This window comes from Bos mutus, chromosome 15, assembly GCF_027580195.1.
Source record: "Bos mutus isolate GX-2022 chromosome 15, NWIPB_WYAK_1.1, whole genome shotgun sequence".
NCBI classification, from domain to species: domain Eukaryota; kingdom Metazoa; phylum Chordata; class Mammalia; order Artiodactyla; family Bovidae; genus Bos; species Bos mutus.
Genome location: NC_091631.1, coordinates 33,055,049 through 33,127,137, shown reverse-complemented (window position 1 = coordinate 33,127,137; position 72,089 = coordinate 33,055,049). Strand labels below are relative to the sequence as shown.

Here is a 72,089-nt window from a genome sequence, read left to right as displayed (position 1 = left end):
TTCCTTTTCTTAAACAGCACCTGAAGCTGACAAATTGTTTCTGACAAAACCCATCTCATTTAATCTTCATCAAACAGCTGTTGCTATTCACACATGCATAGAGGATACAGCACTTAAATGATTAGTCTAGATAAGAATCATATATTGAAAACACTAATAAGTGATAAAGCTTCAGCAAAATTTTAACCTTTTGCATTTAATTTCAGCACCCTTTTCATCAAATCATATCCAAAAGTTCAATACCCTTTAGGAATACCATTTGTTCCTATTTTGATTATGAAAATAATGTTAAAGATATACTTAAAGCAATATTTTTATTTTAAAATTTTATTAATTTAAAATTTTATTTTAAATACAATTTTCAAAGGTTACTTTCCACTTACAGTTATTACAAACTGTTGGCAGTGTCCCCCATGTTGTACAATACATCCTTGAGCCTATCTCACACCAGTGGTTTGTACCTCTCAAATCCCTACATTGGCCCCCACTCCACCACTGGGAACCACTGGTCTGTTTTCTATATCTGTGAGTCTGTTAAAGGAATATTTTTAAAACATCAAATTTATTAATAAAATACATAAAGAGAGAAAATGACCAAAAAACTTCCACCTACTTCCAGATTTTTGTGTGGTATTGGTAGGAAATACGGAAGGCATGTACTGCACACATTTAGACCTTTTTGTTTAAGTGATTTCATGTCTTATTATTGGTCCTTCAATATTTGATCTTCCTTGTTCTGACATTCTTGATTTTGTTCATTCTTGAATTGTTGTATAATATACTTAAGTGTTTGCACCAAAAATTGTACATGGACATTAAGCTTTTGGAATCCATTAAAATCTTAGATTCTTTTTGCTACCTTTATCTGTGAATACTCGGAAAAGGCAATGGCACCCCACTCCAGTACTCTTGCCTGGAAAATCCCATGGACGGAGGAGCCTGGTAGGCTGCAGTCCATGGGGTCGCTAAGAGTCGGACATGACTGAGCGACTTCACTTTTACTTTTCACTTTCATGCATTGGAGAAGGAAAGGGCAACCCACTCCAGTGTTCTTGCCTGGAGAATCCCAGGGACGGGGGAGCCTGGTGGGCTGCCGTCTATGGGGTCGCACAGAGTCGGACACGACTGAAGTGACTTAGCAGCTGCAACAGCATCTGTGAATACTACCTTGCTAAGTCACTTGAGTCGTGTCCCACTCTGTATGACCCCATAGACGGCAGCCCACCAGGCTCTCTTGTCCCTGGGATTCTCCACGCAAAAACACTGGAGTGGGTTGGCATTTCCTTCTCCAATGCATGAAAGTGAAAAGTGAAAGTGAAATCGCTCAGTCGTGTCCGACTCTTCGGGACCCCATGGACTGCAGCCTACCAGGCTCCTCCGTCCATGGGATTTCCAGGCAAGAGTACTGGAGTTGCGTGCCATTGCCTTCTCCAGAATACTACCTTACCTTGTCAAATATTTAGGTGTCAGTATTGCCTTTCCACATCTCTGTCTTTGCTTCATTTGATGGCATTAAGAGTAAGATCAAGGCTGTATCCTTCACCATCTGTATGAAGAATGAATGACCACGCCATTTATAGATTATATTAAATGTATATTTCCCATGAAATTGATGAAGAAAAATAATATAGTTTCACTTTTAGAAAACAAAAAAGCTAAAAAATAACTTTAAGTGCAAGTAAGTATAAATCAAAATCTCAACAAAGGTAATGATGTTTAATAGTTAACAACATTTAATTTTCAGCATTTTTCTTTGCAATCTTTTTATACAGATGAAGTTTCACATAACTAGAGTTCTGTGCTTTTTCTTAATATAGTACATATAAATTTCCTAATTGGAGAACTCTTTAAAAGCATTTTAAGTCTTAAAAAATTTATAAATTTTATAAATTATCAATGTGGCCACTAAAAGTGTTCATTTTTTTTTATAACATTTTGACTAGCTTTTGTTTGGCTTTACATGTATATGTATGTATTTTATTTTGATACTTATATTATTTTCTTTTTTTTTTTTTCTGTGTGTGTTTCAGCATAATTAGAACTCTTTCACCAAAAATTTATGAAAGGTATCTATCGGAAACTGTAAATTTCCCAAATTCATATGAAAAAATTTTGTCTATATTTGCATTATTGTGGGGGAAGGGGCCGTGTAGCTTTCATAAAATTCTCAAAGCATTCCGTTTTACAAACAGGAAACAATTACAAGAAATTATTCTGTACTCAAAATTATGACCAATTTACCTCTTATGACTTTTCATCTTTTAATGGTTGACCTTCTGGTTCTGTGTCTTAACTTATGTACATGGAGTTAATTTTACTGTTAATGAGAAATATTTAAATAAGTAAATTTCTAATAATTATTAGAAATGTCTTCTACATTTCTCTTCAAGTGATTATTATGCCTTCTGTGTCACATAATAAACTTTTATATGCATAAATTTTACCTGGGCAATCAACTATTTCTATTTTTTATGGTTAATTTTGTGCCAATATAAAACTGAATTAAAAGTTTTAGTTTTATAATATATTTAATATACAATAGAGCTATATTCTCTTATTACTTATTCTCTTTAATTTCAAAATCTTTTTCATGTGTTTATTTTCCAGATTAACCTTAGAATTCCCATGTTGAATTCTAAAATAGTAGTTTTAGTTGGAATTATGTTAAATATGTAGATTAATTTTGACAAAAGTTCACATCCTTATGCTATCAAGTTTTCTTATTCATAAGTATTATTTTTGTCTGCATTTGTTAAATCTTAATGTATATGTGCCCAAACTCTAAATCTTCCCAAGATGAGGATAATATCATTGCAGTGTTGTATGGGACAGTAACACCCATGCTGAACCCATTGATGTACACTTTGAGAAACAATGATGTGAAAGATATGCTAATTAAGGTGGTCAAAGGAAGGATAATGGCCTGATGGCCTTAGATATCTTGTCTGGTGTCCTTGTCAATGAATCACCACAGGTCCTTTACTCTTTCACAATTATCCACAAAAAAGAACTGAATAAAAGATGAACCTATCTCAGACCCAATCAAAAAAATATTTTTCTTTTTTTTTTTGTTCTTCTGTACCATTCTTACAAATAGTAATTTGGGATGTTTTAAATGAATATGACTTTTTTTGTATTATGTATTCCAATGTTTATTTTGACTGATGGAAATTCATTGACTTTATTTTTTTTTTCAGTGTAATTATATTGTTCTCTTTAATTTCCTTTTTCATTCATCCATTGTGGTAAACTTGTGCCATATTTAGAACATTTTATGAGTGTCTGTATTACACCACCAATTAATGATTGCAGATAAAGTATATTTTGGGTTTATTATATGTTGAAGTTATATTTGTTTTATTTTTGTCTTGTGTATTAGCCATTTTTCTAAACTGTTGTCAGTTCTTAACACTGATATTCTTTTTCTGATGTTCTAGATAAAGCAACAAGTTGATTGCATACCTTGTTATTTTCTCTTTTTATGGATATTAATTCATCTTAACTTTTGCTTCATATCTCAAAGAAATGGTTGAAAATTCATTATTAATGTGAAATAAGTATGATGGAAACTTCTTCCAAAAATCTTTTTTGGTCAGATTTTAATAGGAATTCAGCTTGAATGTGAAGCTGACTTTAAAGTTATATGTGACTTTAAAGTTATATGTCTTTCTTTTTTTTGGATGTAATAAAGTAGTCTTTTCTTTGAAGTTCCTTTTTGTTCTGAGAATCTTGAATATAGGATTTTTATTTTAGACCCCTCTGTTTATCATTTTATTCACTGACAATTTTAGAACTCAGTGTCATTTCTCTCCTCTTTCCTAAATTATGGACCTAAAATGTGGAGAGCCTGAGAGAAGGAAGGAACTAAAGGTGAAAAATCAAACAAGAAGAGCTAACTATGGAGGCCATAGATAAGTTATATAATCAAAATCAGGGATCAGGACAGAATTATGAGAACACAGGATGCATCCATCCCCTTACCCAGAATGCAGGTCATACATTCATTGGTTTGCTCACTATTTCAGAAGGAGCTCTGAAGAGCTTCTCAGGCTGCAATGCCTTCTGTAGATGCTCCTGCTCTCCTTGCTTAGTTGCTTGTGTTTGGCCTTTTGTTATTCAGGACAGATTCCTGTCCTCACTGGCCACGCCAAGAGTTTGGAGTTTTTGTATAAATTTGATCCCTGAGATGTCTAATCCTGGTGTGCTGCTTTGTAGGCTCTCCCTACTGTATTTCAAGCATCCTTCAGGATCTTTTTTTTTACACTGTGGTAGGAATAGAACTCAAGGGCTCTCAGGGGTTAGCCACTTAATGTCTGGGAGTAGTTTCAACTCTAGTCCCAGGGCAGTCCACCAGATGGACAACTTTTCAGCTCAGGATCCTGAGGGATTAGAACATCCTTGTGTGATGAATAGTGCTCTTCATTAAAGAAAGTTTTGAAGTCTCCCCATATCAAAATGTATCTTTACTCCATGCCCTTTCCACAGATTTCCCCCCCATTTCCTGCTTCACAAACATGAGTAACCCCTTTGTGTCACTGCCCTATCCTCACATCCTAAATGCATCTCATCTCACTGCAATTTAATTTTTTAACATCACATAGAAATTGCTCTTATTAATGACCTCAATTGCCAAAAATATGGCATAATTTTTAGAACTTAATTTTACCTGAAACTTCTTTATTTTTCAGAATTGATAAGTTCCTCCCATTGGGTCCACTTGCGTTTATTGTCCTTCAAGACATTGTACATTTCGGTTCAGTTCAGTTCAGTCTCTGAGCCATGTCGGACTCTTTGCGACCCCATGGACTGCACCATGCCATGCCAGGCTTCCCTGTCTGTCACCAACTCTTGGAATATACTCAAACTCCTCTCCATCCAGTGAGTTATGCCATCCAACCATCTCATCCTCTGTTGTCCCCTTTTCCTCCCTTCTTCAGTTTTTCTAGCATCAAATTTCATGACTGCAGTCACCATCTGCAGTGATATTGGAGCCCCCCAAAATAAAGTCTCTCCCTGTTTCCATTGTTTCCCATCTGTTTGCCATGAAGTGATGGGACCAGATGCCATGATCCTGGTTTTCTGAATGTTGAGTTTTAAGCCAAATTTTTCACTCTTCTCTTTCACTTTCATCAAGAGGCTCTTTAGCTCTTCTTCACTTTCTGCCATAGGCATCGTGTCATCTGTGTATCTGAGGTTACTGATATTTCTTCTGGCAATCTTTATTCCAGCTTGTGCTTTATCCAGCCTGGCATTTTGCATGATGTATTCTGCGTATAACTTAAATAAGCAGGGTGACAATATACAGGCCTGACACACTCCTTTCCTGATTTGGAACCAGTCTGTTATTCCATGTCCAGTTCTAACTGTTGTCTCTTGTCCTGCATACAGATTATTCAGGAGGCAGGTAAGGTGGTCTGATATTCCCATCTCTTGAAGAATTTTCCACAGTTTGTTGTGATCCACACAGTCAAAGGCTTTGACATAGTCAATAAAGCAGAAGTAGATGTTTTTCTGGAATTCTCTTGCTTTTTGGGTAATTCAACAGATTTGGCAATTTGATCTCTGTTTCCTCTGCCTCTTCTAAATCCGGCTTGAACATCTGAAAGTTCACGGTTCATGTACTGTTGAAGCCTGGCTTGGAGAATTATGAGCATCACTTTGCCACTGTGTGAGAAGGGTGCAATTGTGCGGTAGTTTGAACATGCTTTGGCATTGCCTTTCTTTGAGATTGGAATGAAAACTGACCTTTTCTAGTCTTGTGGCCACTACTGAGTTTTCCAAATTTGCTGGCATATTGAGTACATCACAGCATCATCTTTTAGGATTTAAAATAGCTCAGCTGAAATTCCATCCCCTCCACTAGCTTTGTTCATAGTGATGCTTCACAAGGCCCTTTTGATTTCGCATTTCAAGATGTCTGGCTCTAGGTGAGTGATCACACCATTGTGGTTATCTGGGTCATGAAGATCTTTTTTGTATGGTTTTTCTGTGTATTCTCGCCACCTCTCTTAATATCTTCTGCTTCTGTTAGGTCCATACGATTTCTGTCCTTTAATATGCCCATCTTTATATGAAGTATTCCCTTGGTACCTCTAATTTTCTTGAAGAGATCTCTTGTCTTTCCCATTCTATTGTTTTCCTCTATTTCTTTGCATTGATCACCGAGGAAGGCTTTCTTATCTCTCCTTGTTATTCTTTGGAATTCTGCATTCAAATGGGTCTATCTTTCCTTTTCTCCTTTGCCTTTAGCTTCTCTTCTTTTCTCAGCTATTTGTAAGCCCTCCTCAGGCAACCATTTAGCCTTTTTGCATTTCTTTTTCTTGGGGATGGTCTTGATCACTGCCTCCTGTACAATGTCACGAACATCTCTCCATAGTTCTTCAGACACTCTATCAGATCTAATCTTTTGAATCAATTTATCACTTCCACTGTATAATCATAAGGGATTTCATTTATATCATACCTGAATGGTCTAGTAGTTTTCCCTACTTTCTTCAATTTAAGTCTGAATTTGGCAATAAGAAGTTCACAATCAGCTCCTGGTATTGTTTTTGCTGACTGTATGAAGCTTCTCCATCTTCGGCTGCAAAGAATGTAATCAATCTGATTTTGGTATTGACCGTCTGGTGATGTCCATGTGTAGAGTCTTCTCTTGTGCTTTGGAAGAGGGTGTTTGCTATGACCAGTGCGTTTTCTTGGCAAAACTCTATTAGCCTTTGCCCTACTTCATTTTGTACTCCAAGACCAAATTTGCCTGTTACTCCAGGTATCTCTTGACTTCCTACTTTTTCATTCCAGTCTCCTATAATGAAAAGGACATCTTTGTTGGGTGTTAGTTCTAGAAGGTCTCATAGGTTTTCATAGGACCATTTAAGTTCAGCTTCTTCAGTGTTACTGGTTGGGGCATAGACTTGGATTACTGTGATATTGAATGGTTTGCCTTGGAAATGAACAGAGATCATTCTGTCATTTTTGAGATTGCATCCAAGTACTGCATTTCAGACTCTTGTTGACTATGAGGGCTACTCCATTTCTTCTAAGGGGTTTTCGTCCACAGTAGTAGCTATAATGGTTATCTGAGTTAAATTCACCCATTCCTGTCCATTTTAGTTCACTGACTCCTAAAATGTCCACTTCCAATTTGCCTAATTCATGGACCTAACGTTCCAAGTTCCTATGCAATATTGTTCCTTACAGCATCAGACTTAACTTCCAACACCAGTCACATCTGCAGCTGGGTGTTGTTTTTGCTTTGGCTCTGTCTCTTCATTCTTTATGGAGTTATTTCTCCACTGTTCTCCAGTAGCATACTGGGCACCTACTGACCTGGGGAGTTCATCTTTTGGTGTCCTATCTTTTTGCCTTTTCATGCTGTTCTTGGGGTTCCCAAGACAAGAATACTGAAGTGGTTTGCCATTCCCTTTTCCAGTGGATCATGTTTTGTTAGAACTCTCCACCATGACCTGTCTGTCTTGGGTGGCCCTATATGACATGGCTCATAGTTTCATTGAGTTAGACAAGGCTGTGGTCCATGTGATCAGTTTGATTAGTTTTCTGTGGTTGTGATTTTCGTTCTGTCTGCCCTCTGATGGATAAGAATAGGAGGCTTATGAAAGCTTTCATATGGCAGAGACTGACTGAAGGGGAAATTGGATCTTGTTCTGATGGGTGGGGTCATGTGGCCCATCAGACTGGGATTAAATCTTTAATACAATTTTCTGTTGATGGGCAGGGCTGGGTTCCCTCCCTGTTTTTTCACCTGAGACCAAATTATAGTGGAGGTATTGAAGATAATGGTGACCTCTTTCAAAAGGTCCTGTGCATGCACTGCTGCACTCAGTGCCCCCGACCCTTCAGCAGGCCACCACCGACCCACACCTTCACCAGAGACTCTTGGACACACATGGACAAGTCTGGATCAGTTTCTTGTGGGGTCACTGCTCCTTTCTTCTGGGTCATGGTACACACAAGGTTTTGTTTGTGCCCTCCAAGAGTCTGTTTCCTTCTGGTGGCTCTATGGTGGGGTTAATGCCAACCTCCTCCAAGAGAGCTTATGCCATACCCAGGTCTGCTGCATCCAGAGCCCCTGCCCCTGTGGTAGGCCACTGGTGACCCATACCTCCGCAGGACACACTCAAACATTCAAAGGCAGGACTGACTCAGTCTCGATGGGTTCTTTTGGTGCACACAAGGTTTTGTTTGAGCCCTCTGAGCATCTCTGGCAGGTATGGGGTTTGATTCTAAATGCAATTTTGCCCCTCTTCCCATCTTGCTGGGGCTTCTCCTTTGCCTTGGATGTGGGGTATCTTTTTTGGGTGGTGATGGTGATGGTTGTTCAGCAGCAAGTAGTAATTTTGGAGTTCTTGCAGGAGAAGATGAGTGAACATCCTTCTACAGCACCATCTTGTACTTTTACCATTAATTAAATTGGAATAAAAGAGTGATATTGAGTTTGTATTCAGATAATATGCTCTTTAATGAGAGATATATTCTCTGATCATTCTATCTAAATTAGCAACTCCAACTCTATATAATTCTCTGCTTTAAATTTATCTCCATGCCACATAGCATCTCATGACATGCATATTGTAAGTCATTTGTTTGTTTTTCTTTTCTTTTTCTCATAGTAAAATGTAAGCTCCCCGAGAGAATGCTTTTTGCCATTTTTGTTCACTGCTCTAAACCCAGCATTTAGATTAGTTCCCGGCACTTAGTAGATGTTTGTCAAATGTTTGTCAAATGTGTGAATAAATATTGAGAAGAGGCATATGGAAGAAGTCTTAAGGAATTTAAAAGTATGATGATGGTAATTCTGGTCTCATAGAATGAGTTTAAAAGTATTCTGTGTGTGCTGTGCTATGCTAAGTCACTTCAGTCGTGTCTGACTCTTTGAGACCCCATGGACTGTAGCCCACCAGGTTCTTCTGTCCATGGGATACTCCAGGCTAGAATACTGGAGTGGGCTGCCATGACTTCCTCTGGGGGATCTTCTCAACCCAGGGATTGAAACTTAGTCTCTTACATCTCCTGCATTGGCAGGTGAGTTCTTGATCACTAGCGCTGCCTGGGGAGCCCACAAAGTATTCTATTATCCTCTATTTTTTGGAATAATTTAGGAATTCTTCTTTAAACATTTGAGAGAGTTCATCAGTGAATCCGTCTGGGGTTGGGCTTTTCTTGTTGGAAGCTTTTTGATTACTGAGTCAACCTTTTTACTTGTTATAAGTCTGTTTATATTTTAGATATCTTGTTGAGCCAGTTTTGGTAGTTTGTATGTTTCTAGAAATTTTTCCCTTTAATGTAGGTTATCAAATTTGCTGGCATGCAATTTTTTTATTCTCTTATAATCCTTTTCCTTTTTGTGAGCTTGGTAGTAATGTTCCCATTTTCATACTTAATTTTTATAATTTGAGTCTTCTCTCTTTTTATCTTGGTCTTTCTGATTATGCCCCTAGCCCTGGTCATGCTTATGGCCTTCCTTCTAGGAAAGCTCCCCAGGACTATGTGGGAGCTTTTCAAAGCTCTTATTTGCCAAGGCATCTCACTCCTCAGCCTTTCCTCCCAAGAATTTGGTGTGTCCATTGTTTGCTTTGACTGTAATTCCTTTCCAAATCCCAGAGGCTAACACATTTGTGTTTACATATTTTTTGCCAAATGCCCTCAAGTAACCTCTACTATATCTTTATAACCTCTACTTTATTTGGGGAGAGTTCTGAGTTACGTGAAACAAAGACACATTGTTTCTGTCTTTCACAGAGCCACCAGATGGATTAAAAAATGACAACAATTCTTTGAGAACAAGGTCTGCTCTACTCCTTCCAGGACCAGGAGCCCACACAGGGAGCATAGGCTGCTCTTTTCAGGAATGTCACCGAGTCACAGAGGGAGAGATGGAGCCTAGCTTAGTTAAAATTCCACAGAGCTCTCCTACTGCGATTCAGTCATCTTTGTATGATTGAGTGCCCACAGGCTTCCCTGGGGTGTCCAGCAGCCCCTCCTAGAAGCTCCCTGTTATGGTTTTGTAGCAGAATGCCTCTGGTAATATACCTTCTTGTGAACAGTTTTCTCTGGCACCCTGCAAGTTGGATTTCCAGCAAGTTCTGCTGGCACAGTGTCACAGCAACTTTCCCATTCAGTGTGCCATCCTGTACCCTCTCCAACAAGGACTGGATCTCAGCCCAGTGGGGCTTTTCCTTTGAAGAATCCATCTCACCTCTAGTGGCAGTGGCTGCTCCTATATCTGCTATTTATATAATCTTTAGAGTTCTATCTACTTACTAGGCAATCCCTTGATTTTCCAATTCCTTGTTATAGTTGATAATTCTTTTTATTTAATATTTCCTGTTCAGGTTATATGGCTTCCCTCTCTTTATTGGACAGAGAATGATACATTTGAGAAATGTATACAAAAAATTATAAACAGTGAATTTGGTAAAGCTTCACAGCGAAACAAAAATAAATTTTCTTAATGTAATTGTAAGCTATACTAAAAGCTCTAAAATACTTTTGATATAGAAGACATATGTTTTACATTAATCATCAACAATGACTTGAGACTAAAATTTCAAATGATTTCAGCAAAATTCAGTGTGCTAGTTATCTATGCTTTGTACAGGCACAGAGTATAAAGCAATACCTATTTTATCACTCTCACAGATTCTGTGGGTCAGGAATTCAAGAACAGTGCAGTGGAAAGGTTTTCTTTCTACTCCATGTATCTGAAACCTCAGCTCAGGAGCCTCAAATAGCTGGGGTGATCAAATTCCCAGGGTTGGAATCACTCAACAGGCTTGGCTCCTGGACTGACAAAATTTCAAAGCTGGGCTCAGCTGAGGTTGCTGACTGCATTACCTACCCATGGCCTTGGCATGTGGTTTAGACTTCTTTTTGCATGATGGCAGGATTTTTAGTGGGAGCATCATCCAGGGACCAAACATTACAAGAGGCACAGGTGGATGCTGGGTGTGTTTTCTTGGCCAGGACTTCTGTCACAGTCTATTAGCTGTAAGTGAATCACTAAGGCCAGCTCAGATTCAAGGTGGTGGGCAGTAATTAGATTCAACTTCTAAATGGGGAATTTCCTGGTTACATTGCAAAAGAGTCTGAGGGATGGAGATGTTGCAGTCATCTTTGTAATATGTCATACCCAGTGAGAAGCTTGATAGGGAATAAAAGGGACAGAAAAATGCTTTACATTCTTATCTTGAGCTTAGTATTAGAAGGACAAAATACTGAATCACTACTATATAATTTGGAATAATACAAAAATATAAAGTTGAAAGTGTCCCTAAAGTTATGAATATAGTAACTGGTCAAGCAGATATATTTGATAAAACTTCTAAGTCAAAGAAATGGATATAGAGGGAGATCCTCCCTGATAGCTCAGTTGGTATAGAATCTGCCTGCCATGCAGGAGACCATGGTTTTATTTCTGGGTCAGGAAGATCCACTGGAGAAGGGATAGGCTACCCACTCCAGTATTCTTGGGCTTCCCTTGTGGCTCAGATGGTAAAGAATCCCCCTGCAATGCAGGAGACCTGTGTTCGATCCCTGAGTTGGGAAGATCCCCCGGAGAAGGGAAAAGCTACCTTCTCCAGTATTCTGACATGGAGAATTCCATGGATTGTAGAGTCCATGGGGTAGCCAGAGTTGGACACGACTGAACGATTTTCACTCATGAAATGGATCAATTCAGCAAAAGTCAGAAGTAAAAAAAAAAAAAAAAATGAGAAAACATAATGAAAATAAACGATGACCAAGGCAACCACAAATATGGAATTATGATAAATGTGGCTAGGTTGAATCTCCCTACTTAAATGGTAAGTCTCTCAGAATAGGTTAAATAACAAAGATGCAGCTAATGCTGTGTTGAAAAGACAGGCCCAAATTAAAATATCAACTGGATATGAAAATAAATGCATGAGAAAGGATAAATAGGCAATTAAAAATAAAATAGTGTGACAGTATTAAATTTATATAAAGCAAAACAAATGAAATACACATGACAAAGGAATAGTTCATAAAGATTAAATAGAAGACACACCTCTTTGTATTTATGGTGCAGAGTGCAGAGAGCATAATTAACTGCTCTGATCTTTCTGTTGTGTCAGAAATTTTGCTGAGACTCTAGGTTGCATATTGGATTTTCATGTATTTTTAAAAGAGTTGAGAGACACATTATCACAGTAGTTGTTGGCAAAGGTCTGCAATCTGGGCTGCTACACATAGACTCACATTGTGTAGAATTGCTTTCAATCTGAATCAGTGGCCACTGTCCAACAGAGTGAAGTAGGAATTCCTTTTGGAGGAAGTTTGTAGCCTTTGTTCTTGGGTAAGTTTCTAGGGGTAACTCTTAGGATGGCCTGTCTCAGACGGTGGACTGACTGCCTGCAGGTCTGCTGTGCTGCCCAGCAGCTACTTCCCTGGTAGGGTGAGCTCACGGTTTCTGATGTTGTTTCAGGCCCAGTGCTGTCTTCCAAGAGGCTGTTTTCCAAGGTGGACTCACATGCATACTTCCTGAGGTCTTTTTCCAGACTGTGGTCTAGGGTATTTTCTTTGATACAAATGAGTCAGCAGACCATGTTATACTTCTCTGAATCAGTGCATCATGGATAAAGTCTTTATTAAGAATCTAGCAGAGGAAATGGCAACCCAGTCTAGTATTCTTTCTGGGAAAATCTCATGGACAGAGGAGCCTGGTGGGCTATGGTCCATGGGGTTGCAAAGAGTTGGACACAACTGAGTGAGTACACACACACATCTTGTACAGAGTTCTGTACTAAACTCAGAGAACATACAAAATGATCAAGGATCAGAGTTCTTGAATGCAAAAGTATGCATTTTTGTTAGATGTTCCAAAAATAAAATTAGATTTAAATAATTGGTTATTTGGAGCTACTTTTCTAAGGCATTTCTGGGGCCATTGTCTTCCTTTCCTAGAAAGAAAATTTTGCCACACAATTCGACCATTTTTTCCCCATGTGTGTATCATATCTCAAAGCATGTTTTTTTTTTTTTTTTATCTCTTGATTGTCTGATTGTCACAGCATGCTGTGATTTCTAGCATTTTTTTCCTGGTAAGAGACAAAGGCAGATTATAACCCAGGTTTATTGAGAGCTAAAACTTCTGATTATTATGACTTTTAAGTTAAAGAACTGAAGGATTGTGAGGTTTCATAAGTTGTTCAAAATCATGCAGAAATTCTGGAACCCAGCAAGACTAAGAGAGAGAACTGTGAAGGTTATGCAATCAAACTTCCAATCTCTTGAATCCCAGCTATCATGCTTGAAAACTACTGGCAGAGGCAAAAAAATGAAAGTAAAACAAAATTTAATATTTGTTATCTGTTCAGTTCAATTCAGTCGCTCAGTTGTGTCTGACTCTTTGCAACCCCATGAATTGCAGCATGCCAGGCCTCCCTGTCCATCACCAACTCCCGGAGTTCACTCAGACTCATGTCTATCGAGTCAGTGGTGCCATCCAGCCATCTCATCCTCTGTCGTCCCCTTCTCCTCCTGCCCCCAATCCCTCCCAGCATCAGAGACTTTTCCAATGAGTCAACTCTTTGCACGAGGTGGCCAAAGTATTCAGCTTTAGCATCATTCCTTCCAAAGAAATCCCAGTGCTGATCTTCTTCAGAATGGACTGGTTGGATCTCCTTGCAGTCCAAGGGACTCTCAAGAGTCTTCTTCAACACCACAGTTCAAAAGCATCAATTCTTCGGCGCTCAGCTTTCTTAACAGTCCAACTCTCACATCCATACATGACCACTAGATAACAGATAATTGGTTATCGCTGATAATTGCTAAACTGTCTTTCAAAGAGGTTTTTCTACCCCTTTGTTACAGTATGGGCTTTTATATTTTTGACATACACTGAAATGTTGCTTCACAGGTACACAGTAGTATTTTACATATCCAGAATTTGTTTATGAGTGTCTATTTCATCACATCCATGCCATAATTAAAATTTTCAATTTAAAAATCTTGATTATTAGAATAAGTAAAAATTGATATTATAATTTTGGTTTACCTTTCTCATCATAGTTTTGTGAACTTTGACTATTTTTTAACTTTGACATTTTAAAAGATTTTTTCCCCCATTTACATACTTAGGTAATTTTCTATTTTGGCTTTATGTACAACCCATCCTTTATGTATATGGCTTTATGTACAACCCATCTGCATCATGATGCAGAGTATATCATGAGAAACGCTGGGCTGGATGAAGCACAAGCTGGAATCAAGATTGCCGGGAGAAATATCAAGAACCTCAGATATGCTGATGACACCCCCCTTATGGCAGAAAGCAAAGAAGAACTAAAGAGCCTCTTGATGAAAGTGAAAGAAGAGAGTGAAAAAGTTGGCTTAAAGCTCAACATTCAGAAAACTAAGATCATGGCATCTGGTCCCATCACTTCATGGCAAATAGATGGGGAAACAGTAGAGAGAGTGACAGACTTTATGTTTTTAGGTTACAAAATCACTGCAGATGGTGACTGCAGCCATGAAATTAAAAGACACTTACTCCTTGGAAGAAAAGTTATGACCAACCTAGACAGCATATTAAAAAGCAGAGACATTACTTTGCTGACAGAGGTCCATCTAGTCAAAGCTAAGGTTTTTCCAGTAGTCATGTATGAATGTAAGATTTGGACCATAAAGAAAGCTGAGTGCTGAAGAATTAATGCTTTTGAACTGTGGTGTTGGAGAAGACTCTTGAGAGTCCCTTGGACTGCAAGGAGATCCAACCAGTCCATCCTAAAGGAAATCAGTCCTGAGTATTCATTGGAAGGACTGATGGTGAGCCTGAAACTCCAATACTTTGGCCACCTGATGCAAAGAACTGACTCACTGGAAAAGACCCCGACACTGGGAAAGATTGAAGGCAGGAGGAGAAGGGGATGACAGAGGATGAAATGGTTGGATGGCATCACCGACTTGATGGACATGTGTTTGAGTAATGATGAGTTGATGATGGACAGGGAAGCCTGGTGTGCTGCAGTCCACGGGGTTGCAAAGAGTCAGACAGGACTGAGCAACTGAACTGAACTGAACTGACAATAAAGAATGAACTGAACCCATCCTATAGCATTAAGAGAAATAATGTTTTTCAAGTGCTTAGCATGGAATCCGAAAGCATAACCTTATTCTTAAGTTTTACTCTATGAATATTATCTCTATATGAATTTTCTGGAAATATTTTTTCATTCATTTTCTATTACATTCTAATTAATTTTACATATGCATACACTTAAACTTTTATATATTTATAGTAATTGCACTTTTAAAATTAATTATTTCATGACTTTTAAGCTTTCAATAATGTAAAATCCAGTAGTTTAATAAGTATTCACATGCTTTTTCTTTACCAAAATTTATTTTAAAATTAATTTTGTAATCAGTTTGGAATTTGACATGAAGTGAGAAAGTCCTAAATTAATTTCACCCACAGATAGCTAAAAGATGCTTGCTCTTTGGAAGAAAAGCTATGACAAACCTAGGCAGCATATTAAAAAGCAGAGAGATTACTTTAGCAACAAACGTCCATATAGTCAAAGCTATGGTTTTTCCAATAGTCATCTATGAATTTCTGGAAAAGGAAATGGCAACCCAGTCCAGTATTCTTGCCTGGAGAATTCCATGGACAGAAGAGCCTGGTGGGCTACAGTCCATGGAGTCACAAAGAATCAGACATGACTAAGTGACTAACACAGGTATAGATATAAGAGTTGGACAAAAAATAAATCTGAGCACCCAAGAATCGATACTTTTGAACTGTGGTGTTGGAGAAGACTCTTGAGAGTCCCTTGGACTGCAAGGAGATCAAACCAGTCCATTCTGAAGGAGATCAGCCCTGGGATTTCTTTGGAAGGAATGATGCTGAAGCTAAAGCTCTAATACTTTGGCCACCTGATGTGAAGAGCTGACTCATTAGAAAAGACCCTGACACTGGGAAAGATTGAAGGCAGGAGGATAAGGGGATAACAGAGGATGAGACAGTCAGATGGCATCACTGACTCAATGGACATGAGCTTGAGCAAGCTCTGGGAGATGGTGAAAGACAGGGAAGCCTGGCATGTTGCAGTCCATGGGGTTGCAAAGAGTCAGACATGATTTAGTGACTGAACAACAATAGATAGCTAAATCATTGTTGCACCACTGTTCAGTAAATAAACCTTCCCATTACTTTGCAATACGCTTTTTTTGTCAAAAAGTAAATTCAAACATATATTCAAAGATCGTTGCCTGACCAGTCAGTTTTCTCTATTTTTAATGCCAGTACTAATTGAATTAGTATATTTACCACATGATAGAAGAGGGTTTTGCTAATAATTTTGGATAATTTTTTCAATTAAAAAAAGACTGGTTGTATTAAATTCAAACATACAAAGGAATATGGAAGAACTGATTATCTTTATCCCATTGATTCGTTCCATTCAGAAATTTAATGGAAATTTCTGTTATAAGTGTCATAAGTAGTTTTAGAATTTTTTACCTTATATTTCTCTTTTACTTCTTTATCTTTTGAAATTAGCTAGTATTATTTTAAAAACCTTTGGATCATTATTGCTTTCTAAAACATTTCACAAAACATAACTATTTTACACTGCTGCTGCTGCTGCTAAGTCACATCAGTCGTGTCTGACTCTGTGCGACCCCATAGATGGCAGCCCACCAGGCTCTTCTGTCCATGAGATTTTCCAGGCAAGAGTAAAGGAGTAGGGTGCCATTGCCTTCTCTGATTTTGCACTACTGCTTTCCAAAGCTCATTACTTAGGAGATTCTCATTGGTTTTTTTTTTTTTTGCAGGAAGATGCATTGCTAAAATTTAACTGGGATAACTTTAATTAATATAAGCTCTTATTTATATTTTACATCTTTTAAAAATCTTTATAATTTTCTATACAATATAAAGAAACACTTATGGTGAACATCCTTGTCTAGATCTGGACTTTAAATAGTATGCTGTTGGAGCTCTCCTCAGTGTGGTGCTGGTGAATCCGTTCAGTTCAGTTCAGTCTCTCAGTCATGTCCAACTCTTTGCGACCCCATGGACTGCAGCACGCCAGGCTTCCCTGTCCATCACCAACAAGCAAGTTTGAGCTTGCTCAAACTCATGTCCATTGAGTCAGTGATGCCATCCAATCATATCCTATGTCGTCCCCTCCTCCTCCTGCCTTCAGTCTTTCCCAGCATCAGGGTCTTCTCCAATGAGTCAGTTCTTTGCATCAGGTGGCCAAAGTATTGGAGTTTCAGCTTTAGCATAAGTCCTTCCAATGAATATTCAGGACTGATTTCCTTGAGGATTGACTGGTTGGATCTCCTTGCAGTCCAAGGGACTCTCAAGAGTCTTCTCCAACACCACAGTTCAAAAGCATCAATTCTTCGGCACTCAGCTTTCTTTATGGTCCAAATCTTACATTCATACATGACTACTGGAAAAACCTTAGCTTTGACTAGATAGACCTTTGTTGGCAAAGTAATGTCTCTGCTGTTTAATATGCTGTCTAGGTTGGTCATAACTTTTCTCCCAAGGAGCAAGTGTCTTTTAATTTCATGGCTGCAGTCACCATCACAGTGATTTTGGAGCCCAAGAAAATAAAATTAGTCTCTATTTCCATTGTTTCCCCATCTATTTGACTTGAATTGATGAGAGCGGCTGCCATGATCTTAGTTTTCTGAATGTTGAGTTTTAAGCCAACTTTTTCACTCTCTTCTTTCACTTTCAGCAAGAGGCTTTTTAGTTCTTCACTTTCTGACATAAGAGTGGTATTATCTACATATCTGAGGTTATTGATATTTGAATGCTTTTCAGATAAACAGTCTTAACTGGTGATTTTATGTCTATTTCTAATTCTTGATTTGGTTTTTTAAAATCAGAAATGAATGAATTAAATCACTATCTCTGTTCAGGCTCTTGCATCTGTAATTTAAACAGAATGCTCTCCTGCTTTCAGCATCCTTTCAGCATTTACTGCATGCCTCCCCTGTGTCAGGCTCCAAGAGGCAGCGGTTCTGGGACTCTTTCCTCCAGTAGGGGTTTCTGTTCTTTCTAATATGTACACTTTTCTCACTTGTTTTCCAGACCTCAGGCCTTTGTCTTTATACAGATCTTGAGAGAAAAGAGGGCCAGAATTGCAATGATCACACTAAGGAAACAAAGTGAGAACACCGACAGAGAAGGAAGAAAGAGGCTGGGCAACCAGGACAGAGAGCTGGCACACAGGGCAGGAAATCAGCCTCCTCCTCGCACCTCGGTCTCCCGGTCACTCCCTGCTAGGAGGTCTTGGAGAGATTCTCTGCATATGGAACTGCCTTCTGTTGCTGTTGTTCAGTTGCTCATCATGTTTGACCCTTTGTGACCCCATGGACTGCAGCACCCCAGGCTTCCCTGTCCTTCACTATCTCTCGGAGATTGCTCAAACCCATGTCCATTGAGTCAGTGATGCCATCCAACCATCCCAGTGAGTCAGCTCTTCGAATCAGGTGGCCAAAGTATTGGAACTTCAGCTTCAGCATCAGTTCTTCTGATGAATAGTCAGGGTTGATTTCCTTTAGGATTGACTGGTTTGATCTCCTTGCTGTTTAAGGAACTCTCAAGAGTCTTCTCCAGCACCTCAGTTCGAAAGAAGCAATTCTTCGTTGTTCAGCCTTCTTTATGGCTTCTATTCTCTTGGCTACACTCTTGCTTTTGCTGTAAAGAGTACATCCTTTCCTCTCCCCTGGCGTCTGGGTTGTTGTATAGATTGGAACTTGGAGGTGCCCTGGACCCTTTATGTTACTCCCTTGGTCCTCCAAGAAGCTCTCTCTAATCTTTTTTCCTGTGTGCATTGAAACTTGATGTTTTCTCACTGCAGCCTGGAAAGGCCTTCAACAGTCTTAGGAGCATATCAAATTCATCTCAGGGAAGAGAAGTACTCAGGTCTCAGTCCCTTGGGAAGCACTATCAGTACTCATCTCTGCTGATGAAGGTTTAGAGAGAGGTGTTTTTCCATCTGTGTGACTCCATCAAGGCCTGCCCCTCCCATAAGACACAATTTTCTTTACCCTCCATAGGGACTATTTTCCAGCAGATGTATTCTCTCTGTTTTATGTTTTACTATGTCTTTTCTCATGGGTTATCTGTCCCATATAAGAGCATATTTATACTTCCTCTTCTAAATACATTCTACCTGACTCCCCCACCCCCAGACCCACTTTACACCTTGCTCTGCCCCCAGAGAGGGTATTGCCTCTGGATGTTGTTAGGTTTCGCTAATAGGAAGCACTGGCAGTTGATCAGAGGCAGCAAGAAGGACAAGTTGAAGGATTTATCCCTCTGAGTCGCCCCTTCCAAGTCCACTCACTGTTCTGTAGTGCCTGGGGCCTCTCCTAAGGCCACTGCTCCCATGAGGTGATTCCCTTGATGACTCTGCCAGTCATGAGCTCTTCATTGCTGTCCAGACTAGGGAGGGTAATGCCTTTGATGTTACCAGCCCTGGTGTATTTTGCCACCCCTGCTTTATTATTATTATTGTTTTTAACTCTTCCCATGTATTTTGACAGTTCTCTTCATTATACTCTCTTCAGTCTTTCCTTTTGCATGTATCATCTGTTTCCTGTTAGGACTTTAACTAATACACCTCCTGATCTCAACTTTCTCCCACCCAGCACCCTTGTCCTAAATCTGCTCCCTCTCTTTCCTTTCTTCCACAAATTCCTAAAGCATTTCTCTCAGTGTGTTTCTCCCAGTTCCTTATCTCTCATATTCTTTTAAATCTACTTGAGATTTATATTCTCCTATCTTCAGGGAGTTGGTGATGGACAGGGAGGCCTGGCGTGCTGCGATTCATGGAGTCTAAAAGAGTTGGACACGACTAAGCAACTGATCTGATCTGATCTTCCTACTAAACCAAAATGTATCAAAATTTAAAACTTTTTATTTTGTAGTGGTGTGTAGCCAATTAACTTGTGATAGTTTCAGGTGGACTGCAAAGGGACTCAGATTTGATTCGTGGGAAGTAGACAATGAAACAATCGAGGGTACAAGAAGTTTATTAGGGATCAGAACCCACGGAAAAGCAGGGAGAAGGAAAGATTGGGTAAACAGAGAAGTAGACTGTGATGCAGGTGTGAGAGGGCCTCAGTCAACTGACTCAGAGCTCTAGAGGGGATAGAATAACATCTTTCTCCACATGACACAAGGATATGAGAGGTTGTTGACACCGGTGCATATATATGACACTGGAAAGCCAGAGACAAGAATTCCCATGGATATCACGGATATTTTGCTATGGCACTCAACCTAATCTCACAAATTGATACTTTCCCACATATTTGTTAATAAAAATACCTAAAGAGGAAAAATCAGATTGATGAACTTAAGCTATATAAGCAGTATATATTATAAGGCTATAATAATTAACACAGTGTAGTACAGGAAAAAGAAAAAAAAGATTATTAAAAAGAAGAGAGAGTTGAAAGATAAGCCTACATGTATATGAACACAAAGCAGTGTGGGAAAGAGCAGTCTTTTTTCTAAAAGGTAGAAGATCTATAGGCTGCCCACAGGCAAAAGTAAACCTTGATCCCTAGCCACATAAAAGTCATTTTGAGAGTAATTGTGAAAGGTTAAAAACAGTAAAAGCTCTAAATGATAGCACAGAAGAATATATTCATAACCTTGGGGTAAATGAAAATTTCTTAAATATCTCATAAAAAAGGACTAAATGTAAAGGAAATGATTAATAAAACTGGATTATTTTTTACCTAAAATTTTTCATTTCTCTTTAGTAAATATTGCATGGACACTCCAGTGTTCATTGCAGTACTATTTAAAAAAGCCAAGACATGGAAGCAACGTAAATGTTCATTGACAGATGAATGGATAAAGAAGATGTGGTGTGTATATACAATGGGATATTACTTAGCCATAAAGAGAACAAAATAATGCCATTTGCAGTGACATGGATGGACTTAGAAATTGTCATGCTGAGTGAGGTAAGTCAGAGAAAGACAAATGTCATATGAATCACTTATGTGTGGACTCTAAAAAAGGCTACAAATGAACTTATCTACAAAACAGAAATAGAGTTACAAATGTAAAAAATAAACTTATGGTTACCTGGGAGGGGTTGGGAGGGATAAATTGAAAGATTGGGATTGACACAAGTAAACTACTGTATATAAAATGAATGACTAATAAGGACCTAGGGTATAGCACAGGGAACTTTATTCAATACTTTGTAATGTCCTATATGGAACATTAGAATCTAAAAATAAGTGGATATATATGTATATATAACAGATTCACTCTACTGTACACCTGAAATTAAGACAAGTTGGAAATCACTTATGTTGTTCAGTCACCAAGTTATGTCCAACTCTTTGTGACCCCATGAAACACATGGACCCCACTCCAGGATTCCCTGTCCCTCACCATCTCCTGGAGTTTGTCCAAGTTCAATTATACCCCAATAAAAATTAAAAAAAAATTCAGGCATGGAGTTGCTGAGTTATGTGGTAATCATATGTTTAATTTTATTAAAATGCATCTACCAAATTGTTTTCCAAAGTGGTTCTACCATTCTACATTGTTACCAGCAATTTGAGTGTTCCAGTTGCTTTGTATCCTCATCAGCACTTGGTATGTGTGTGTGTTAGTTGCTTAGTTGTGTCCGACTCTTGCAACCCCATAGACTGTGCCCACCAGGCCCCTCTGTCCATGGAATTCTCCAGGCAAGAACACTGGAGTGGATTGCCATTTCCTTCTCCAAAAGGAACTAGAGAAAGAAAGAAAGTGAAGTTGCTCACTTGTGTCCAACTCTTTGTGACCCCATGGACTGTAGCCTACCAGGCTCCTCCATCCATGGAATTTTCCAGGTAGGAGTACTAGAGTGGGTTGCCATTTCCTTCTCCAGCACTTGATATGGTCAGTGTTAATTTTAGCCATCCTAATATGTCTATCATTGTAAGTTATTATGGTTTTAATTTGCATTTCTTCTATGACTAATGGTACTGAACATCTTTTAATATGCTTCTGAACTTGTTGGCTCTCCATAAATCTTCCTTTGAAAAGTGTTCAAATATTTTTTACAGTTTGTGAGTTGTCTTATTATTTCTCTGTATAATTTCTTTACATAATCTGGATTCAAATCCTTTCTCAGACCCATGCAGTGCAAATATATTCACCAAGTCTGCAACTTACCTTTTATTTTTATTTATTTTGCAGAGTCACTGAGCTTTATGGTTCCATTTGGCCCCAAAACACACTTTTATTGGCCTCAAGTTATCTTTTCAAAAATAACTAAGCATGTGAATTTGAACGTTCCCCACCCCCAGGGGCCTTCCACCATTCGGTTCCTTCCAGGAGCTCCAAAGCGGAAGTTGAGTCTGTCCCACTCGGGTCGTTGTGAAGTGGCTCTGCTTCCTGGGGTCGGGGATAGGGGTGAGGTTCTGATGTGAATGACGGTGATGTGCCAGCACAGGGGCTCTGCTGGTGGCCGTCACATGGTTGCACAGGATGAGTTTTATATCCTGGCCATTTTATAGAAGACTTTCAACTGTATTCCCAGCACTTCAGATTTGGACACCAGGTCATCGAGCTTCCCGCCTCGCTAATAAAGACTGCATGGTGTTGTGTAGAATGATGTTTCTGCACATCTGCACTGGTCTCATTCAGTTCAGCCTGCACTTTAGTCATGGAGTCAGCTTCTTGGGGGTTCTGGTGTCTACTGAGGTGACTGTCCAGGCCTGTGTACTGGATGGTATAGGGGGATCCAACTGGCCAGTCTATCCTGTGGACCTGCTTGGAGAATTCGTCTAGTACCTTCTCTAGCAAGGTAAAAGACTCCCAGGATGGATGTTCACTGTCAGCAATGACCACTTCTGCAAGACTGTCATTTCTCACGAAGACATAGCACAGATACTCTTGTTCCACAGAAGTTTGGCTATCTTTTGCAGAGCACTCCACAATCAGGATCCCCTGGAGAAAGAAATAACAACCTACTCCAGTGTTCTTGCCTGGAGAATCCCATGGACAGAAGAGCCTGACAGGCTACAGCCCATGGGGTTGCAAGACTCAGACACGACTTAGCGACTAAACCACCACCACCACCACCAGCCATCCAATCAGTTGGCTTGTGAAGGCGGTGAATTCCTAAACGCTGGACCTCTGGAAGAAGCTGAAAGAGGACACATCGTATGTGGCTTTGAGCACTGCCTTGGACTCGCCTTTGTACAGACACTTAGGCTGTACAGCTTCATGGCGCCGTGCCCTCAGGCCGGCCGCCCACCTGGTGGCGGCCTGGGCTCACAGGGAGCAGCATGGTGCCGCCCCTTGAGGGGCTGACGGGTCAGCCACCTGCTTCCTTCTGCCTTTTATTTCTAAATGATGTCTTCTGATGAGCAGATTTTAAAATTTTGGTAAATTCTAATATATCAATTTTTATTTTATAGTTTGAAATAAAATTATAAAATAAAGCTAATGAACTATGCTGTGCTGTGATTAGTCACTAAGTCATGTCTGACTGTTTGCAACCCCACGAAATGCCCCACTAGGCTCCTCTGTCCATGGGGTTCTCCAGGCAAGAATACTTGAGTGGTTTGCCATGCCCTGATCCAGGGGATCTTCCAAAACCAGGAATTGAACCCAGGTCTCCCACATTGTGGGAGGTTTCTTTACTGTCTGCGCCACCAGGGAATCCATTTTTTATTTTATAGCTTAAAATAAAACTATAAACTTATAAAATAAAACTAATAAACTATAGTTTAAAATAAAATACATTTTGTGTCCTATTGAAGAAATTTTTGGTTAACATAAAGTTGCAAAGATTTTATCCTATTTTTTTTTCCTAGAAAATTCATAATTTTAGCTTTTACATTGTCTTAAAATTTTTGGATTACCTCGTTCAGAGGATGTGACTGCTGATTGATTCCTGAGCTGGACCTGGGCAATCAGGATCCTCATTCCCTCCCTGTCCTTGGAATGGGTGTACCACCCACCATTCCCACAGCCAGACCCATTTTCAAGGATGCAGCTGAAGAGAGAGTCATATGTTGTTGAGACCATCTGAGTGAATCCATTTAAGATCTCTCTATAAATTCCTAAGATTCTAGCTGGTGGTGTGAAGATTTACTCATCTTGTGGGTGCCCAAGACAAGCCTCCTAAGTAAATTCCCCTGCTTATTATACTTGCCATTTATCTGGGGTGGTCTGTGTCTTCAATTTCTACTTTGTCTCCATGGAGGAAGTTTATATTTTGTATATGAATATTCAGTTGTTTCAATACCCTTTATTGAAAAGTTTATACCTTTCCCACCACAGTACCTTGCATGTTAGTGAAAAAAAAAAAAAGATTATTTATATATATGTGTGTGTGTATTCTGAACTCTCCTTTTTGTTCCATTGAGCTATTAAACTATCCCTTATGTTAATATTACACTGTCTTGATATTGTAGATTTAAAACATCTTGAAATAAGTCCTCAGACTTTGATAACTTTTGAATTGTTTCCAAGATTATTTTTGTTCTGTTGGGTCTTTGCATTTCAGATAAGTTTGAGAATAAGTTGTCCAATTTTTACAAACAAAAAATCTTCTGGGATTTTCATTGAAATTGCATCACATTTATAGATCAATTTGAGAGACTAGACATCTTAGTCATATTGAGTTCTCCAATGCATGAACATAGCATTTCTCTTCATTAACTTAAATCTATAATTTCTCCCAGCTATGTTTTCTAATTTTCAGTGCAAAGACTCAGATATAGTCTATCAAATTAATTCCTGAGTATATTATGTATTTTGATGTTATCATACATAATTATTTTATGAATCTAATTTTCCAGTTTTTCATAGCTATTAATGCTGTGTACAAGTGCAGAAAATCAATTTTGTTTTGACTTTAACAAATGAGCCTGCTAAATTCACTTAATAGTACAGATCATAGGTTTTTCTACTTACAGTCATGTTGTATTCAAGTGATAATCATTTTACTTTTTTTCCCAGAAATGCTAAGATTTTATTTTGTTTTGTATGTGTTTTTCATCATTTATTTTGTTAATTTGATGAGGTAAATCAACTTTTTTGAATGTTAAATTATCTTTCATTCCTGGGTAAGCCTCGTCTAAGTTCAGTTCAGTTGAGTTGCTCAGTTGTGTCCGACTCTTTGCAACCCCATGGACTTCAGCATGCCAGGCTTCCCTGTCCCATCACCAACACCCAGAGTTTACTCAAACTCATGTCCATTGAGTCAGTGATGCCATCCAACCATCTCATCCTCTGTCGTCCCCTTCTCCTCCTGCCTTCAATCTTTCCCAGATTCAGAGTCTTTTCCCATGAGTCAGTTCTTCGCATCAGGGGGCCAAAGTATTGGAGTTTCAGCTTCAACATCAGTCCTTCCAATGAATATTCAGGACTGATTTCCTTTAGGATGGACTGGTTGGATCTCCTTGCAGTCCAAAGACTCTCAAGAGTCTTCTCCAACACCACAGTTCAAAAGCATCAATTCTTCGGTGCTGAGCTTTCTTTATAGTCCAACTCTCACATCCATACATGACTACTGGAAAAACCACAGCTTTGACTAGATGGACCTTTGTCAGCAAAGTAATGTCTCTGCTTTTTAATATGCTGTCTAGGTTGGTCATAACTTTTCTTCCAAGGAGTAAGTGTCTTTTAATTTCATGGCTGCAGTCACCATCTGCAGTGATTTTGGAGCCCCCGAAATAAAATCTCTCACTGTTTCCACTGTTTTCCCACCTATTTGCTATGAAGTGATGGGACAAGATGCCATGATCTTAGTATTCTTAATGTTGAGCTTTAAGCCAACTTTTTCACTCTCCTCTTTCACTTTCATCAAGAGGCTCTTAAGTTCTTCACTTTCTGCCATAAGGTTGGTGTCATCTGCAAATCTGCAGTTATTGATATTTCTACCAGCAATGTTTCATCCAGCCCAGTGTTTCTCATGATGTACTCTGCATATAAGTTAAATACGCATGGTGATAATATACAGCCTTGAGGTACTCCTTTCCCTATTTGGAACCAGTCTGTTGTTCCATGTCCAGTTCTAACTGTTGCTTCTTGACCTGCATACATATTTCTTAAGAGGCAGGTCAGATGGTCTGGTATTCCCATCTCTTTCAGAATTTTCCACAGTTTGTTGTGATCCACACAAACAAAGGCTTTGGCATAGTCAATAAAGCAGAAGTAGATGTTTTTCTGGAACTCTCTTGCTTTTTCTTTTCTTTTTTTTTTTTAAATAAATTTATTTATTTTAATTGGAGGCTAATTACTTTACAATACTGTATTGGTTTTGCCATACATCAACATGAATCCACCACAGGTATACACGTGTTGCCCATCCTGAACCCCCCTCCCACCTCCCTACCCGTACCATCCCTCTGGGTCATCTCAGTGCACCAGCCCCAAGCATCCTGTATCATGTATCAAACCTGGACTGGTGATTCATTTCATATATGATATTAGACATGTTTCAATGCCATTCTCCCAAATCATCCCACACTGTCCCTCTCCCACAGAGTCCAGCAGACTGTTCTATACATCTGTGTCTCTTTTGCTGTCTCTCATACTGGGTTATCATTACCATCTTTCTAAATTCCATATATATGGGTCAGTATACTGTATTGGTGTTTTTCTTTCTGGCTTACTTCACTCTGTATAATAGGCTCCAGTTTCATCCACCTCATTAGAACTGACTCAAATGTATTCTTTTTAATGGCTGAGTAATACTCCATTGTGTATGGGTACCACAGCTTTCTTATCCATTCATCTGCTGATGGACATCTAGGTTGCTTCCATGTCCTGGCTATTATAAACAGTGCTGCAATTAACATTGGGGTACACATGTCTCTTTCAATTCTGGTTTCCTTGGTATGTATGCCCAGCAGTGGGATTGCTGGGTCATAAGGCAGTTCTATTTCCAGTTTTTTAAGGGATCTCCACTGGTACTTGATCTCTGATTCCTCTGCCTTTTCTAAATCTGGCTTGAACATCTGGTTCACGGTTCACATACTGTTGAAGTCTGGCTTGGAGAATTTTGAGCATTACTTTACTAGCATGTGAGATGAGTGCATTTGTGCAGTAGTTTGAACATTCTTTGGCATTACTTTTCTTTGGGATTGGAATGAAAACTGACCTTTTCCAGTCCAGTGGCCACTTCTGAGTTTTCCAAATTTGCTAGCATATTGAGTGCAGCACTTGCACAGCATCATCAAGCCCCAACTACTCATCATAATTTTTATATATTGTTGAGTTTGATTTACCAATCATTTGTAAAGGATTTTTATATATCTGTTCATGAGGGTTTTTGGCCTGGATTTTCTTGTTTTGTAAGTCTTTAATTTGTTATCAGTTAATACTGACCTCATAAAATGAGTAGGAACGTGTTCCCTCCTCCCCTATTTTCTAAAAATTTGCATAGGATTATTGTCTATTTCTTAATTGACAATATTTATCAGTAAAGACTTGATCCAGTTTCCTCCTTTTAACTTCATTGCCATAGATTTCTTCTCAGATTTCACTAATTCTTACTCATTCAGATATCATGTCTTTCTTCTCATGCCCAGAATATATGTAGGAAATCTACTAAGTCACTAATTTATTATCATCACTGCTCTGCTTAAACAACTCCCTTGTTTGTTGTCTTCCTTGACCTCATATTTAACACAGTGTTATTCGGAAGAGCACTTAAGACCTGTTGCAGCCTGGGTCCAACCTCCCTCTTAAATCTCATTCCTCTCCACTAATCCTTCAATTTTCAGTTTTTGGCTATTTAGCAAGAATTCCAGACTTTAGTAGTTTTGGTATCTTTAATGCTAATGTCTGATCCTGAAATATTCTATTCTCACTTTTCAACTTTCCTCTTAATATTGTCTCATTAGTATACCCTTCCTTGATTCACACAGGCATGATGAGATTCTGTCTCTCCAAGTGTTTCCATATCTCCAAGGTGTGGCCACAGAAATCTTTGCTTGTACCTCTGCTTGCCTTTGGTGATGCTTTGCTTTAGCTTGATGTGTATCTTTCACCTGACTCTAAAAATCCGTATTTCTTTCTTTCGCAGCCCTTAAGAGGAACTCAAGAAATACTTTTATTGATCTAGATTATTGATCCAAATCCTCTTGAATGTTCTTGGAGCTTTGGTCTTGTCCTGACCTCTTGATGTTTTACCCAATTTCTGAATTTAGATGAGGATTTGAGGATTTCAGTTAGATGGTCCATGTTTACGTTAATCTAATGTTTTAGTTTTAATAATTTTCTTTTTGGGGGGCCAAAGGGCACATGGTTTGGAGGCTTTTAGTTCCCTGACCAGGGGTTGAAACTGTACCCTTAGCAGTGAAATCGTGAAGTCTTAACCACTGGACTGCCAGGGAACCCCCAACTTCTCTATTTTCTGAGTCTTAAGTTCTTGTTTCAGTTCCTCATCCTCTCCTTCAGTTCCACTCAGATTGACCTTTGTATTGCTCCTGCCTACTCATACCTCCTCCAATGAGGTTCTGACCTGATATTTTCTACCTTATAATACCAATATCCTGAAGTTTCAGAGATATCCTAGCATCCTCTAAGATAGAATGATCTGTCCTAAGCTCATTGTTACCAAGCTTTGCTTCAGTGTTAGAAAGTTGAGTGCTTCACGTTAGTGTTCATAATCTTGGCTCTATCTAAAATGACACCTACTGTGTCTTCTTCCCTCTGGAACTGAGTTAGTACCCTTAGAACACGGCTTTCCTAAATGGAGGAACTGGTTCTGGGCAATGATCATTTCCAATCAAATTGCACTATTCTCTTTTAATATAACTTGTTTTAACCTCTATCTTTCTAATTAAGGATTATCTTTCTGAAGACATACAAATCTGGCCAAGTCCCGAACTACAAATTTTCATGTATTTGTTCTTATTTTTCCTTTGGCTTCATTAAAAAAATACTTTTTTTTCTTCAAAAAACAAATACTTTTTTTCTTACTAGATTTGAAGAATACATGAAGACTCATGCATACCACCACACATGTCCTTTTATGTACACACTCAATTTTTCCAATCCTTCTCAATCCAATGCAATGTCCAGATCCTCTATTCGCTTGAATATTCTCTCATCGATTAATCTGGCACCACTTTAAGGAGTGATTTTAGTGACTGAGTTGAATCAAGTGTAGAGAAATTGGTTAAGAAGAGACAGAGCTGAAGGTAATCTCACTAAGGTGAGATAAGATATGGATGGCAATACCTACGGGACTTGGCCTGCCCTTGTGTCTACCATTTTGAAATCTAGCACAGGAGATATTTGGCATTTTCTCCAGCCTTATTCCATGGCCAGATTCTCTCATCTTATAAACACTGTCACCTATTAATCCATTCTTCCTCTCACAGTCCCACCTATGTCATGGGGTCATATAGGTAATATTGTAGCTGGTCCTGGTGTTGTCCCTCCCCATCTCCCTGCCCTCCTCTTACCTTCCCTAAATCAGGTTGCTTGGTGATCAAATTAGGTGTCCCATTTCCCATCACAGGATGTCTCTCCTTGCTTCTGGCTGCAGGCCCTAGCCCTCTCTTGACATGGCACCCTGGAGTATGATGTTCAAAATATTCCCCACTGGGGCTGTTCCTTGAAGACTCAGTAACTAGAAGAGACTCTGTTAGACCTTTGCTTGAAGAGGGAGCAGAGTACTAATTGGTGTCTGGGTGGTGGGAGTTTCACTTTGGATCCCTATAGGCAGTGGCTGAAAAGGTACCCATTAAATACCCTGTTCTTGGGACCTGACTGGTAGCTTAACTTCTCATTCCTCGTAGGTCAGTGCACCTCTTTGGTGAGTAATGTTTAAGGGTAGGCCCAAGGAAGAGAGATTAGTATAGGCTACATCTACAACTTAATTTTCCCCCAACCTTCCCAGATCTGGATAATCTGATAGGCTGTCTGGGGGTAAAAATGCATTGTATTGATAACAGTAGGGAAAAGGGGAAATATCACCAATATTGATGATGTGTACATCATCAGAGATCTATCTAGATCTTTTTGTGTTGTATATGGGCTTCTCTGGTAGCTTATGTGGTAAAGAATCTGCCAGCAATGTGAGAGACCCAGGTTTGATCTCTGGGTTAGGACGATCCCTTGGAGAAGGGAATGGCTACCACTCCAGTATTCTTTCTTGGAAAATCTCATGGACAGAGGAGGCTGGCAGGTTATAGTCCATGGGGTCACAAAGAGTCGGGCACGACTGAGTGACTAACACTTTCACATTGTGTCATATACAAGGCGGGGGGTGGGGTGGGGTATTGGGTGTGTGAGAATTACTTCCTCCAAAGCAGGCAAACATCCTGCTGGTTCTGGCACAACAGTAAGTTATTTATAAGTTGGCTCCTCCTTGAAGCCTGCAGGGTGAGCCTTAGGGAAACATTTATGGAGGCCCCTGCATCTGCCTCCAGGAATCCTCTAGCTCCAGGATTCTTAATCTCATTTTACTACTTCCCTGATGGAAATAAAGGAGTTGAGCTTACTGAATTAGACTTTCCCTTGAGGCATAAGGTTTATAATGAGGGACATTTGCTGGGTCCTCAGGGGATAGTTGGGCCATTAGATTTAAGTATTTCCTACACAGTCCTGAAGACACTGTTTCATTCCACAAAGTTGGCTGAGGCTTAAGGTTGGGCAGCTTTTTGGATAATCTGAAACATGTGCTCAGGTGATCAAAGCCACATTTTTTGACACCTTCCAACACCCCTTCCCTCACAGCACCATATTCTGGGGATGCTGAGGGAAACAATGTGTGTTGGGAGGGAGAAAAGGAGCATTATCTGGGAGGATATAGTATTTTTGACTGGGTGGCTCTGGGTTACTACTAAACAACATCCACACATGGGATGAAACTACCTTTTTTTTTTTTTTTTTTTTGGAACTTATCATCTTTTGTCAAATCAAATGCATTGCCTCTGAATTGCTAAAGTTTCTGTTGCTCTTAATCAGGTAACTCCTAATGCCTCATTTACTTCTTGTAATTCAGTGACAATAAAATGACTGTTTCTAGCATTTGATAAGGAATTTTCACATATTGTATCTCATTGGATTCTCATAATGATCCTATGAGGTAGGTTTTAGTATGTTCATTTCACATGTGAGGACACTAAGGCTTGAAAATGGTTAGATGCTCTGCTTAAAGTCACACAGCAGACATATGGAAGAAATAGTACCTCGAACCAGGATCTTGACTTCTGGTCCAGTGTTTATTCCAAGACACCAGAACTACAGGTCCACTCAAATCTCCTTATCTTCCAAGCCCTTATACCTTTTGCTGTTATCACTTAGTCTCCTTAGCAGCTATGGTTTAAGGTATGGGCAATAGTCATGTAATTTCTCTTGGAGAGAAAAGCAAAATGTTCTTGGTCATTTTAAAGCTGCACTGTTCCTTCTTTTTTTAATTTCTTTTTTTTTAAATTGTAGTATAATTGCTTTACAAGGTAGTGTTAGTTTCTGCTGTATGAAGGAGGAATCAGTTATATGCATACGATGTAATATTACTCAGGCATAAAAAGGAATGAAATTGGGTCAACTGTAGAGATGTGGATAGACCTTGAGTCTGTTACACAGAGTTGAGTAAGTCAGAAAGAGAAAAACAAATATTGTATGTTAATGCATATATGTTCCTTCTTTTCTGAACTGTGCTCCTGGGCTAACTTCTGCTCCTCTCCCTCATGGTTAGAGACTCCTTCTTGCTGCCATTGAAAGTATGAGAGGAACCCAGCTGTAATGTCTCTGCCTGGAATGTGAATCACTCTATGCTCCAAAACCCTCTCGGACCCTGGGCCCAGGTCTCTGCATGTTCTTGTGCTTTTCTTTGGCATGAGAGGACTGTGGTACTGGCGGTGTTGGGGTATGCTGGAGAGACACCCAATCCCTAAGTCGTTCTTCATCCGCCATGCTATTTGGTTCCTGTGCTGCCCACTCGTGGCCACAGTGTCCTGGGCATTCTTCCTCTGCTCCGTAGCAGTCACTATTCTCTCGAAGACAAGATGATAACCTCCTAGCTCGTGGATCAGTGGATGTGAGATCTTGTCTGATTCTGCCACTAATAACTCTGGGACTCTGGGTCTTTTACTTATCTCTAGACCTTAGTTTTCTAACCTACAAAATGATGGTTTGAGCATAGTACATGTTGGGGATATGTATAATTCTGTACACTTTATGTGATTACATGAAAAACTGAACTGGAAGGTATATCTGATCATTTTATTTTCTGTTCTCAGCAATATAAGTGTGATATAGAGTTTTTGACTTTCATATGATTATTATTTAAAAAATTTCTGTTCATTCCAGGTCACCACAACTCTAAACTTTGTGTCTGCTGCTGCTGCTAAGTCGCTTCAGTTGTGTCCGAATCTGTGCGACCCCATGGACGGCAGCCCAACAGGCTCCCCCGCCCCTGGGATTCTCCAGGCAAGAACACTGGAGTGGGTTGCCATTTCCTTCTCCAATGCATGAAAGTGAAAAGTGAAAGTGAAGTCGCTCAGTCGTATCTGACTCTTTGCGACCCCATGGACTGCAGCCTACCAGGCTCCTCCATCCATGGGATTTTCCAGGCAAGAGTACTAGAGTGGGGTGCCATCACCTTCTCCAGAACTTTGTGTCTACCTATGTACAATACCACCTTGAAGGAGAGGGAGATACAGAAGGTGGTGAAATCAGATATCTATTGAGATTTTGGGGAAAGAAGCAAGATGTACATTTGTGAAATGATTGGGGAATAACCCAAGGAGGAATCTAATTAGTGTTGGAGTCATCAGGGACCATTTATTCTGTAACCTGGAAGTCCGTGGAGTTTGGAGAAGTGGAATGTCTCCAAATTAAGGAATTTTCCAGATGTTAGGATTTGGGGCAGTTTCAGATGAAGGTTGGTTGTAATAAGACTTATGTGAGGTCTATGCTGATTAGATCAATCACTAGCATTCAGAATTTGGGAATAAGAGCATGATGGGAAGGAGTTTCACTTACAACAGTTCCTGGGCATCTACTTGAATCTGTGATTTACTTAAATTACGTGAACTGCTCCAGGTCACAGATATAGTAGGAAGTGTAATTCTGGAAACTGGTTTCTGCTTTTTTTTGTTCAATGCATTTCCCACTAGACCAAGCTGACTTGCCTCTTTTGTGTTTAAAGATCTTGCAGAAATATCGACTAAATTGAAAATTACTTTTGACTATTTTCTTAGAATAATGGGGAAAGACTGATGGTGATGGTGGAGTTAGTCAGACCACATGTTCTGAGCTCCTAACCTTCTCATTGAATTTAACCTGTTTGCCTTTCTTTGCAGGGGCACTTCACACTTCTAAGTGAGGTGACCACCATGGCTTTTCCCAATAATTCTCATCTCTTCTCACATACTTTCTTCTTGGCTGACATCCCAGGACTGACTGCTATCCACATTTGGATCTCACTTCCCTTTTGCTTCATGTTCTTCCTGGCAGTGACTGGGAATGGTGTCCTGCTTTTTCTCATCTGGACAGAATGCAGTCTTCTCCAGCCCATGTTTTTATTTCTTGCCATGCTCTCCTTTGTTGACCTGGTTCTCTCTCTTTCCACTCTGCCCAAGATGCTGGCCATTTTCTGGTTTGGTGCTACAGCCATCAGCTCCTACTCCTGTCTTTTCCAGATGTTCTTCTTCCATGCATCTCTGCCATGGAATCAGGAGTGCTGGTGGCCATGGCCCTGGACTGCTTTGTGGCCATCTGTAACCCACTATGTTATGCAACCATTCTTACCCCAGCAGTTGTTGCCAAGATTGGAGGCCTGGTGGTGCTTTGAGGTGTGGGTTTGACCACCTCCTTTCCAAGCCCAGCCCATGGGCTGCCCTACTGTGGCTCCCACACAATTGCCTACACCTACTGTGAGCATATGGCAGTGGTGAAACTGGCCTGTGGGGCCACCACCGTGGATAACCTCTATGCCTTTGCTGTGGAGATCTTTCTTGGTGCTGGGGATGTGGCCTTTATTGCCTACTCTTATGGGCAGATTGTAAGGACTATGATTCATTTGCCCTCATCTGAGGCACGTGCTAAAGCAGGCAGCACATGTACAGCTCACATCTGTGTCATTCTCTTTTTCTACAGACCAGGCTTTCTTTCTGTAATCATGCAGCACTTTGGCCAACCCACAGCCTCTGCTGCCAAAGTCATCCTTGCCAATCTCTACTTGCTATTTCCCCCTGCACTGAACCCCCTTGCCTATGGAGTCAAGACCAAGCATATCTGGGAGCACCTGTGTAAAATTCTAAGTCTCAACCGTATTGATCCCACCTGAGTGTAGTTCTCATTAGTTGGACCTTGGGGGCCAAGGTGACCCTCCTCTGTGTGATGGGAGCCCCATAAGACCATGCTACTTACCTGGTGGGGACAAAGAAGAGAGAGCAAATGAAGTTATTCTGAGTGTTTAGAAGTTGGGAAATCTCTTCTGAGACCTACGGTGTTTAGATATTTGGATGAAAATCTAGAAGGGCTGGGGTGTATCAGTTGATCAATCAGCAAGTACTTTTTGGATACCTTTTCCCCTAAAAGTTTGTTATTTACTTGTCTTGACAAAATAAGTGCATCAGGTAATTAAGAAATAATTAGACTTTAATAGATCTGGATCAAGTGACTCAGGAGTTCAAATGAAAACATGGACCACCTCCCACCACCATGACACTGACACATAGCCTGTTTGTGGAAGCAATAAGACTCCCTCTATCAGAAAAAACTTTGGCATCACAGAAACTGGCAAATTCTGGAGATACTTTAAGTCTTAAGATTATGAGAGAAACTCTGTAAAATATTCATGTTCCATCTGACTCCAAAATTGCCAATAACATTTAAAATCTTTATTCTTTGTATTTTTCTAGCCTGTTTTTGAGATGGCTGACCCTCTATGGCTCTTATAGTATTATGAATTTTTAACTTCTCAGGTTAATAATAATTCTTTCTTTCCTCATTTTTAGTCTCTGGTACAAAAAAAGTTTGTTGCACACAATAATTATTGTTCTAATTCTTGCTTTGTTTATTTTCGGTCTTCATTTCTAACTCTCTTGCCCATTGTCTTCTAGTTTCTACCATTGGTACTCACTGTAATGTTTCTTGTATGCTGTGAAGTCTTTACACACTCTTGCAATATATGTAGTGTTGAGTGAGGGTTATGTATTTGTAATAACATGTTTCCTTCTTTAGTTCTTCAAGAGTCCAACTTCCTCCAGTTATGTATTGTCTGGGCTCTTCCTAGTGGAAATGCATCATCCTGTCTTTTTCCTTGACATTTCTACTCATCTTGAATTTCAATTCAAACCTCACTTTATTGAGGAAGATTTTTTGAACTAGATAAGGTCACCTGTTTTTTGAACCCAGAGCTTTGTGTGTATTTCTTTCATTATCCTTCACAATTTATATATATACTGATTGAATTAATGATCTCTGTCCCCCATCTCTAGTAAATTGTGAGTTAGATGTGTTGTCTTATTATCATAGTACCTGGCACATAATAGGCTCTCAATAAATGCTTGTTCAATAAATACGTCTCATTCCTTTCATGGACTGTGTCATCACCAGCATATTTCCTCATCAGTCACATTGTGTTTTTCCATAAATAAATACATAAATTTTCATAAGTGTAACAGTAGGTACTCAATACATTTTTATTGGAGAAATTAAATAAATTTTCACAAAAATGTCATTGCCATTGCAATCACTATTTATAGTACTGTCTTCACTACCATTGTCATGACTAAGGGCACATTAACTTAGTCTTTTCAGGTGTTATAAGTTCAACTGGTGGTATTTTGGATACTATGCAACATATTAGAGGACATATTTATAACACAGACTCTGCTGTGCAGAAGCAAGGAACGAAGAGAAAACTAGCATTTGTATTTCTTCTTTTCTTTATTTCCTCTCCTTTTCTTCATTATTTTCTTCCTTACCCTGAGTATTTACCATGCTGTCAGTGTGATGATGAAATGAACTTGAAAATATAGAAATTATGATAAAATGTAATAGTGCAATGGTAAAGATTGGTTCTAAGTTATAGAGTATTAATTCTCAATGGGAGGCCATGGGCAGAGATGGGGCATGGGTTAGACTGGGTTTAAATTGATGCTATAAATGACCAGAGTTTAGAGACTATGAGCCTGAATTGTTGGGTGGGTAAGTGGACCAGGATTAAATTTATGGTCCCTATGGGGAGTCTGCCTCAGTCCTTCTCTGAAGTGGCTTCTGTTCTATGCACACTGTATGATCCTGTATTTTTCCCTGTTAAATATTAATCTTCAATATTATCAGTAAGAAGAAAGCTTTTCAAAGAAAGGGCAAAAAGAGGAGGACCCCCTTTCTCTTATCCCTGCTCCACTGATGGGAGTGGAAGAAAGATTGGCAGAAGAGAGGGAGCAGCAAAAGCTGCTCCATCAAAGCTCCATCAGAGCTCAAAGCTCTCTATTGATGGTAATTATCACTCAAACCTCCATCCACCTAAGGTATCTCCCTCTACAGCCCTGTGGTTGCTCCCTCTTTGTATTGACATTAGTGTAAAATTTTGATAATATGAACAGCTCTTGTTTTCCTCTTATTCTGTGGTACCCTGAAGCTTAGAGATTAAAACTGCATTATAGATAAACTCTGTCATTTAATGTCTACTAAATGTGTATGAAGATGGTACTCTCATAGTTCTCATATTTTTCTAATGAAAATGTTATACTTCCTACTAAGTGGGGAACATCCATTTTCTCACACCTCTTTTACCTCTGATTTGGAAATGAGTTTACTGTTCTTGTTCCTAAATGTAATGTTCAGTTCTTTCTTTATTTTTGTAAAAACAGACTAGCAATCAAACAAGCACAGACTGGTGCTTTCAAGGTTTGTGTCATTTACACATATCATCCTCTACCTCTCCCCGTTACTAATATCTCTTCTTTCATCAAATGATGGCTTAATCAACATCTTCTTTATTATTTCACTACCCATAGTCCTGGAGGGAGACTTCAGGGTGAATGACCCATTGAACACTCTAGGTTTTCTTATTCTTCATTTCTTTATTCCCAAAGATCCTATCTCATTTACCGATTTCCAAGATGTATACTTATACTTGAACCTTGTTAAAGATTGCTATGCTTGTTTCCAACAGATGTCCCATCATCTATACTTCATTCCTTCCTATCCATACTCCTAGTATGAGGCTTAATAATGAGATTCTGATTGTGTTTCAACCTTCTGCTTAAAATCTTCATAACTTTCTGCTGCCCTTTAAAATGACCTAAAATGTGCATGATACAGTCTTACTTACAGGCCAGGCTAAGTTCCTGAGAACTACATTCCCCAATGTCATGATTTCTTCAAGTCTTTGACAATACCAAGCTCCCTTCTCTCCTGCCTCAGGGATTTTGTATCCTCAGCTTACTCTCACCCTTCTCTTCACTTTTAACCCATTCTTTTGGTCATGAACTTGAATTTAGGATGGCTTCCCTGAACTCTCCAGGCTGAGAATGTTCTCATAAGACACTTTAGTTTTGACTTATAACACTTATAACTTCTATTAGTTATCCTTATGATCATGTATTTAAAAGTATCATTCCATGATCTGTGATCACAAGGACCATTTTATCACGTCAGCTGTTGGTGGCTGTTTTTTTGTCCAACATCTATTAGAGTACTTAGATTTGGTAGATATTTAATATCCATTGAATAAATGAAAAACTAAGGCTTCCCACTAGCTATAAGTGAAATGTTTGTAGACTGGAAGAATGAAAAGACTGCACAAGAAACTTTATTCCAAAGGAGAACATGGTCCCTGGGGTCGACTGGTAGCTGCTTTATCTGAGATGGGACCAAGGGCAGAGTTTACCTGGTGATGGAAAGATGTGATAAAGAAGATCCTAGCCTACCTCATTGGAAACTTCCTGGAATGAGTTGTCTGAGATGTGTATTTATCCTATACTTGCTATAGTATTGAAGTTGATGTTTGTATGCTTGCCACAATTCCCCAAAGAGAAGCAGAGTGCTCAATTCACCTGAGACAGGTGGCATTTATCTTAGGTTAGGTCCTCTAGAATAAACCTAATGCAGAGATTTGTATGTACGTGGCTTATTTTGAAGTATACTTGGAAATAACACCTGTCAAGAGTGAAGGAAGCAGGATGAGGCAGAGAAAGAAGTTAAACTGTGATCCAGTTATCCCAGATGCTGATGTTGATTTCTTAGGGATGCTCTTGAGCTGGGATGGTACTTCAGTGTTGCTTCATGTTGTTGTATTTATACATAGACCAGTCATTGAGCAAGATCTACACTCAGGAAAGAGAAGCAATTTTGTGTGAATCAGCTCTTTGTCCAAAGGAATGGCTCAATTATGATAACTTTTAGCAACAACATTCACAGTAGATGGAAGATAGAACCTACTGAAGTACAAAATCCACTAAAGTATTTATTGGGTCCAAGTTTGACCTGTGAATATGAGAAGTCTGAGCTTATACAGCAATGTGGGGTTTCTTAGCTTCCTGAACATAAGGTTTCTTATCATAGTAATGAGGAGGTACAGACTTAGGAATGATGACCAACACTGGACCAACATTAGCCATCTGGTCAGGGCTAGGTACCACTCCTGGCTTACCCAATCAGCTGTCCCTGGGACAGCAGACTTAGCTCTGTGTGCCTCTAACCAATCGGAAGGTTACATTTGGCTCTATTCAGATGGGTTTGGGTGGCCTCTGGGACCTGCCAATTGGTAATAACATCTTCCCTGCTCAGTACCTTGTTCACAGTCACCAGGACTGCTTTGGAGAAGTATCATAAAAGGCTTTGCCTTTGAGGTAAGATTACAGAACCAACTATGAGTTTGTGTATAATTTATAGTATAACTGACATACATCACTTAATTAATATTTATAAACACAGAATTAAAATTTTATTTATTTTATTTTTTAACTTTACAATATTGTATTGGTTTTGCCATATATCAACATGAATCCGCCACAGGTATACACGTGTTCCCCATCCTGAACCCTCCTGCACAGCTTGTGTTAGCCTGTTACATCATGAAGTCTTTGCCAGCTAGATGATAGTTATAAATTTCAATAAGACATGGTCCTTTAGTTGATATAAACCATTAAGACACTGAAAGAATTTCTATGATATAGATGAAACAGAAACTTGTGGATGAACAAAGAAAGATAATAAAATAAAATGCCCATAACTCAATCAGTGGCTCAAATATAGTCAGTGAATCCTTTTTAAGAGGCAGAAGACAGTGGACTCTGAAGTTTGAAGAAACAGCAATTCAGATATAGAGCAGGAGAAAGAATACATAAAAAGGCCCATGTTAAATAGGATGGTATACTCATATAATTCCAAAAACGTAAAAATGGTTAAAGTAAACTATACATGTGGGAATATTTTAAGTACAAGTCAAAGTTATACAAAAAGATAGACTTTGAAAACCTTATATACCAGTCATAAACGTAGGTTTTATTTCACAGATTAAATGAACTAAAAAACATTTAACTGTAGGAGTGACATGATGACATCTGCATTTTAGGTGCATTTAAGAACACTTTGGCTTGAGAATAGAGAGTGGATTGAAAGGATAAGTGACAAAAGCAGAGAGATTTAAGGAAACAATCCAGTTTGGAGGAGTAGGGAGTATGACCTAAACATGGACATTGGGGGTTGAGAAAAAGAAGTGGATATAAGAAGGGTTAAAAATCCAGTCAACAGATACTGTGATTATGTAAAAAGGATGAGAGACAGAACTGCGCATGCTCAGTCCCTTGCACTGAGTAATGCCAGAATCTTTCTGTAGCCCACCAGGCTCTTCTGTCCATGGGACTTTGCAGGCAAGAGAGACATAATAAGCAAGGGTAATTTCAAGTTCGTATATTGGGTTGGATAGGTTGACAGTGATGTAATTCACAAAAACATGGCAAAAATGTGGAGCAGATTTAGGAAGAATAGGTAAGTTAATTCAGTCTTGAATATGTTGAGCATGTGGTATAGATATTTAGGAAGCAAGTGGAAAAGTGGATTTGTGTTTCAGAAAGATATTTGACTTAAAAAAGCTGTTTGGAAGTATATAAATTAAAGCATATAAATACTTAAACTCATGTGAGCTCAATCAGAGATAAAGTACAGAATATGGAAGAGAGGAAAGAGTGAACCCTTGGAATCAGCAACATATAACTAATAGGTAGATGGAGAAAGCGGTGGACTGGGGATATGAGAGAAACAGTGGTAGAGTACTAAGTTATGGAATCTGAGGAACACTAATTTAAAAAAATAGCAGGCTGGTTTATAGTGTTGATCAATGCCAAGGGGCAAAAAAAGAATTCTTCTGTGTAGACACTTGCAGACTAGAAGTAATTGAATGTTTGAGTTTCAACATATCTCTAAAAGCAGCCTACGCTTACGCTTATCCCTAAATGAAACTAGTCTCTCTTAATTAAGATATGTGGATATCTTGCTTTTGCTAAATTATCTGAAGAAAAAGAGATTTTCCTCCTAGTATCTGATTTTATTCCCTTGTGTTACAGTTTAAACTTCTTTCTTCATCTCATGAAGATGGTAGCCAGATCTGGACAATGTGATAATCCATAAAGAATGAAGAAATCATGACTTTGGTTTTTTTGCCTCTTCTCTTTCCAAGCCATTGATGACAACCCTGAGTAATTCCAGCTGGAGGCTGATCGAGCCATCCTTTTTCCTGATCGGCATCCCGGGTTTAGAGGAAAGCCAGCACTGGATAGCACTGCTGCTGTGTGTCCTTTACCTCCTTGCCCTACTGGGCAATGTCACCGTCCTCTTCACCATCTGGACTGACCCATCCTTGCACCAGCCTATGTACCTCTTTCTGGCCATGCTTTCTGGCACTGACCTGGTTCTGGCTTCCTCCACGGCACCCAAAACCCTTGCAGTGCTCCTGGTTCATGCCCATGAGATTGGGTACACCGTCTGTCTGATCCAGATGTTCTTCATCCACGCGTTCTCTTCCATGGAGTCAGGGGTACTTGTGGCCATGGCTCTGGATCGCTATGTAGCCATCTGTCACCCTCTGCACCATTCTACCATCCTGCATCCCAGGGTCATAGGGCGCATTGGGATGGCAGTGTTGGTGCGGGGGATACTCCTCCTCCTCCCCTTCCCCATCTTGTTGAGGAGACTTGTCTTCTGCCAGGCCACCATCATAGGCCATGCCTACTGTGAACACATGGCTGTGGTAAAACTCTCCTGCTCAGACAGCACAGTGAACCGAGCCTATGGGCTGGCAGTGGCACTGCTTGTGGTTGGTCTAGATGTCCTGGCCATTGGTGTTTCCTATGCCCTCATCCTGCAGGCGGTGCTGAAGGTACCAGGGGGTGAGGCCCGACTTAAGGCCTTTAGCACATGTGGATCTCATATTTGTGTCATCCTGGTCTTCTATGTGCCTGGAATGTTCTCTTTCCTCACTCACCGCTTTGGCCGGCAGGTGCCCCATCATGTCCATGTTCTTCTGGCCACACTCTACCTCCTGGTGCCACCTGCACTCAATCCTCTGGTCTATGGGGTGAAGACTCAGCAGATCCGCCAGCGAGTACTCAGGGTGTTTGACATAAAAGGACAGATCTGAACACATCCCAATCATTTTCTTCAGAGGTTCTTGCCAGCCATGCTGCCAGGAGCCCATGGTTGGTCTTCTCCACATGGATCAAGTCCATTGTTATCATAAGAAATCTTTCTGGTTATAATAGTCTCATGGCAAAGAACATCATGAACACTTGGCTCCATGGCTGATTGAGATGTGCCTAGAGAGCCTGATTGTGAATATTTCCTCCATCCTTTATTTCCTAATCCAAACAGCTCTCTATTCCTGGTGATGGAGGGGTTTGGGGTTAGGAGACACACATGATGGCTCTGGATATGTCATTTTTTCTATCTAATGACTGACTGTGCAACATCTCCTAGAGTGTATATGGAAAGTTCCAGTGTTTGTCCTGTTTTAGTTCTGAGTGTCATTAAACTTATAAGTGCTATGAGCTTCAGGTCACTAGGCTCCTGTGTAGTAAGAACCTTTTTCAAATCATTTGAGATAGTCACAATGTGAGAAAATACCTTTTCCTGAAATATGGGTGTTATTTATTTAAAACAAACTTATGTGGAGCAGATACTGTGATAGGGAATAATGTGATATCCTTGTATTTAGTGTAGAAACACATGTGAATAGTGACTTTCTTTTTTAAAAGATATGTTGTATTTCAGATTTATTGTGTTTTAATTTACCTATATTTTTCTTTGGATAAAGAAGGAATAAGATAAAGTATTGAATTTATGTATTTTATAAGTATTAATTTAACCAAGCAAAAGTAACCATGTAATTATTTGTATCTCACAACTATAAAATATGCTAGAATATGATGTTGATAAACATAGGTTTATTAGTAAATTTAGAAGCAGTTATGCCAGTGGATGCAAGAGTTGGACTGTGAAGAAAGCTGAGCCCTGAAAAAAAAAAAAAGAAAGCTGAGCACCGAAGAATTGATGCTTTTGAACTGTGGTGTTGGAGTAGACTCTTGAGAGTCCCTTGGACTGCAAGGAGATCCAACCAGTCCATTCTAAAGGAGATCAGTCCTGGGTGTTCTTTGGAAGGAATGATGCTAAAGCTGAAACTCCAGTACTTTGGCCACTTCATGCGAAGAGTTGACTCATTGGAAAAGACTCTGATGCTGGGAGGGATTGGGGGCAGGAGGAAAAGGGGACGACAGAGGATGAGATGGCTGGATGGCATCACCGACTTGATGTATGTGAGTCTGAGTGAACTCCGGGAGCTGGTGATGGACAGGGATGCCTGGCGTGCTGTGATTCATGGGGTCGCAAAGAGTCGGATATGACTGAGCGACTGAACTGACTGACTGACCGATGCCACTTAAACTGAGTTACTCTTTCTGAAATGTGGATATGGAGTGATTACAATGAGGCCTCACTCCATCTCTGCTAACAGGAACTGGGTAAAAAGTTATAAAAGGATTGTCGTAATTGATTTGTTGCCTGTTTGTGGGATATCGCCTTAATATTGATCTTAACTATTTTGAGTCCCTAGAAAAGTTACAATGTTTTTTAGTCCTTGAAGAAATCAAGTCACTGGTACCTAGATGTAAGATGCTCAAGTGATCAGAGTATCCTATCTTGAGATTCCATCATGGTAGGGTAGATGGTTAGTGTTTCCAATTTCTCCTTTCTTTGTAAATTTTACTTCTAATAAGTAGTCTTATATTATAAAGCTGAGTATGAAGTCTTTAATTTGGTTGTCACACATAGGTGAGTAAAGGAGGATTGGTCTGAGTTCTTATTGCAGGAGGGATTACATATTCTCATCACTCTTTTCTAGGTGTGGGATTTAAACTATGGTAAATTGTCCTGGGGAAGCCAGTCTATGCTATATCACACACACTGGAAAACAAATACTTTGACACTAGAGGTATTTAGTTTGAGTAGATTATAAAAGGAGTAATTTGCTTTGTCCTTCCATTTATAGTACTTTCCAGTGCTTGGAATGTGGATGTGAAGCAGCTTCCTTGGATCAAAAGATGGAAATGTGTGTTGAAGATGGCAGGGCTACATTATAGAAAAGTCTGTGTCCTGCTTCTTCCTGGGCCACCAAACCTGGCTTATATCTGTGACAAAAATGAACTTGAAGTTGGTTTAAGCCAATGTATTTTGGGAGGATCTTTGTTGCAACAGACTAACCTATAGCTTAAGCAGTACACAGTCTTCATCTCAGATCTTTCTAGTAGTATACGTATTTCTCTGCCTGAAAGATGTCTTTTAAAATTTCCTTTTGAAAAGATTTGTGGTTCTTGTCTAAAAACCTATTTATTTTACTCACATCCAAATTTAATATGAGAAAGTTATTTAAATTATTGCATTATTTAATTTTCTACTGTGTCTGTGGTATATCCTCTATTTCATTCTTAGCAGTGTTTGCTTGTGCTTTTTCTCTTTTCCTTGATTACCCATGATAAACATTTATCAATATTATCAAAGTATTTCACTGTGTAGCCATTCAGCTAAGTGTTAGTACTGATGCTTTGGATTAACCTTCTTGTCTTTTCTGCTGGTTTACTGACATTACCTCAGAATTAACTGATTCTCTCTGTCTGGCCCCACAGCAATGACAGGGCTTAGAGATTCAGCAACACCTCCTTCATTTATAGAGGGAGCTGGTTTCCTAGTCACTTTGTGCACAGGATACTAAACTGACCCATCTCCTCTGACACTACAAGAATAATTTTTTCATTAATTCACTGAATGATTTTTCTTTTATGTTATTATTTCTATTTATTCTAAGCTTGGAGCATTCCCTAGATCTCCTAATGTTATCTCCTAATAACATTTCCTATCTCTAAATCAAGCTTTAACTTCTCCAATTACTCTTTCCCTAACTCATAATTCTATTGTCCACATTTACATTGGTTTACAGATTTTTTTCATTTTGTTTTTTTTCTATATTTCCAATCCAATTTGACTTATGGATCCAGAAAATTCAGAAAATATTTGAACCAATTGTTTTACACTTCCCTGTATCCTAGAACTGTTATTATTATTTTAATAATTCTTTGTCTATTAAATGAGACTTTTGGGAGAGAGAGAAAAGTACATCATATTTTTAGTCCAGCATCCCAAATCAGAATTATTACATTTTAGATTTCATTTTTTGGTATTAGTAGTTTTGTATATAGCTTCCATTTTAAGCCATAAGCTTCTGGTAGATAGGAGTCTTTTGTGTTCCATTTACTTCTCAAAGCTAAATGTCTGACTTAATCTCCAGTGCAAGAAACGTCTTCAGTAATTGTGATACAGGATGAATGCACAAACTTGGTACCTCTGCAGAGAGTGCTTCTTTTATTCTGTTAGCAATTCTTGGTGTGGTTTTTTGTTTAGGATTAGGAATATAGATTTCTCATCCTAGAATTAGATGTTTCTCAACTTGGTAGAAACAGAGTGTCTCTTTGAGAGAAAAAAGCTCAGGAGTACTGCTGGAGATTAGAAGCGCAGGTTTTCTACTCTTAATCCTCTCTGTATTCTTAGGAGTAGTGATCACTCACAAGGAATTAAAGAGGGGCCAAAGTAATGTATGGATGTGAAATTTGGTCTATAAAGAAAGCTGAGGTCCAAAGAATTGATACTATTGAATTGTGGTATTGGAGAAGACTTTTGAGAGTCACTTGAACAGCAAGGAGATCAAACCAGCAAGGTAATCAACCCTGAATATTCATTGGAAGGACTGATGCTGAAGCTCCAATACTTTGGCCACCTGATGCAAAGAACTGACTCATTGGAAAAGACCCTGATGCTAGGAAAGATTGAAGGCAGGAGGAGAAGGGGACGATAGAGGACAAGATGGTTGGATGGCATCGCCGGCTGAATGGATGTGAGATGAGCAAGCTTGGGAGTTGGTGATGGACAGGGAAACCTGGCATGCTGCAGTCCATAGGGTTGCAAAGAGTCAGACATGACTGAATGACTGAACTGACTGAAAGTAATAATAGAGCTTAATAACTTCCATATGCATAGCTCTCCAATAAGTCATGACTGATATATGTGGAAGCAGAGAACACAAAGGGGGCCATCAATTTCATTCCCTTAATTCTAGATCTTAGGATCACTGCTTACTCCCTTCCCCAATCTGGGGGCATACTTGATGTGAAAATTTGACTCAAAGTACAAATATCTTTGTTGTTCTTGCTTAGTTTCTGAGTCTTGTCTGACTCTTTTGCGACCCCATGGACTGTAGCCCCTGTTCGTGACTCCTCTGTTCATGGGATTTTCCAGGCAAGGATACTGGAATGGGTTGCCATATCCATCTCCAGGGGATCTCCTCGACCCAGGGATAAAACCTGTATCTCCTGTATTAGCAGGAGGATTCTTTACCACTGAGCCATCTGTAGGATTCCCATAAATGGATGAAGATCTAGAAAAATGTAAACTACAAAAAGATAATGGTTGGCTCCCAAGTTTTCTTTGGGAAGCTGATCATGGGTACTTATGCAAGTGAACTTATGACATTTGAATATGAAGCAAAAGAGAGTCCATTGCTGTCCTTATAGATCCTCTAGGCAGTCAGTGAAATGGACAGGTTGGAACAGGCTACCTACTCTCAGATTCAACAACCCCACCATTACTCCAACAGTCTGTCCAGTTAGTGACCTTTCTTCCCATATGTAAAAACAAGCAAGAGAAAGTGGAGGATAAGGTTCTTTCTTAGTAGGCAGCAGAGGGCGCCTTTCACTTTCTTTGGGTGAGGTTGATAATGTTATAAGGGCTGCCCTAGTAGCTTAGCTGGTAAAGAATCCCCCTGCAATGCAGGAAACCTCGGTTCAATTCTTGGGTCGGGAAGATTCCCTGGAGAAGTGATAGGCTACCCACTCCAGTATTCTTAGGCTTCCCTGGTGGCTCAGATGGTAAAGAATCTTCCTGCAATGCAGGAAACCTGGGTTTGATCCCTGGGTTGGGAAGATCTCCTGGAGAAGGGAATGGCTACCCACTCCAGTATTCTTCGGAGAAGGCAATGGCACCCCACTCCAGTAGTCTTGCCTGGAAAATCCCATGGATGGAGGAGCCTGGTAGGCTGCAGTCCATGGGGTCGCTAAGAGTCGGACACGACTGAGAGACTTCACTTTCACTTTTCACTTTCATGCATTGGAGGAGGAAATGGCAACCCACTCCAGTGTTCTTGCCTGGAGAATCCCAGGGATGGGGTAGCCTGGTGGGCTGCCGTCTATGGGATCGCACAGAGTCGGACACGACTGAAGCAACTTAGCAGCAGCAGTAGCAGCAGCCAGTATTCTTGCCCGGAGAATTCCATGGAAAAAGGAGCCTGACAGACTACGGTCCATGGGGTCACAGAGAGTAGGACACAACTGAGCGACTTTCACTTGATAATGTTAAAGGAAGGTTGGAAAATGTGGGGGGAGAGGGGTACATTTTTCTGCTGGGTCATAAATTATGTCTTAATAAATTTCAAGAAGAGAAAAAACCCAACATATATTTAAACTGAAAAAAATAACAATATATGTCATGATAAGGTCCAAACAACCAGAAATTAAACAAAATACCTCTAAATAATCTGTGATTCAAGTAAGAAATCATACAGAATATTAGAAAATATTTCAAACTATAATGACATGTAGTAAAAGAGGAATATAGCTAAAGAAGAGGGAAAATTACACTTTTAAATGTTTATATTAGGAAAGTACAAAGATTTAATATCAACTATCTAAGGTGACAACTTAAGAAGTTAGAAAAAGAAGTATAAATTTAGACAAGGTAAATAAGATTAAGGAATTATTAAAGATAATAGCAAAATGAATAAAATTGGAAGCAAAAACAGAGAAAATTTAACAATTCAACAAAAGAGCAAAACTAGTACTTTGGAAAGATTAATAATATTGATAAAGTGCTGGTAAGATCATCAAAGAAAAAGAGAGAAACACAAAGGATAAATATGATGATTGAAGAAGTTCTTATGTAGACTATAAATCTTGACTTAGGCATACACTTCCTGTTTCTAGCACCTACCCCAACCCTAGGTTAACTATAACATTGTCCCAGTGAACCCTCGACTGTCATTTGCAGCTGAAAATGCTTCTGGTTTGTCATCTGCCCAAACCCACCATGTAAGTTACCCTATAATAAACTGATCCATTGGGTATGGAGCTGCCAGCCTTGGTTTTTGGTTTCAAGATAACTATCTCAGTTCAGTGGGCACTTGTTTGTTCCCTTCATCCTCCAACACTTGGTCACTCCCAGAACAGTCCTATTCAAGCCTAGCTCCAGGGACAGCTGCCCCAGATGGACAACTCTGCCAGGTTAAACTGCTGTGTTCTCCATTCTCTCAGGCTTATTTTCCTCCCCACTCACTCTATCAGGTATAAATTGGTTCTCTTACCATATAACACATGAATTCTTTAAATTCACTATGCTATGCAAAATCCCATGTGAAAAACCATAGGATACATGGAGAAATGGAGTGAGTAGGATAAAAAAGATAGAAAACAATATACAGTAGAGTTTTTCATATTAAATGGTTAAAAAATACTCCATTGAATATAATGCTTTACTTTGAAAAATGCAGGAAGCATGCTTGTGGAAATTGACAGAAGACTTGCAGCTTGTGAATTATTTTGAAGTGGTAAAAGAAACTTTATTTGAAATTAGATGGAAATTTGTGAAGTGAACTAAGTAAGGTACCTTGTGGCTGTTGGGGGTGTGTGTATTTGTGTGTTTTGTATATTCTTATGATGGTCATTTTCAGCTTGATGCAGTTTTCTGTGTTCAAATTATACAAAGGCAAGTATGAAATTCAAATATCCTCAAAATGTTTTCTAATATATCACTGGTGTTGGAACACCTTTATATGTTCAAACCAAGTGATAGAGCAAAACTGACTGTATCCTTTTTTTCCACTGTCAACAGTTTTCCATAATCCCAACGACTGCCGAAAAATATCTCTGTTCCACAAAGTTTTGTCTAGGTCTTTCCAAGTACTTCCCGGTCTCACCAGGTATTCCCAGATCTGCCTTTCACTGACCTATTATCTTGTAAGAGGTATCTTGTATATCGCCTTTACCTATTCATTTTTTAAAGCTATGATCATTCAAAATCTGTCATATCACTACCTTGAAACTGCTTGCTAATGAATGTGCATAAAATTAGGTAGAGTCCCACTAGAGAGCAGAGCATATACTCATATTAGAATAATTTAAGAATGGTTTACTTGTGAAGGGACTATTCATAAGGATGTGGTCTGTAAGAGATCCTAAGCAACAGTGCAGTTACTCAGGGCTTGTAACATCACTTGTCAAATGAGTGACTGTATTTCCACAGCACAGATGTATCTAGACATCACAGACCATGTCTTGATACCCAATTTAACAAAAACAAAAGGTGGAATTGGACTGGGGTAAAGTGTCAGGAGGAATGGGTTTCAATCATGTGCTGAGCTAGTGGAAAAGTACTGGAAGGTTTTAGGTGGGGGTTGATCAATACGGTGTGTCAAACATATTGAGTCATTGTTGAGATTGCAAAAGCATTAGTCTGTGATTAGGCCATCTGGGCTTGCTAACTGCTGCTCTTGGAAATTAGGCTCCTACTCTCCATAGAGACTGAGAGATGGAGTGCTATCTCCTTCGATGCGTATATATATATGTATATATATATATATATTTAAAACTTATTTATTTATTGGCTGCTCTGGGTCTTCGTTGCTGCATGTGCTTTTCTCTAGTTACAGTGAGTGGGGGCCACTCTCTAGGTGTGGTGTGCAGGCTTCTCATCGCAGTGGCTTCTCTTGTTGCAGAGCACAGGCCCTAGAGCACCTGGGCTTCAGAAGTTGCCGCATATGGGCTCAGTAGTTGTGGCGCCCAGGCTTAGTTGCTCTGCACCATGTGGGATCTTCCTGGATCAGGGATCGAACCTATACCTCTTGCATTGGCAGATGAATTCTTTACCACTGAACCACCAGGGAAGACTCAATGTTTTAAGAGAAAGTTTCCAAGTCTTGAGAAAGAGATTTCTAGGTTGTAAAATTGGGAGGAGGTTGGGAGAAGATTTATGTACATGGCAAATGGGCCGAGAAAGAATTTACAATTTCTCAAAGTAAAGTTTCTCAAGCAAATATTCTAAGGAAGCTAAGGAAACTAAGGCTAGGGGTCTGTAGTCTTAAAGAAACCTGTCCAAAGTTTAGACCAAGCCATCTTGGTCACTGGGTGATTATTATTATTTTTTTCTAGTTGGCAGTCTTAGAATGCTGTTGTATTTATTTGATGAAAACTGTTGGGGAGTTGCGAGGTGTGCTAGGGCTTGGTGTATGGTTGAGCTTCTTTCCCATGTCGCATGGGGCATGGCTATTTATAGCCATGTGGATCACTGTCCTATTTTCTGACCCAGTCACCACTATTCTGAACACTCGCTTCTCTTGTGTGACTTTTGGCTCACTTCTTGGTCTAATAGTGCATGTGCAAAAGGCTAGTCCTGCCTGTCTAGTATCAGACATTTCTGAATAAATATTATTTTTAGTAATCCTTTCCTGTGCACATTTTGGGCTTCCGTTCTTTCCCATTATTTCATCACAGCTGTCTTTCGTCTTTTGAAATATGTCCATATTTTCTGCTTCATAAACACTTCTCCATTTGTTTTGTATCATACTATAGATTGATTTACTATTGAACATCATGTCAGTATAGCTAGTTTTTAGAGTGGAAGGAGGAAGCTGCAGTGACTTCTGAGTTTGTCATGTGGATTCAGAGATCTTTGGAACTTTTTTACTATTTGGAGTTTTTGAGACTTTCTTCATGATACAATGTCTTATCAATTTTGAAGCCATTGCATGAAAAGTACATGATGTGTATTATCTGTTTTTACTAAGAGTAAGCTATTCAACTCAGAGACATTACTTTGCCAACAAAGGTTCTTCTAGTCAAGGCTATGGTTTTTCCAGTAGTCATGTATGCATGTGAGAGTTGGACTGTAAAGAAAGCTGAGCACTGAAGAATTGATGTCTTTGAACTGTGGTGTTGGAGAAGACTCTTGAGAGTCCCTTGGACTGCAAGGAGATCCAACCAGTCCATCCTAAAGGAGATCAGTCCTGGGTGTTCATTGGAAGGACTGATGCTGAAGCTGAAACTCCAGTACTTTGGCTACCTGATGCAAAGAGCTGACTCATTGGAAAAGACCCTGATGTTGGGAAAGATCGAGGGCAGGAGGAAAAGGGGACGACAGAAGATGAGATGGTTGGATGACATCACCAACTCAATGGACATGAGTTTGGGTAAACTCCGGGAGTTGGTGATGGATAGGGAGGCCTGGCGTGCTGAAGTCCATGGGGTTGCAAAGAGTCGGACACGACTGAATGACTGAACTGAACTGAACTGAAGCTATTAAACATTCATTCAAACCCACTTTTCCATAACTCTCTTCTATCATGGAGACTGTGAAGCTGAAATACTTAACCTTTGAATCTTGGACCTAAAGATGGACATCAGACTCATTTCAATCAATCAAACGCAAAAGTCTGTTGAGGCTTTTCTTCCTTCTTCTTATCTGGAACATGGAATTGAAAGCAAATAATTGTAATCATAACTTTAGATTTGTTGTTGTTGTTGTGCAGTGGCTAAGTTTTGTCCAATCCTTTGTGACCCCATGGACTGCAGCATACCAGGCTTCCCTGTTCTTCACTACCTCCTGCAGTTTGCTCAAACTCACATCCATTGAGTTGGTGATGTCATCCAACCATCTCTTCCTCTGTTTCCCCCTTCTCCTTCTGCCTTCAATCTTTCCCAGCACCAAGGTCTTTTCCCATAAGTCGGCTCTTCTTATTAGGTGGCCAAAGTATTGGAACTTGAACTTCAGTGTTAACCTTTCCAATGAATATTCAGGACTGATTTCCTTTAGGATTGACTGGTTTGATCTCCTTGCTGTCCAAGGGACTCTCAAGAGTCTTCTCCAGCACCACAGTTCGAAAGCATCAATTCTTCGGCGCTCTGCCTTCTTTATGGTCCAACTCTCACATCCATACATGACTACTGGAAAGACCATAGATAGCTTTGAGTAGATGTAGCTATACTTTATATTTAAAAATCAAACACGTAGTGTTTGATGTTTCAGGCTTACAGTGAAGTTGTTAACCAGGAATTTATGAATGGTCTCTATGGTAGTCTGTGAACTTTGTAAACATATGGAAACAAATCTCATCATCATTGTTACTCTTATCATCATTACTATTTATTACCATTAGGAGAGAGTCTACTTATCTTTCATTAAATTTTAGACCATTTCACTCCTCAAGTAAAAATTGCAGAATGCTGTTCTTTATTCAAAATTTTGACCAATATTCACGTCTTAGCCTTTAAATTTTAAATAGCTGAGCTTTTGGTTTTGTGACATAACATTTATATGAAATTAATTTTGATGTTAATGAGAAGTATGTAAAGAAATTTGTTTTGAATTATTAAAAAATAACATCTACATTTCCCCCTAACTGATTATTATGCCTCCTTTGTCATATACATAATTTTTATATGTATTAATTCTATGCCTGGAGAATCCCATGGACAGAGGAGCCTGGTGGGCTATAGTCCATAGGGTTACAAAGAGTCAAACATGACTGAAGAGATTAAGCACACACACACATGCTTTAATTCTATATCTGGGTAATCTGTTTTTTCATATGTCTTCCTGGTTATTTTTGTGCCAGTATAAAACTGAATTAAATAGTCTATTTTTATAAAAATTTAATGCACAACAGGACCATATAACAAAACTACAATTTTAAAGCTCTTTTTATGCATTTATTCTTCCAGATTAACCTTAGCATTCATGCACTGGGTTCTAAAGTATCACAGTTTTGGTTGGGATTTTGGTTAGATATGATGGCAAAAGTCCGCCTCTTTGGGAACCTACTGGGAGGAACTGTTTCAGGATCAGTATTTATCTCATACTTGCTGTAGGAATGGAGTTGATGTCTGTGGACCTGTCACAATCCCCTAGGAGAGAAGCACTCAATTCAAAAACATGTGGCATTTGTCGTGCCATGAGGTTGGATTTTCCAGAGTAAGACTTGGAGGTTTGTATGCAAGAAGTTTATTGTGAAGCATACTTGAAAATTATACCTGGTTATGTCTGTCAGGATGTCAGGGAAATACGGAGAAGAGAAAGAGGTTAAACTATGATCCAGTTACCCTAGATACCTAAGCTAATTCTATGCAATGCTCTTGAGGGAGATGGTCCTTCAGTGTTGTTTCAAAGTGAACAAAGAGGGTCAAGTCTGTGTGTTTGTATATAAATCAGACACTGGCTGAGAACTGCACTCAGGAACAAAAATTGTCTTGGATGAATCAGCAAGAGAGAGTGACTTAATTATGGGCTTTTAGCACCTGACACTTTCAACAGATAGAGGAATGAACACATTTAACTATGGAGTCCACTAAAGAATTTGCTGGGGCTGGATTTGACCTGTGAATGTGAGAAGTCTGATCTTACAGAGCAATGTGGGGTTTCCTAGCTTACTGAGCATCAGGATGTACAGGCTTGGGGGTGATGATCAACACTGGACAAATGGGACCCTGGATCAGGTGAAGTTGCCACTCCTGCTCTGTCTCTCTGTCCAACCAGCTATCCCTCGGGTAGAAGATGGCTCTGTGTGCCTCCAGTCATTCTTGAGGCTAACTCTGGCTCTGTCCAGGCATGTTTTTAGTGTCTTCTGGGACCTGGCAATTGGTAATGACAGTTTCCCTGCTCAGCCTTTTTTTTTGCAGTCACCAACCCTACCTTGGGGCAGTACAAGAATGGACTTGCCTTTCAGAGTGAGGATGACAGAACCAGCTAAAAGTTTTTGCATTGTATTTCAGTTGTGGAAAATGAGGTCAGGTTTGGAGCTTAAGGTTCTGGGGAAGGCTCTTGACAGATGACTTCCATCTTTCCCATAATCCTTGCAATAGGAGTTATTTCTTGGTTGACTACTATGGCTCTGAGTCTTCTAATATGTTTGACACCTCTTAGTAGCTCTAAGTTTGTTTCCCTTTGTCTCAGAGACGTTATCCTCCAAACTCACTGATTCCTCAAAACTAACCCACTCTATTTCAATCCCCTTAGCTTCTACCCTTTAAATCATACATGCTGCAAGCTAATGTGCGAGCTTGCATATACTCCCCAATGCCAGTAAATGGTCAGCTGAGCCATTCACAGGGGCCTTTAGCATTCTCCTAGGTTGGCATCCTCATCACATATGGTGCATGTAGGTATGTCTTATTTACCTAATTCAGCCAAGTCTTGCCAGAGCTAGTACCATGCTTCACATCCTTGGAAAATTTGAGTTGCCTAGACCTATGTGATGTGTTTTGTTTCCTTTTTGGTGTTCAGAGATTTCTGTGTGGGCCTTCTGGATGTAAAATCTTCTTTATCACTGATACTTCCAAGCTAGGCAGAAGATCATCATGGAGACAGAACTGGGACTCATTTTCTTCAACTGAGCAGAGAGGGTCCTAGTGAAACCTTCTTGAGTCTGGAAATTTTCTCCTCTTTCTAAGTTCTCTTCATGTTGCTAAGTCTTGCTCAATCCTATGTTGGGACTGACCAGTGTTCTTGCCTGGAGAATCCCATGGACGGAGAAGCCTGGTGGGCTACAGTCCATGGGGTTGCAAAGAGTTGGATACGACTGAGCTACTAACACACACACACACACACACACACGTTGGGACTGTAAAGCATGCATTTTCAGAAGGTAGCCTAGAGGTCAAGAGAACTATATCCCTATTCTAGGCATTTCATTGACTATTTATGTGTCTCAGATTTGACATTTGACCTCTACATCTGAGGGTTTGATCTCTATTTTTCTCTCTCCTAGTAGGTCATCCCCACAAACCCACAGTTTTTGTGTCCTCGCCTAATCTCTGGGTCCCTGCATCTCCCTTCACTACTGTCATAAAATCCACACCACTGTAAAGAAGGAGATTAATGAGGCAGGGACAGGCCACAGCCTGCAGAAGAAGAGCCTTCTTGCCTGTAGTGACAGAGACAGTGCTGGAACTGACCACTGTGAGGAGTTCCTCATTTCTGACACTCACCTAGGATTCTGCCACAGCTTCCTATGGCAGAGAGATTCAGTGTGGTTTTTCTATCATGAGGCCCCCAGAATATCACTTGGTGAGGAGCACTGAGGCTCAGTCAGTCCATGCCTCATAGATGCCCCACCATCTGCTACATCATTCCTGTTCCTTAAGTTCAGGGTCTGTCTTGTCAAGTTCTCACGATTCCTGGGTGCTTTATATACACATTTATTTATTTTAAATGTACTCATATAGATATTTATTTATTCACCAAACATTACTGGGCACCAATTAAATTCTGGCCTTTCTGGGACTTGCCCTGTGACTGCAAGCATGCATGCATGCATGCTTATTTGCTAAGTTATGTATGACTCTTTGCAATCCCTTGGATAGCCTGTGAGGCTCCTCGGTCCATGGGATTTTCCAGGCAAGAATACTGGGGTGGGTTGCCATTTCCTTCTCCAGGGTATTTTCCCCACTCAGAGATCGAACTTGCATCTCTTGTATTGGCACAGAGATTCTTTACCACTGAGCCACCAGGAAAGCCCATAAGCAAGGCATAGTCCCCACTTTTTAATGACTGACAGACTAATGAGTTTTATAGTTCAAAGTAATCAGTGCAATGACATGGCCAGTAAGGTGATTTTATAGAAAAGTAAAGGAGACACGCCAGGCTGCCTCACAGAATTTGGGGAAGGCTTCATAGAAGAGAGGTCACTTGGACTAAATTTACATGAATAATTAAGAATGAACAACTTCAAATTTTGTTACTTGTCCTCTGCTTTCTGGCCAGAGAGCTAAATATGTCTTCATTTTTAGGTTCCTGGGAATAAAGTCCCTTTTGCGTTTCCTCTACAAATCATTGAGGGATTTCTTGTTTACTTTAGTAATTAACGCTTAGCAAACAGCTCTCATCTTTCTCCCTAGACTCACAACAACCCAGTACAAAGAAGAGGCAGGTTGTACTCAGACACACGTCTCTGCTCTTCTCCTTTGCGCACTGAAGTTTATCTTCATCTTCCTCCACTGCTCTGCTGACACTGCCCCAATCAGAGCAATGGGTGGTGGCCTTCCACAAATGCTCAGCTGTCCTCTGACTCCTAGGCTGATACGAGAGAAAGGGGTTGGAACTTGTACCAGAAAGGAAGTAGTTAAGAGAGAATTAACTTTCTCATTGCGTAGAATGTTCAGCACTGAAATATGAAGTTTTGTAAAATTGTGAGATTTTTCTTAGAGATGTCAATGAAAAATGTTCTTTTACTTGTAGATTTGAATCTGAGAGGAAAGCAAAAGGTGGGTGATATGTGCCCTCCAGGCATTTCAGATTTTGTACCTGCCCTGGTCACAGTTTTGGGGCAATATTTTTTATTATCATTGAGTTACAAAAAAGATAGTTGAAGTGATGTATAGATTTATAATCCACAAGAACTGACTCTTACTGATAATACAGAAATACAAGTGTGTAATCCTCTCTTACACTGAAAAGACAACTATTTCACACTGTGTCTGTCTTTTAAGACTAACACATATAAATAAACATATCTAGTTTAAAGATTTTTGTTTTAACTCTGCAGAAGTTAAACATAGTAGCTATTTAATTCGTATTTCTTGTTACGTGGGGCTTTCAGAAGCACTGAATCATCATGATAAGAGACAGACATAGCAAAAGTTTGAAATAGAGAGTTATAGGGACAAAAAATGCACCAGGAATGGAGAAATTATGATTTTCTTTTTGTCTCTTCCCTTTCCAAGCCATTGATGACAACCCTGAGTAATTCCAGCTGGAGGCTGATCGAGCCATCCTTTTTCCTGATCGGCATCCCGGGTTTAGAGGAAAGCCAGCACTGGATAGCACTGCTGCTGTGTGTCCTTTACCTCCTTGCCCTACTGGGCAATGTCACCGTCCTCTTCACCATCTGGACTGACCCATCCTTGCACCAGCCTATGTACCTCTTTCTGGCCATGCTCTCTGGCATTGACCTGGTCCTGGCCTCCTCCACAGCACCCAAAACCCTTGCAGTGCTCCTGGTTCACGCCCATGAGATTGGGTACACCGTCTGTCTGATCCAGATGTTCTTCATTCACGCGTTCTCTTCCATGGAGTCAGGGGTACTTGTGGCCATGGCTCTGGATCGCTATGTAGCCATCTGTCACCCTCTGCACCATTCTACCATCCTGCATCCCAGGGTCATAGGGCGCATTGGGATGGCGGTGCTGGTGCGGGGGATACTCCTCCTCCTCCCCTTCCCCATCTTGTTGAGGAGACTTGTCTTCTGCCAGGCCACCATCATAGGCCATGCCTACTGTGAACACATGGCTGTGGTAAAACTCTCCTGCTCAGACAGCACAGTGAACCGAGCCTATGGGCTGGCAGTGGCACTGCTTGTGGTTGGTCTAGATGTCTTGGCCATTGGTGTTTCCTATGCCCTCATCCTGCAGACGGTGCTGAAGGTACCAGGGGGTGAGGCCCGACTTAAGGCCTTTAGCACATGTGGATCTCATATTTGTGTCATCCTGGTCTTCTACGTGCCTGGAATATTCTCCTTCCTCACTCACCGCTTTGGCCGGCAGGTGCCCCATCATGTCCATGTTCTTCTGGCCACACTCTACCTCCTGGTGCCACCTGCACTCAATCCTCTGGTCTATGGGGTGAAGACTCAGCAGATCCGCCAGCGAGTACTCAGGGTGTTTGACATAAAAGGACAGATCTGAACACATCCCAATCATTTTCTTCAGAGGTTCTTGCCAGCCATGCTGCCAGGAGCCCATGGTTGGTGCTGGCTATATGGATCGAGTCCACTGCTATTGTGAGAAGTCCTTCTTGTTGTAATAGTCTCATATCAAAGAATTTCATGAACACTTGGCGCCACGGCTGATTGGGGTGTGCCTGGAGAGCTAAACTTGTAAATATTTTCTCCATTCTTTCTTTCATGATCCTGACATTTCTCTACACCTGGTGATGGAGGGATTTGAGGATAGGAGAAATAGATGATAGCTCTGATATGCCATTATTCCTATCTCTGTCTAATGACGGACTGTACAACACATCTGGAGTGGGTAAGGGAAGTTTTAATGTTTGCCTAGTTTTAGTTCTGAGTGTCATCAACGCTTGTAAGTGTTGTGAGCTTCAGGTCACCAGGTTCTTATGTAGTGAGTCTTTCTTAAAGCATTTGAGACAGCCACAATGTGAGAGAATACCTTTCACTGCAATATAGGTGCTATTTATTTAAAATAAATGTAAGTGGGGCAGGTAACATAATAGGTTCTGGAAATAATGTGATATGATCTCTATTTTAAATGAAAAAACACGTGTAGTGATTTCTCTTTTTTAAAAGGCCTTTTTGTATTTTAACTTTATTGTGTTTTAATTTACCTATAATTTTACTTAAGATAAAAAGGGAAGAAATATTGAACATATTTGTGTTTTATAAGTACCAATTTAACAAAGCAGAAGTAGCTATGTATTTATTAGTGTCTCATAACTGTAACATGTGTAGAGTCTGGTGTTGATAAACATAGCTTTCTTAGTAAATGTAGAAGCAGTTATGCTACTTAAACTGTTTCTAGAACGTGGATACCTAGTGATGTCAATTAGACCTCCTACCATCTCTGCTAGCAGGAGCTGGGTAAAAGCTTACAAGAGGATTGTCACAATTGCTTTGTTTTCTGTTTGTCAGATGTTGCCCTACTATTGAACTTAACTATTTTGAGTCCCTAAAAAGTTTCAATTATTTTTAGTCCTAGAAGAAATCAAGTTACTGCTACCTTGAGTATTAGAGAAAAGATGATAGCTTTGGATATGTCATCTTTTCTGTCTTCATCTAATAACTGACCTTCAAGATCATCTGGGTTAAGGGTGGAAAGTCCTAACTTTTGGCAGATTTTAGTTTCAGAGTGTCTTCAAATCCTATAAGTTAGTGGTGTGAGTTCTAGGTCATTGCGTTCCTGGGGGGCAGCAGAGTTTCTCTCAAAGCAGTGTGAGAAGACACCTTTTGTTGCAATATGAATGTTATTTATTTATTTAAAACAAATTTAAGGTGGGAAGGCACTATAGTAGGTCCATAGAGTAATAAAATCTCTATTTCCAAGGAAATATCTCTCTCTTTATGCACATATGTGTATGTGTGTGTGTGTATAGTGAGTTTATTTTTAAAATATCTGTTTGTATTTTAACTTATCCATAATTTTGTCTAGGATAAAGAGGGAATAAAACCAAGTATTGGATATATGTTTATGTGTTTTATGTCTTAATTTAACAAAACAAAGCAAATATGTAATTATCAGGATCTGACAAGCATATACTGTATTAGTGTCTGGTGTTAGTAAACATAGGTTTATTAATACATGTATAAATAATTATGCCACTTGAAAGAACGGGTTTTTCTGCAATGTGGATATGGAGTGATGTTCGTAAGCCCTCCGTCCACTTCTGCTAATAAGAACTGTGTCAAAACTTACAAGGGGTTTGTCACAGTTGGTGTATTGTACTGAGATGGGACTTAATTATTTTGTATTCCTAAAAAGTAACACATTTTTTTCAGTCCTGGAAAAAATCAGGTCACTGCTACTTAGAGGTAAGATGCTCTAGTGATGAGAGGTTCCTATCAGGGTAGAAAAGGCGGAGTAAATGGTTAGTGTTTCTAGTTGTTCTCTCTCTCTCTCTTTTTTTGGAAAACTTTACTCCTAATAAATAGTCTTCTGTTATAGAGCTGAGTAGGAAGTCTTAATTTGGTTGGTGCACATGGGTGAGTTAGGGAGGACTGGTTCAGGCTCTTATGCAGGAGGAATGACACAGTCTCATCACCTTGGCTCTAGGTCTAGGACTTAAAACTCTGCTAAGTTGTCCAGGGGAAGTCCAGGCTATGCTGTATCACACCCATTGGGCAACTGCTTTGATAATATGTATCACACTCACTTGCAAACAAAGTAAGAAGTACTTTAGTTTGAGTAGATTATACAAGGAGTAATTTGCTCTCTCTTTCTGTTTTACCATTTTCTGATGCTTGGAAGGCAGATGTTAAGGAGCTTCCTTGCATCACAAGATGGAAATGCGTGTTGAAGAAGGCAGAGTAACATTATTGAAGAGCTTGTGTCCTATTGCTCTCTGGGCCACCAAACCTGACTTAAACCTGTGACAGAAATGCACTTGTAGGTGATTTAAGCCACTGTACTTTGAGGAATCTTTGTTGCAGTTACTGGCTAAAACCTAAAAATACATGTTTTTGTTTTAGATCGTTCCAGTGGGATACGTATGTCTTCTAGAATTTCCTTTGAAAATGTTTGCAAGGTTTTGTTCGGGTAAAATGCATTTATTTTGTGCTCATTCAAATTTACTATCAGAGAACTGTTTATGTCATTTTCTTCTTATATTTTATTTTCCATGGTGTCTGTACTGTATCTCCTATTTAATTCCTAGCAGTGTTTATTTGTGTTTTTTCTGCTTACCTTGGTCATCCATGTTAAATATTTATCAATATTATTAAAATATTAAAATAGTTAAACTGTGTGGCCATTCAGTCAAATGGTAGCTTTGGCTTTCTTTTTTTTAAATTAGAGGATAATTACTTTACAATATTGTGATGGTTTTTGTCACACATCAGCATGAATCAGCATTAGGTATACATATGTCTCCTCTCTCTTGAAACCCCTCCCTCTGCCCTCCCCACACCTCCAGGCCATGTCAGAGTGTTGGCTTTGGGTTCCCCGCGTGGCACATTGAACTCCCACTGGCTGTCTATTTTACATGTGGTAATGTATATGTTTCAATGCTATTCTCTCATCATCCTACCCTCTCCTTTTGCATTTAACTTTCTTATATTCTCTGTTGATTTAGATTTCTTTACTTTTCTACCATCTCAAAGATGCATTAAAAAGGATACCAAACTATTATTACTTATTTTATATCTATTTTTTTCATTTTTTGGCTCTAGTGAATTTCTAGTGAATTTTCTAATGGATTAGTTTTTATGCTTATTTAGCATTGACCTTTCTTTTCTTGCTAGTTTTCCACAAAACTTTATATTCTTACCCTTATATGTCTGTTCATTGATGAAAATTAACTGATTTGGGTAGGTGGTGTGAGTTTCCTCAGAGGCTGTGAATGTCACAGCCCCTGCGCCCTGATGGTAGGACTCTATAGGTCATTTGCTCACAGGCAGAATTCCCTTTAGGCTGTCAAGAGAAAGATGAAAAAGTGCAGTGAGTTTCTTCTTCTTTTGCTGAAGTAGAGAACTTTTATGTCTGAAGCCAGTGATACTATAGTGCATTTTGCTGATCAGTGGACTGTTTTTCCATACTTTTTCTCTATTTCTAACCTTGAGTACTGACACTATCTCAGAATTGACTCTTGAGATAGAGTCAATTGACTCTGATCCTCTTCATCCAGCCCCACAGAAATGACAGGATTTGGAGATAGAGCAGCATCCTCTTTACTTATAGAGGGAGCTGGTTTCCTTGTTACTTTGTGTGCACAGGATACCAAACACATTCATCTGCTTTATGCAGTTCAATATGAGAAAATTTCCTCATCAATCCACTGAGGACTTGTCTTCCATTTCTATTATCATTTCTATTTATTCTAAGCCTGGAGTATTCCCTGAATCTCTTAATAAGAATACTTCCCATCTTCACACCAAGTTTTAGCTTCTCCAATTCCTCTTTCTCTAACTCATAATTCTACCCTCCATACATACATTGGTTTGCAGGTTTTTTATTCTGGCTTTACTATAAATTCAATCCAATCTGACTTTTGAATTCCAGAAATATCTGAAAGTATTTGAAACAGTTCTGTTACACTTTCCCATATCCTAATACTATTACTGAATTATTTTTATGTTTCTTTACTCATTATATTTAAAATTATATTACAAATCTATAGTTATCAAAACAATATGGTTTTGTCATAAAAACAGACCATATATCAATAGAACAGAACAGAGACCTCAGAAGTAAACTCATACACGGTGGTCAGTTAATTTACAACAAAGGAGCTGAGAATAAGCAATGGGAAAAGCATAGTCTTTTTAACATACAGTGTTGGAAAAACTGGATAACCACATGCAGAAGAATGGAATTGGATCCCTATTTTACACAGTACACAAAAATCAACTCAAAATGGTCTGCAGGCCTGAAACCATAAAAATCCAAAAGAAAACACAGGGGGTAAACTCCTCAACATCATTATTGGCAATAATTTTTGGATTTGACATCAAAAGCAAAGTCAACAAAGGCCAAAATAAACAAGTGGGACTACATCAAACTAAAAAGCTTCTGCAAAGCAAAGGAAATCAGCAACTAAATGAAAAGGCAACCTATGGAACCAGGGAAAATATTTTCAAAATGTCTATCTTATAAGGGGTTCATATCTAATTGTATAAAGACCTCATACAACTTAATAGCAAAACAAAACAAAAACAAAAAACAAACTGATTAAAAATAGGCAAAAGAATTTAATAGATATTTTCCCAAAGAAGACATCCAAATGGCTAACAGTTACATGAGAAGGTGTTCAATCACTAATATCAGGGAAATGCAAATTGAAACCACTATGAAGTATCACTTTATACTTGCTGAAATCTATCATCAAGAAGACAAGAGATGGCCAGTGCTGAGGAGGCCATGGAGAAGAGGAAACCCTGTGCTCTGTGAGTAATGTAAATTGGTGCAGCCACTGTGGAAAGCATTATGGAGGTTCCTCAAAATGTTAAAACTAGAACGACATATAATCCAGCAATCCCACTTTTGGCTATAACTAAAGGAAATGAAATCTCTGTCTTAAATAGATATCTGCAGCATGATTTACAATATCCATGAAGCAACCTAAGCATTCCTTGACAGAAGAATGGATAATGAAAATGTGGTATATATACTATATATATCTAATATATAGCTGTGTAAAGAAGAAAATCCAACTTTTTGTCACTACAAGAATAGAACTTGAGAGCATTATGCTGAATGAAATAAGTCAGTCAGAGAAAGACAAATACTGTATGTTCTTACTTACATGTAGAATCTTAAAAGCTGAACTCATAGACACAGAGAAAGAGTTGGTGGTTGATAGACACAGAGTATGGGGATGGGGGAAATGGGCAAAGTTGGTCAAAAGGTAGAAATTTCTGGATAAAGACAAATAAGTCTGGAGATACAAAAAGAAAACTTTGAGAGAGAAAGAGAGGAAGTGAATAATGTTGTCCATTCAAGATCTTCAATCAGAATTATTATAATTTTAATTAAAGTCCATGATATTTTTGTTGTATATATCTTCCATGCTATGCTTGACTCCAAGAAGACAAGAGTCTTTTATATTTCTTTACTTCTCAATACTAAGTGTCTGACTTACTCCTGAACACAACAAATGTCCTCAATAATTATTTGTAATATTAGATCAATTAATCCTCAAACTTGATACCTCTGCAATGAATACTTTGTTTTTCCTTTTACTAACTTTTATTGTGATTTTCTCTTTGGGACTGGGAAGACAGACCTCCCATCCTAGAATTAGATGCTCTCACCTGACAGAGACAGGGTGCCTCTTGAGAGAAAGAAGATCAAATGTGCTATTGGAAGTTAAAAGTGCAAATTTATCACTCCTTAGTAGTTTAGTTTAGTTGCTAAGTCGTGTCTGATGCTTGCAACCCCATGGACTGTAGCCCACCAGGCTCCTCTGTTCATGGGATTTTCCAGGCAAGACTACTGGAGTGGATTGCCATTTCCTTCTCCAGGGGATTTTCCAGACCCAGGAATTGAACCCTGGTCTCCTGCACTGCAGGCAAATTCTTTACCGACTGAGCTATGAGGGAAGCCCAATGCATTTCTAGCAGTAGAGAAGTGCCACAAAGAATAAAAGAAGAATCAAAGTAGCAATAGTTGATGGCTCAGGGGTAAGGAATCCACCTGAAATGCAGGAGACTAAGGAGATGTGAGTTTGATTCCTGGGTCGAGAAGATCTCCTGGAGGAGGACATGACAACTTACTCTTGTATTTTTGCTAAAAAATCCCATGGACAAAGGAGCCTGGTGGGCTACAGTTCAAAGGGTCACAAAGAGTCAGACATGATGTCTCAATAAATTTCAAAACAAAAAAACTAACACAATTAAATTGGAAAACAATAAGATGTTATGATAAGTCCCAAACACTTGCAAATTAAAACACATCTAAATAATCCATGGCTCAGATAAGACATCAGAGAGAATGTTAGAAATTATTTCAAACTAATTGATAATGACACATAATAAAAGTTATGGAGGGCAGTTATATAGAAATTAGAGGGAAAATTATAATTTCAAATGTTTATATTAGGAAAGAATGAAGATTTAATATCTTAGATTTAATATCTAAGTTGACAACTTAAGAATTTAGAAAAAAAAGAATAAACCCAAGGTAAACAGAAGTAAGAAATCATTAGATAAGACCTGAATCAATAATACTTAGATTAGAGAGAGAGAGAGATCAGTGGCTCAGTTGTGTCCGACTCTTTGCGACCCCATGAATCGCAGCATGCCAGGCCTCCCTGTCCATCACCAACTCCCGGACTTTACTCAGACTCACATCCATGAGTCAGTGATGCCATCCAGCCATCTCATTCTCTGTCATCCCCTTCTCCTCTTGCCCCCAATCCCTCCCAGCATCAGAGTCTTTTCCAATGAGTCAACTCTTCCATGAGGTGGCCAAAGTACTCGAGTTTCAGCTTTAGCATCATCCCTTCCAAAGAAATCCCAGGACAAAAAAAAAAAAAAACAAAAAACAATAAATCAAAAGAACAAAGTTGATTCTTTGTAAAGATTAATAATGTTAATAAAGCCTTGGTAAGATTTATCAAAGAAAAAGAGAGAAGCACAAAGGATCAATATAATTATTGAAAAAGTTATTACACAGGCCATACTAAAGAGTAGAAGGATAATAAAGGAACAACACAAATAATTTTAAGCTGACAAAATCAATAATTTACCTATGAGATTATAGGATACACAAATTATGTGAATTCCAGCCCCTAAACATGATAAGTGCAGACTTGTGATTAAGAATTCTCAAGGTATAGTCTTTCCTTTTGCAAAGAAATTCTACCCTTTCCTTCCCTCTTTCTTTTTCTGTTTGGTGAAGGAAAAATAAAAATCACACAATGAATCTGACTGATTTTTATCACAAACCACCAAGAGATAGTCAATTATGTCTGTCACTGAAATAATTACCCACTCAGAGAAGTGGTTCAAAATACACTGAAGAAGGAGGAAGGAGTCAGATTATACATGACCTTGAATTAATTAATTAGGAAAAAATATGTTGATTCTATTACACTCCAAATATTGTGTGAAACACATTAATGAGATACAAAATCAATGTGGATCTAATGCTCAACGAAAGTAACTTCCCAGTTTATGTGTAGTCTTGAGCAGTAAATATTATGAGAACTGGTTTTATTTTATGAAAAATGGGAGAGTTCTGATACTATAATGTAATGTAAATACTGTAATGGAATCTTGATGAGGGCAGACACCTTAGCTATTTTATTCATCTTTTTATTCCTGTGACTATTCTACTACTTGAAAAATGGTTGATAATAATAAATGAACACATATTGAATGACTGAGGTTTACATAGGATAAATTAGCTGCCCCAATTCAGGCAGATATGAAACAGCAGAGTTGAATTCAGGATAATATAAAAAAGCAGGAAAGGGTATGGTGTCATTAAGAAATTTTGGAACATTTCAATATAACATTTCAGAATGCTGAAAGTGGAATAAAGTAATATTTAAGAGGATGATCTGTGGAGTCAAACAGATAGATACAGATTTGAACTTCAAGTTAGTTTCAAGTCCTGTTTCCCACCTTTTAACTACCACCTAGTAGCACCTTAACACACAGTAAGATGAAGGTTCCCGGGAGATCCAGTTCATTACCAGCCGCAGGGCCCCAGTATCCTAAACTACCACTGTTCCCAGCTGGCTTGGAGGAGGGGATAGAACAGTGTGAAAACTGACTGCAGGCCATAAAACCCTCTACACTTTTTCAGCAGAGCCAAGGAAGCAGTTCCAATCTGGTTACTGGATGCAGGCCAATTGACGTTTTAATTCGGAGCCAATCTGTTGCATCATCTGTGAGTTTCAGGGCTAAGGGAGGGAAGCAAGTCTGTGTTGGACCTGCAACAGCTGGGTCGTCGAAAGACTCAGAATGGGAGACATTCTCATTCTAATAATGGCTCTCTTGATAACAGAAGAGAAAGGCTGGTGGTACTGGATGGATGAAATTCAGAAATTCTAGGTTCCTTTTGGAAGAGAATGATCTTGTATAGTCTCAGCAATCCCATATCATTAAATACAAGGGATCCTATGGCTGGGAATTTCATTCAAGTATGTGACTAAAATCCATTTGGCTTGCTCAGAAAAACAGTCTAAGGGACTTTAGAAAAAGAAAGGATGGGAGATTGTTTGGAGTTTAGTATGACATTGGGCACCGAGCCCATGAGTTCAGTGAGGAAACTGGTGAGGAGATTTGATTATTGCTTTCACCCAACATGTTCCAGCAGAGTAGTGTTAACTAAAAAGTCTCCTCTAATTATTATACAGGATTCACATTAAACAGAAATAGATTTCTCTGTAATTTTTCTCCTTAGTGGTCTTAGTTTTTCTCTTCCTCTTAAAAGTCAATGGCATGTTTACATCACACAAAATAGCTTCACTTTCCTAAATTGTCCCTCATTATGAGTTCTCAAGTCCCATTTATCCTGGAAATCTTCTAGGTGGTAAAGTTTCAAAAATGTCCCTTAAATCAAGGTGCACTGAACTGCACACTGTGTTCTAAACATGGTTGAACCAGAGCAAAGCAGAGAATAATTATCATTTTCCCTCTAATTAGTGTTACTTCTTCAAGTAGAGAGTTAGTTTTTAATCATTCTTATCACCTGAATATAAAAAACATCAACTTAAATTTGTTTCTATACTTCTACCTGACAGTACATCCAGGCATCTGATCCTTTTTTTCTCTGTACTTATTCTTTCTTTTCCCCTCCTTTATTACCCTTTACACTAAGTACACTCTTCTCAGTGAAATCCAGGTAGCAGAAGGATGAACTTAATTAAAATAGTTCTCTATGATGTAAGGAAGGAATGAGGACAGAGAAGTGGATGAATCAGAGACTAAGATTTGTAAAGGGTATGTTACAGACTGGGGGATGCTTCCCAGATGGTGCTAATGGTAAAGAATCTGCCTGCCAGTGCAGGAGACATGAGACATGGGTTTGATCCCTGGGTCAGGAAGATCCCCTGGAGAAGGGAATGGCAACCCACTCCAGTATTCTTGCCTGGAGAATCCCTTAGACTGAGGAGACTGGTGGGCTACAGTCCATAGGGTTGCAAAGAGTCAGACAGTACTGAAGTGGCTGAGTACTCATGATCATAGAATTGAGAGTATAAATTTTTCCATCTCCAATTTACTTTGGTGTGTGACTAAAAAGTGAGGAAAAACTAATTTTTTAAACTACTATCTAATAAATTATGTCAGCAATACTCACCGAAAAGACCTATAGTTAAATGTGATTTTCTGACATCTTTATAAATTATAGATTAATCTGTAAACTAGTGAGCATTTCTGGCCTATGGGATCCATAATTAGCCAATTTGCTTTGGTCACTGTCCCTTGGAAAATTTTTTATAGCTTTACAGTATGTTTTAATGCAGTGATTCTTCTTATTTGCTTTTAAATTTTGTGGCTTATTTGTCTTATTGCTTTTCCATTTAACTTTAGCAATAATTTGCCAGGCTCTCCCACCATTAATATGTAGCTTTAGAAAACTTTGCCTTTATTTGGGATTGTTCTTCTATATCTCATCAGTTTTCTGGATGAGTAAGTGCTAGAGAATATTTTGGGAGTTTTGTTTTTTATTGACCTAATTACTGTGCCTTACCATAGATAAACCCAAATAAAATCTCCTCAGTTTAGGATTTACCTCATGACATCACCCAGTAACTACTCCTCTGCTCCAGCCTCCAAATTCCTCCTCATCTGCTTCCCTAACTACCAGAGTTGGCAGCACTGGCTGGCCTTACCCTTCAGCCTCCTCTTCCTCCTGGCCATGGGGGCCAACACCACCCTCCTGATCACCATCCGGCTGGAGGCCTCTCTGCACGAGCCCATGTACTACCTGCTCAGCCTCCTCTCCCTGCTGGACATGGCGCTCTGCCTCACCGTCATCCCCAAGGTCCTGGCCATCTTCTGGTTTGACCTCAGGTCCATCAGCTTCTCTGCCTGCTTCCTCCAGATGTTCATCATGAACAGTTTCCTCCCCATGGAGTCCTGCACATTCATGGTCATGGCCTATGACCGCTATGTGGCCATCTGCCACCCACTACGATACCCATCCATCATCTCTGACCAATTTGTGGCCAAGGCTAGTGCTTTCATCATAGCTCGGAATGCTTTGCTGCTTTCACCTGTTCCTATTCTCTCTGCCCGGCTCCGCTATTGTGGGAAAAATGTCATTGAGAACTGCATCTGTGCCAACCTGTCTGTGTCCAGACTCTCCTGTGACAATATCACCGTGAACAGAATCTATCAGTCTGTGGCTGGTTGGACTTTACTAGGCTCAGATTTCATCCTCATCTTCATCTCCTATATCTTTATCTTAAGAGCTGTGTTCAAGCTCAAGACCGAGGGGGCTGCTGTCAAGGCTCTGAGCACGTGTGGCTCCCACTTCATCCTCATTCTCTTCTTCAGCACCATCCTTCTGGTTGTGGTGTTGACAAATGTGGCCAGAAAGAGGGTCCCCATGGACATCCTGATCCTGCTCAATATCCTTCATCACCTCATACCCCCTGCCTTGAACCCTATTGTATATGGGTTTCAAACCAAAGAGTTAAAGCAGGGGTTTCAGAAGTTGTTGCATAGGGGGTTTTAAACACACAGAAGAAGGCCTTCTGTGGAAACACCTATTACTATTTCCTCTGTTTCTATTTCAGGATTTGTGATTCCAGAAAGCAAACTAATGTTTGATAGTGAAATTTCCTACCCAGTTTCTGTCCTTCTGGTATCAAAATTCATTTGCATAGAGTGGGTAAAACTAATATTCTTAGGTACCTAACTTTGTATCTAAATATTATATATTTAAATAATCTCATCTTCATAAAAATACTGCAGGACAGGGATTACTATTCCACTTTATGTATTAGAAAACAATAATTTATGGAAAAATATTGAAAAAGGTCACATCTGGTGAGTGGTAAAGCATCAATACAAGTGCAGGTCTCTGACTCCAGAGCCTTTCATGACACAGCATTCTTTCCTCAGATACAACTGAAGCTCTAGTTCTGCTCTTCAGGCCATGATCTCTGGCACGTTTTTGTGAACCTCCAGCTAATAAGTATATTCTCTCTAGATCCTCTCCCTTGAGAATCAGGGAGAGCTAAGCAGAGGCACAGAGCTCAGAGAGATCACCATCTTTATCTCATCATGACTGTTCCAGCTTCTGTTACAAAAGGATAATATTCATAATGGTACTGCTTATGCCCAACAGAATCCTCATATGTTTTATGGAAACTCTTTATGGAAAGGCTGGGTACTAAGGACCCAAGTGAAGGTAGAAGTGGGGAATGAGAAGACCAGAAATGTGAGGAATGGATAAACTGAGTGTGGTGGTTTATGGGGACCTTCTGTTAACTTAAAACCATGTGCCATCTGGTCTGGAGCTGCACTCAAGAGGAGAGTACAAGTATGGCATATGGTTAAATTTCTGGATTCACAATCTAGTGAAAATGGGTGAGAAAACATAATATATTATTGTAGTTGGTAGGCAGAGATGTCATTATTTACATTGGTAGTTGGGAACTTAGGGTTTGAGCTTATCCTATGGGCTTTCCTAAAGGTCAGATATAATTCTTATTTGCAAAATTCCGTAGAATAAAAGCAAGGGCCACTCTATTAAGAGGTCCTCAAACACTAGTTCCAGTGAATAGATTCCAAAATTATTAAAGGCCTTTGAAATGTAGATAGTACTAGTACATTGCTTTCAACTAATACTATCTTTATTTTTGAATTGTCTCTTGACTAGTAAACTACAAATACTAGATGAAAAAGTGTATACTCTATGGTGTTAGAGTATTAAAAAGAAAAAAAAATGGTGAAAGCTGGAGAGCTGGTTAGGGGGTGGGTGGAGCGCTGCTTGATTTCTTTGCAAAAAGCATGAAAACGTGGTTAGAAAGTATTTCAGAGGAATTTCTTTAAAGAATGAACAGAACTTGATTAACAATTGGATATGTGAGAAGGAGAGAAAAATGTCTGTATTTCATGCTGACACTTCTGTGGATTTTATTATCTCTAACCTTGGTTGTTCAAGGAATTTTGGCCTAAAGTTATCTTCTTATGAGTGAAGACAGAGACTGGTTCCCGAGAGTCAAACACGGTTGACCTGGAGGCCTGGTCATGCAGTTGTCTTTACTTAGCCCTTTGACTCCATGAATAAAAGATTTATAGTTACATGCTTTTTCCTGAGACACTCATATTAATTCTGAGTACACATACTATTGTCCGTATACACAAGGAAGAAAATTTTCATAGATTTTCCACTTAAAAATGAATCTAAGTGTCATCCTTAAACTTGAAGGTCCTGAATTAGTCACATCTCACTTAATTTCACATTTTTACAATGTCACTGCCCTTCCTCCAGTCCTAAAATCTATTTTCTTCAAACTTCCTGGCTATATTTTAGCGCTCCCAAATCACTATAACTTCAGGTTCCCCCAGAAGTATACCCTCTTTTATTGTGGTGCATAGTCCCCTTAAGATACTAAGTCTTCAGATGTAAAACGTGTCTCCTCTGGCTGTGGGGAGGGTAGAGGGCTTATGCAGTCATAAATCCAACCCTGAACCCAGGGAGGTATCAGAAGTGGGATGGTGCTTTCATCTGCTTGTTCAGTATGATTATACATAGTTATGAGGGACTTTAGCTTGTAAATATGGAGCAAACAAAGTCAAGATTTATCCTCTCACTTGAAACAACAGCAAAATTGGACAAAAATATGTGAAACAATAGTTCTGAAGGCATTGGACATTAGGCAATGGAGGATAGGAAGTAAATGAGCTAAGTCCCTTTTACTGGAGAAAGAGTGTTGAGCATTCTGAGGAGGAATTCCAGACTATGTCAAAGGGAGGGTGAACTTAAATGTAGCCTGACAGTCTTCCTGTGTTGAGGACATGGGGGTCAGGGGATCCTAAGGCAGCTAAGAATTCACAGGGCAGAGTACTGGAGAAAAGAGAACTGCCTAGAATGAGAACTCCAAAAATCTGCAGAAGGGCTCCAGTAAAGTATTCAAGAGTACTGATCAATGAATACTTGTGTGGAAACTATTCAAAAATATCTGAGAAAACAAAAGCAAGAACTCACATAACCTCTTCAAAGGGAGGTTGGGATGGCCTTTCAGAGTTTTCTGGGTCTTTCCTGATGGCTCAGATGGTAAAGAATCTGCCTGCAATACAGGAGACATAGGTTCAATCCCTGGGTCAGGAAGATGCCCTGGAGAAGGGAATGGCAACCCACTCTACTATTCTGCCTGGAGAATTCCATGGACAGAGGAGCCTGGAGGGCTACAGTCCATGGGGTCACAAAAAGTCAGGCACGACTGAACAACTTTCACCTTCACCTTCAGACTTTTCTAAACTGAGGTGTGTGTGCCAGGCCTTTTTCTTCTCTCATCAACTATTCATTGGATGGGGGTTGCCCCAGGGAGGGAGCATAACATTGGAGGAGGCAGCCCCTTTTACCAAGGGCAATGTCCCAAAAGGAACACAGCTGAATGCCCTTATCAGTGTTACAGTTCAATGTAAAAGACGAAGTCCTAACCCACAAAATACATCAGGAAAGTAAAAGCGATTTTAAGGATCAGAATAAAAATGATTAAATTAACGTGGGTTTTATATTTTTATATGGTATAATAATTTAAAACAATGAACAATTTTTAGAATTAGTTATATATTTAGTAAGATGTTCAAAGATAAGATAAACTTGAAAAAATTAGTAGTTTTCTTTTTTCCTTTTTTAAAAAAAATTTTGGCTGCACTGGGTCTTCATTGCTGAGCACGGGCTTCTCTAGTTGTGGTGCATGGGCTTAGTTGATCCAGGCATGTGGGCTTAGTTCTATGACAGGGGATCAAACCCGTCCTTACATTGGAAGAAGGATTCTTTACCACTGGACCACCAGAGAAGTCCTTCAATAGTTTTCTTTATATCAGTAAAAATTATCCAAAAATATTAGAAATAAACATGACACTTACCACAAGAGGAATTTATTAATATGTAGAAATTGGCATCATAAAAAATACACAAGACCTTTAAGGACATAATTTAAAAATTATACTAAGCTATTTAAGTGAAACTTCCACTTTACTTTTACACCTTAAAAGTAGAGAAAACAATTTATGTGGAAAATAACATATGAACATTTTAAAGATCTCAGTTCTCCCCATATTAATTGATAAATTCAATGAAATTTCAAGAAACACTCCATCAAGATTTTCAGAGGAATGTTTGTTACAGTTTTTCTT

The 72,089-nt window shown here is 39.3% G+C and overlaps 3 protein-coding genes and 1 pseudogene across 3 annotated transcripts; 3 read left to right on the top strand and 1 right to left on the bottom strand.

Moving 5' to 3' along the window:
- Positions 1-22,487: 22,487 nt before the first annotated feature.
- LOC102268039 (synaptobrevin homolog YKT6-like) lies at positions 22,488-23,247 on the bottom strand (annotated as a pseudogene).
- Positions 23,248-33,686: 10,439 nt separating this feature from the next.
- On the top strand, positions 33,687-41,591 carry LOC102268317 (olfactory receptor 52L1). The gene is made up of 4 exons (XM_005910501.3): positions 33,687-33,714; positions 33,823-33,998; positions 39,882-39,943; positions 40,592-41,591. Exons 1-4 carry the CDS (start codon positions 33,687-33,689, stop codon positions 41,589-41,591), a joined length of 1,266 nt encoding a protein of 421 aa, XP_005910563.3.
- A 14,668-nt stretch (positions 41,592-56,259) lies between these two features.
- LOC102268595 (olfactory receptor 52L1) lies at positions 56,260-57,273 on the top strand. The gene has a single exon (XM_005910502.2). It carries the CDS (start codon positions 56,260-56,262, stop codon positions 57,271-57,273), a length of 1,014 nt encoding a protein of 337 aa, XP_005910564.2.
- Positions 57,274-67,506: 10,233 nt separating this feature from the next.
- Positions 67,507-68,451, top strand: LOC102268864 (olfactory receptor 56A1). The gene has a single exon (XM_005910503.2). The coding sequence runs from the start codon at positions 67,507-67,509 to the stop codon at positions 68,449-68,451; it is 945 nt and encodes a 314-aa protein (XP_005910565.2).
- The last annotated feature ends 3,638 nt before the right edge of the window (positions 68,452-72,089 follow it).

Bases quoted from the DNA above. Each gene is read 5' to 3' on its own strand.
- LOC102268317 (XM_005910501.3), top strand. From the start codon at position 33,687: ATGGCCCTGGACTGCTTTGTGGCCATCT. The intron at 33,999-39,881 runs GTAAGGACTATG...TGGGTTGGATAG, and splicing joins CCTACTCTTATGGGCAGATT to GTTGACAGTGATGTAATTCA. The intron at 39,944-40,591 runs GTAAGTTAATTC...TAAAGAATGAAG, and splicing joins AGCAGATTTAGGAAGAATAG to AAATCATGACTTTGGTTTTT.
- LOC102268595 (XM_005910502.2), top strand. From the start codon at position 56,260: ATGCACCAGGAATGGAGAAATTATGATTTTCTTTTTGTCTCTTCCCTT.
- LOC102268864 (XM_005910503.2), top strand. From the start codon at position 67,507: ATGACATCACCCAGTAACTACTCCTCTGCTCCAGCCTCCAAATTCCTC.